Source organism: Azolla caroliniana, unplaced genomic scaffold, assembly GCF_043228905.1.
Source record: "Azolla caroliniana isolate FFs.n. ecotype wild unplaced genomic scaffold, voAzoCaro1.0.p SCAF_1, whole genome shotgun sequence".
Lineage (NCBI taxonomy): Eukaryota > Viridiplantae > Streptophyta > Polypodiopsida > Salviniales > Salviniaceae > Azolla > Azolla caroliniana.
The window spans coordinates 13907-85995 of NW_028230436.1; the positions used below are offsets into that span (position 1 = coordinate 13907).

Below are 72089 nucleotides of genomic sequence, written 5' to 3' on the forward strand. Positions count from 1 at the left end.
TTGGTAGGACTTTCCTTACCATCAGGAAATGGTGTATTTTGCCAGCATTAGCAGATGATGACTTTTTGTTTTTTGGAGCTGTGCGAGAGAACTTTATGAAGGTTGTGCAAATGTCCGAATCATTTGCTACAGCTTCAGGATTGAAGATTAACATGTATAAATCAGTTCTCGCCTCATGTACAGAAAGGAGTTTAGATGATCTTGGTTGGACGAGAGTGGTAGTACAACGTGGTATGATTTGTTAGCATTTAGCTTATCCTATTGGTTAGGATTTGCCTAATGTCGAAATCCTAGATTGGATATCCACTCAAATTGTAGACAAATTTATGTATTAGCTATCACAACCTTGGCCATTTTATGTTAGACTAAAAGTTGTCCAAAAAATAATGGCTTTTCAAACAGCTAGGACATGGTTTTATGTTCCCAGAAATTATCATGCTTTAGGGGTTTAGCTGCAAGAAATGCCAACTTTGCATTACCAATTCCAAATTTAACTATGGTGACACCTGAGCTAGATAAGAGATTTGCAAGTCTTGAAAGCCTTGTTAAAGTAAAACCAAATTATGTATATCTTAAACTAATTGATAAGTATGCATGGATGGTAGAACGACTTAATAAAGAATGGGGAATATCAAGATCCAATAGGTGGTGACAAAGTGTGATGCAAATGGGGTGGCAATCTCGTTTTCCTTTGAAAGCTAAGCTATTTATGTGGAGCCTCATGATGGATGGATTACCTCTAGGAGTTGCATTGCCAAGTTGAAGTATTGCTTCTGGAATGCATTTGTTTTGCATAGTTTCAGAGGAACATAATCAACATCGATATTAGTTTTCTAGTGGCCATAGCTATCTGGAAATTTATATTTTTAATGTGGTCTTTATAATTGAAGTGTCAAAATCTCTATTTCAATGGGTGTTTGGTTGTGTGCAATTGAGAATGCCTCCACATTTTGAGATAGTCTTTCATTATCTAAGGTATTGGGGATTATGGCATAATTGCGATGCGGAATGCCTTTGTTTTTTATGTTAAATATGGGGTTGAACAATACATTCAATGATTATAAAGCATGCTAGTTGCATTGGCCTTTATCACTTGGCACTATATAGCCCCATAATGATGGATGCACCTAGATAGAGATGAGGGGTGTCATGAGAACCCTCATTGATTGATTTTGTGGTGACCTCATAGGATATCATAGTCCATATATTATTGCAATTCAACTTTGGTAATTAACATATTACTATTTATGGAGAGAGAGAGAGAGAGAGAGAGAGAGAGATTATATGAATGTCTTCCAAAGCCAAACTGACATATGACATGAAAAAAAGTTTACCCTTGTGACAAAGAGAATATTTACAAACTAAAGTTTCCAAAATTCTTAAAACTATGAACATGTAAACGTTGCGAGTAAAAGTGTCACAATGAGGTTCCTTGTAAATCTTCTTCATTTTGTTTGATGATGCATATTAGCAATTTGCCCCTCAATATATTGCTACATATAATTTGCTACAACCGAAGGGATGAAAACTGTAGCATTGAATTATGGCAATGCATATAAAGTTAAGAATTTCTTATAAATAGGAAAAACTATATGTTAGCATTAAGGCATTATGAATTGAGAACCTTGGTTTGATGGTGATAAAACTTGTATTGGAAGGTGGAAGTAGTGAGATTAACATCAGGTCAAGTGGGAGCCATAAGGAAGAGCACAAGGGTGAACCCTTGAATCAAGTGCTACATATTATCATCCCATGAGGTTCTTGATTATTTACATGCTACAAGGTCTAATAGGGTTCTTTATCCTAGGAAACAGAAAATACATAAGCTAACATGTGCCTTGGGATAGAGCTGGCCTTTGTGAGTGCTTCAAAGGCAACAACAAATGAAGCTAGAAGGTGGGGATAAGATCAAATTGGTTTAAGGTGATATGAACCCCTAGTTATAACAAACTAAATGGTATTTGTCAAAAATTTGCAGCACAATGTCAAGACTTTTGTTTTAAAGAAATTAACAGAAATTCTCACATTTTCAACATTCATTGACCATTACATTTTTTTTTCCTACAAAACACAATTTTTCTTCGCTTGTATGTGAGAAAAACACTAGTATAATATCATAGAAAATAGCAATTGGGCTTCTTGATTGGGCAGTGGAACAAGTGAAAGCATTTGCTAAATGAAAATCGAGTTGTTGAAATGGGCAATAGCCGAGAAGAGGAACTATCAAGTAAGCAATTCAACTTCCGTTGATATGCACCATCTCCATTGATGGCTAACATCAAATGTAAAGACATTGCATATGTTCCATTGTGGGGAAATAATCCCCAATACCTCAAAAAGGTTAATAAAAGATTAGACAAGTTAATTCCTTCATATATTTAGGGTAGGTCTAATAGAGAGCGCATGTGAGAAGTTGCTTGGCCAATATTAGTAGCAAACAAAAGGTGCACATTTTACAACAAGACTTCCCACATATACATGGTAGTGGACAATGTGATCAATCACCATGATTTCCATATATTCTTGCACAATCATACACTAGTCATGCTCTCCTACAATGGATAAAGTACAACGTGTTTGTATACATACTTTGTGCATGTTTGAGACTCATAATTTCTTAAAGATCGATGGGAGAGCAAAAATATGGCCTATAAAATGGGAACACTAAGATGTAAACCATCAAGCCAACAGGCCATCAAGGGCTGAAGCAAAATAAGGAAAATAAATTTACTATGGGCAAGAATAACGAGATCTACAAGATTAAGCCATAGTGTGACCTCCCAATCACCTGCTTGCTATTGATGCAAGCTCTCCTGATCACCTACTTGCTCTACGATGTGGATCGCATCCTCCAAGATTGGAAGCTCAAAAAGGAACCTGTGCAATCTGTCAATCTCGTCCATGTTAGTGATTTCAACACAATTCTTCTATACTTCGAAATACATATGTTCTTTGAGTTTCCCAAAATCTTGTTTCAGAGATCTCCATTCATCCTTGAGTGTGTATGGCTTGTGGGGTGGGATAAAGTACTCTTGTATCCTTAGCTTGAAATCCACCCAATCCTTGAAGGAACTCCTCTCCTCCACCAAGAGGTATTAATTAATTGTAGGCATCATTCAAAAGAAAATGGGTTCCCTACTTCCAACCATGCTCGTGGTCATACAAGACATTGCTCCAAGAAGCTCTCCATGCCGCGAATGCACTTGCTGAGTACCACGAACTCCCTCCTTACATACTCCTTCGGAGGGGACTGGCTTGTAGCTCCCATACTCCCATTCCTCCTAATCAACCCTATCCTTCTCTCGTAACCCCCCGCCTCCTTGGTGAGTGTTGCTCCTTGATCTGTTTCTGTTTCTGTTTCTTGAGGACTTCCATCAATTGTGTGTGTGTGAGTGTGTGTGTGTGTGCTATTCTTATCTCCAGTGGGCTCGATCCCGATCCCCGTCTGTGGCAACTCGATCGCTTCCATTTTTTATTCACTTTCCACTTAGTCTCTTTCTCTTTCCTCATACTCATACACTTCCCTTTGTGTTGCCAATCTCGCCTTCGTCGGCATTTTCCCTCTCCAATTTGCGTTGTCTGCTTTGATATCAATTGTTATGTCCTTAAAATCTTGTAAGACAAAAACAACAAAAAATCATGCGGCGGAGACAAAGCAAGAGACAAAATGTCCAAAAGATTACAAGGCAGTCCCAATAATTGGGACAAAACCAAAATGTGCGCCAGGACACTTTGGGACGAGCCAAGACGTGTTAGGAGAACACTAATATGATTTGAGGGAGAGACAATGTCAAGCACCAACTTGTGCAAATGAGCGAATGAATGTTCCTTCAAATGCCTTCTCTTTATATTGACCTTATACGGCCATTGAGAATAGTTGTTTGGCTAGTTGGAGTAGTCCGTTCGTTGGGACTGGGACTAGTGTATCTAGTGAATCCAAGTCACTTTTGGGACAGCTTGTAGGTTGGGACAAACTGAGGACACCACATTAGTATTACAAACATTGGTGGCTATGACAATCATTATTAGGAGAATGAAATATATTGTGTTTCCTTCCCCAAAATTTGTATATTGTTGGATTTGCTTATTGGCTTGTCTCAAGCTCCATAATGTCTTTTAGTGTGTAATTATTAACAATCTCATTTAAGCATTATCTAGATTATCATAATGTTTGCGCTCTCATATATTTTTCCATGCATTACTTGCCTCGCATACTAGATTAATGTGGTACGCCTAGAGACCAATGGTAATTTGATCTATGATCCATGAGAATTCATTAATTCTTTTATTTAACATTTCACAACTGCTTAATGATAAACTCATAAGATAAGATAAGCACAATCACTATTATTTGCATTAATCTAGGAGCGGTGGAACAACTTGTGAGGACCTTCCAAGAAGATATAAATGAAGATAGTTTGAGTTTGTCCTTTCAAATCTTTCTAATGATAAACACTCACATTGGGATGTAATTACAAAGAATGTTTCTAAGGCTCTTATTGAACAACTTAAAGATATTCTTATGATATTGTTCCAACAAATGTTGAGTTCTATTAAGTTGTGTGATTCACAGAAAGCCACTCTTGTTAAGGTTTGACTTAAAGTTGTCTTTCCAATGTCCATCGAGCAATGGAGACCAATATCATGAATTGGTGGGTTGTATAAGATTTTTTTGTGAAACTAATAGCAAACCAACTTCAAAAGTGATCAGTTTTGTAGTTTGAAATTTTTTTTGTGGGTGAAGACATCCTTCATAATATATGCCGTGGGAAAATATCTATTGGTTAGGCCAAGGAATTGAAATAAGAAATTGTAATGATACAACTAGACATGGAGAAGGCATATGATCATGTAAGCTGGTCATTTATTTCCCTACTAGTATGACACATAGGGTTTGATGCAAGGATGTCACCCTTCACTATCACATTGGGGTGCTAAATAGAGTGGCCAAGACGATGCCTTTGACATAGGTAGTATGACAAAACATGAATGTTGAGGCCATTACAATTTCCCATTGTTACTCACCCGACTTAAAGTTGTCTTTCCAATGTCCATCGGGCAATGGAGACCAATATCATGAATTGGTGGGTTGTATAAGATTTTTTTGTGAAACTAATAGCAAACCAACTTCAAAAGTGATATGTTTTGTAGTTTGAAATTTTTTTTGTGGGTGAAGACATCCTTCATAATATATGCCGTGGGAAAATATCTATTGGTTAGGCCAAGGAATTGAAATAAGAAATTGTAATGATACAACTAGACATGGAGAAGGCATATGATCATGTAAGCTGGTCATTTATTTCCCTACTAGTATGACACATAGGGTTTGATGCAACTTGCAAGGATGTCACCCTTCACTATCACATTGGGGTGCTAAATAGAGTGGCCAAGACAATGCCTTTGACATAGGTAGTATGACAAAACATGAATGTTGAGGCCATTACAATTTCCCATTGTTACTCACCTTGTTGAGCTTGCTCGCCCATTAGAAAAACACTTGATAGCTCAAGCATAGACAAATTCTTTGTTCGTATTCCTAAGAGATCACCCAACAATATAGCTAAAACCATGGAAGGGTGGAATGCATTTGTGTTCACATCAAGGCTACACATAAAGAAGTGTAAGCTTGTGTTAATTAGATGCGTTGAGAAACATATGGTTGATCTTGGATGGCATGACCAAATACTAGAACAATATAATGTTTGTAGCCACTTAGATTACCCTATTTGTGTTTGTATCTTGGATAAATTTGTATATCGGAAGGTGGAAGCCTAGTCATTTCCTACTCAACTCAAAGTAGCACAAGAAATACATAATGATTCCTATTATTTCTTATGTTTTGTTATTGCTATCATGAACAAAGAAATCACTTGATTGATTGGCTCCACCAAAAATATATACACCAGAAAACCCTTAAGGGAAGGGCGCCATTGAAGTTGGGAAGTCATATGGTTGCCCAAAGATCCACCCTCTAGAAAGATTTTTCAAAAAGAAAACTTTAGGCAGAGGTAATATGTTACTTTGTAGAAAAGGCTGGAATCTACCATGGCAGAACAAGGTGAAACTCCATGATCATCATCTAATTGATACAAGTTTACAACAGTGTAACCCCTACTCCCACTTGATTTTTTAATCCTTGCTAGTAAGCAGGCAAATTAACTTGATAATCAATTGAAGTTTTACATAATCCCCCAAGTCCTCTTAATGTAAGGTCTAATTAATCACATACTTTCATAACCTATTTAATTAGACCTGTTTATTCAATCCTTTAACTAGCTAATTAATTAACGTTCACTTAATCACCCAATTCCTCTTAAAGTAGCGTCTAATTAATTGTGCATTTTTTATAATTAATGTTGTTCAAACTTAATTAAAAGTTAACAACATGCTTGTTTGCAAAGATTAGTCTTGAAATTTGTGAACTATTTCAGCGAAATATAAAAGATGTGATTGATCCTTCAACAAAGGCACACGAGTACCAAGTAAATAGAAACCACTCTACTTCAGAATTTCCTAAAATGTTAAGGGTTCTTTAATTTTCTCTGAAAGAATGTGTCTTGTCTATCTGATTAATTGATTTTTTGAAAACTGCTTGCAGTTTTCTATGTACAGTGCCCACATGTGCTCTCCTAGTCCAACTTTGGTTGGACGCTTGAAACAGAAAAACAACTGAGAGTCAAAATCTTCAACACTGGCTCACTGAAATCTCCCAAAGTTGGAAGAGATTCCACTTGCCTTCTAATGGCCACTACAACTTCAATCAAGAAGCTTTGATTATCTGGGTTTCAATGATGACTTAATCTCTAGCCAAAGGGAAGGCAGCAAAAGGTTGATCGGTGTTAAAATAGATAGATTAGCTGCATTAAGTCTTCCACATCATCAATCATTTTCCCTTGTTTCAATGACGAGTTAACCTTTAGCAGACAGGAGGGCAGGACATTGTCAATCCATGTTAATTCTCATATAAGAGTTGACCCAATGTCTTTGTATCACTTGGGTGTGCAATCTTCCCAATGGGCATGTAAATTTATCCTCCCCTTCCAATGAATAGTTGTGCTTAGTTGTAATTTCTTTTCTTAGGTTGGATAGATTGTTTTTTTTCCAAAATGTGTAGTGTTTTAGGAATTCCGTAAAGTTGAGCTGAATTGGGGATTACGGTACAATTCAGTGGCAGTTTGGGGATTTGGCCTTTTTTAATTGATTGTTGCTTTCAATAAAGAGAATTCAGTATCATTGAAAAGAGATTCCTTGCTTTTTCTCCCTTATAAACTGGAGTAAAACATTTGAAGAGATCAAAACAAGCACTTTAGGTCAGATGTATGATGTTCCCTGGCTCAAGATACCAGTACGTTTTCAAAAACTGGAAACTTCATACCCGTCGCATTCAACAGATGCTTGCAATACCATATCTATATGTGGTATATACCCCTCTTCTCTCATTGTTATGCTAACTTTGTGTCCCCTCCTCACATGTGCATCATAACTATTTTCTTGTCTATTATCTCCTGCCAAGAAATTGTGTACCTGATTGTCAACCTCAATAAAGGCCATCCCAGCCTTCTTCCAAGCACAGGCATGCTTCCTTTTATCTTGTATGATATCTGCTTTCTCATACTCACCAGCATCAGCATATAACTTGGACATTAACTCATAACTTGATGCATGAAATTCATCAATGACGACTACATTCTCGTAACATTCTGCTCCTAGATTCATCGAACCATGCATTCTACAGTGGCTAAGTAAAGACATCCATGCAACTAGGCTTGGGAGCATCGGCATTGTGAAGGATAGGTTTCTTGCCTCATGTAGATAACCCACACGACCCATCAAGTCAATCATGCAATTGTAGTGCTCGAGAGTAGGTGTTATTCCATGATCTTTCACCATACATTCAAAATGGTAGCAACCTTCTTTTACAAGGCCTAGACGGTTGCATGCACATAATAGAGAAGTGTAAGTCACATCAACCGGCTTGATGCCATCATGTTGCATCTGGTTAAAATAATCCAGAGCTACAAGATATTCACTATTTTCAGCATATCCAGAAATAATTGCACTCCATGCCACCACATTTGGGATGGCCAGCCCATCAAACACAGTCTGAGCATTTATAAGACTCCCACAGTTAGCATACATATTGATAAGGCTGCTTGCCACGAAGCAATCTGTCTCACAAATCTTTCGGTTAATCTGAGCGTGGACAAGCTTACCTTGTTCTAAGGCTCCCAACTTTGAGCATGCCTTCAAAATACAAACAAATGTCGTAGGATCTGCTTCAATTCCTTCTTGCCTCATTTGCTGAAAGAACATGAGTGCTGCCTGGCAATATCCCTGCTCGGCCAATCCTGCAATAATTGCACTCCAGATGACATGATGCCGGGTCAATAGTTTGTCGAATATTTCAAGTGCATCTTCTATCCTCCCACATTTCATGTAAAGATCAATAAGAGTGTTTCCAACTATCACATTCTTTTCACTGGAATCTTGGATAGTATGCTCATGCAAAATTATCCCACGCTCTAAAGAAGCGCCATCAGAGCAAGCCTTGAGCAAACAAACATAAGTGACATCATCTGCTACTAAACCCTCTTCCTGCATTTGCTTAAATAGTTGCAAGGCTTCTTGTTCACGACCAAGCTGAACGTAACCTGACATCAATGAACTCCATGTGACCACATTTCGCTTCATTAGTTTGTCAAATACTCGTTGAGCGTCCTCAATACTCCCACACTTAGCATACATGTCAACTAGAACACTCGCAATAAACACCTCTAGAACACATCCACTTTGCACCATGTGAGAATGCACAAGTCTCCCCTGTTCTAGGTCTGGGGCTTTGGAGCAGGCCTTCAATACTGATCCAAACATGACATTATCCGGTTCCATCCCTTCCTTATGGGCCTGTGCAAGAAGTGAGAAAACCTCCTCCACATATCCTTCCTCCCCATATCCAGCCATTATCGTACTCCACGTTACAACATCCCTTATCATCAGTCGATCAAAAATCTGGTGTGCCTCTTGCAAGCTCCCACATTTGACATACATGTTCACGAGTGCATTTGCTACATATACATCACGTTCACAAGGACTAACTATGATCTGGGTATGAATGAGCTTGCCTTGATGTAAGGCATGTAGATTGGAACAAGCCGTCAAGATGCTAACAAATGCTACTTGGCAGGCTTCGATACCTTCATGTTGCATTTGTTGAAAGAGACGAAAGACTTTCTCTTCTTCATCATAACCAACTTGGGCATACCCAGTGATCAGTGCAGTCCAAGTCACAAGGGTTTTATCAGCTATGGCATTGAAAACCCATTGTGCATCTTTCAATCTGCCACATTTTATGTACATATCAATAAGGGAACTGCCAATTGCATCAAACCCCATCATTACCTCATGGTTTACTTCCACAATCTGACAATGACACACTCTAGCCATATCAGATGAAGCAATAGAGGAGCAAGCTTTCAATACACAAACAAATGTAACATAGTTGGGTTGTATGCACTTCTGTTGCATCTGAGTGTAGAATTGCAGGGCCACATAGCCTTGTCTCAAGTGAGAAAGCCCAGAGATGATAGATGTCCATGAGAACACATTCTTTTCAGGCAAATCCTCAAATACATTCTTCGCATCCTCTAGCCGACCACATTTGGAATACATGTCAATGATGGTGCTTGAAAGATAACGGTTATGTTCAAACCCATTTTCAACAATGTGGGCATGCATGAGTATACCTTTTTCTGCAGAGGTACTGATGGAGCACGCTTTGAGAGCTGCAACAAAGGTGTGAACACATGGTTCCACATTGCAGTGAAGCATGTGGGCAAAGAAGGAGAGGGCCGTGGACGAATGCCCAAACTTGGAATGCGCGGAGATGATAGCCCTCCATGTGGAAGGGTGAGATTGCAGTGCATGGAAGAGCCGGTCTGCTTCATCCAAGGCTCCGCACAGGGCAAGGAGGCGGATGAGGTGAGCACTCAGGAGAGGGAATTCCTCGTTCCTCTGTTTCAGAAGAAGAAGCTCCGCTACCAATCTCCTGCCCCCTTCTAGGTCTTTCCTGCGGATGCAATCGTGCAAATGCCTTTGCATTACACGCGCTGCTAAAGGACGCGCTGCACACCTTCCATGGTCAAAAAAAACCGCAGCAATCTGTTATTTTATCATCGCTATCTATCACTATGTATGTATGTATGTATGTATGTATGTATGTATGTATGTGTCACACACACACACACACACACACAAAACATTATGCATGCGGTTGGGTGTTCATGCTGTCCCTCCTATCATGAAATCCAAACCAGTGACACATTGGCGATATGTTGATAAACCACCGACACATTCGTCAAACCAAAGGGTAAAAGTATATATTCAAAGTTTCCATATCGAATGCAAAACACAGTTACCCACTTATCACCATTATAAATCTAAACAAAATTTAAGAACCTTAAAGGCATAGCTTTGCACTTATCACCATTGGAATGGCATCAAATTGTCAAACGAAGATATAGGTTGATTGACACACATTTCCTTAGCATATCTTTCTTTAATAATAATAATAATTCTTATCATTGGCCTCAAGCTATTATTCACTATTTATCTTCAATACAATGTTGAGCTTTGCAAACAAGCTACTCTAGAATTGCAACTCTAGACTTATACCCCAATTAGGTCAAGAGTACTGAATTAAAACATGTTGGCCTACCAACATAACCATGATCATTGCAACTCTTCCCAACTCACAAACTTTATGTTCCGTAGACTAAGCTTCTAGAATGTCATCAATAAGCTATGAAATAAGCACTCAAACTCATTTGATTCACCTAGTAACAAAATGAATACCCAATATCACCTTTCATATGGAAACCAAATACAACTTCACCAAATGTAATGACACGTCGTTATTGTGAATGCACTTGTTGTAGATGGTATGAACCATAATGTGATAATGCCAATTGAGATAAATGCAACAATTACGAAAGATGTGATAGCAATAATGTGGATGACGAAATACTACAATGCATACAATAATTGTGGTTGCAATATCTAATTTGAATGTTGCAACAAACTACTACAATAGCTCATCAACAAGGCTGAAGACCTGAAACCATGTTCTCTTTCCCTCTCAAAATAATATAATACATGGTATGAACCATAATGTGATAATGCCAATCGTCTTAAATGCAACAATTGCAAGAGATGTGATAGCAATAATGTTGACAACCACCATGACATATGTGTTGACAAAATACTACAATGCGTAAAATAGATGTGGTTACAATATCTAATTCGAATCTTGCAACAAACCATTGCAATAGCTCATAAGCTTAGGAACCTAGACCTCAAATCATGTTCTCTTTCCCTCTCAAAATAGGATAATACATGGTATGAACCATAATGTGATAATGCCAATTGTGATCAATGCAACAATTCCAGTGATGTGATGGCAATAATGCTGACAACCACCATGACATATGTGATGCCAAAAGACTTTAGTGCATACGATAAATGTGATCTAATTTGAATCTTGCAACAAACCACTGCAATAGCTCATTAGCTTAAGGTTCTACATCTCAAATCATGTTCTCTTTACCTCTCAAAATAGGATAATACATGTGAACAAAAAGAATAAAAAAATAAAAGTCTGAATAGTTTGTTCCAAGGAAGACTAACTCACCAAACTCGACCATGCCCAATTCCTCCAATCCACCTAATCCAATAAACTACTAACATGCCGTACTCATCAACTAAACAATGACACATTAGACTTGAGCTCACACAAAGCAATCCATGTCATCCAACAGGTTAGAAGGGCTAGTCACTATTCAAATAAATGAAACACATACCACCACATGCTAAAGCTTGCAATTCATTATATGCCCCAATGAACTAGGAAGGTTTCTCTGAAATCTGGCAATAGTATTAAGAATTCTGATCTTACATATCATAAATTTAACATGGATGGGTAGGCTAATCACCTGCTATTCTCACCTAAAAAGAAAGTACCTTCATTGACTAATGCCCTCTGAAACTACTAGTTTGAAAATTTTGAAAATTTCTAATGTAACTAATGTAACCTTGAACTCAATATATGAAGGTTCTTGACATGTGAATGTAGATTAACTACCAAGTGACCTGTTTATTACACATCACATTGTTTTAAGAGGGTGGATCAGTTTCACAAACCTAAAAAGAATCTGCATTCAGATCTGGGTTCAAGGTGAGAACTGCTATAAATAGTACTAAGTTTTCTGCAGTTAAATGCATAAGTTGAATAAACTCAACCTTGGAAGATAAATACACACATTATTAAAAAAAATCATGTAAGAGAATACAATACGGTCTCCCAACTATTGCACTTGCATTATTATGAGCACAATCAAAATTTAATCATACACTAGGTCTTGCTTTTCTGAGAAAGGAGCAGTGCAGAAAGTCACTGACTCTCATTTCAGTAAAGTAATGGTATGCTAATAGTAAACTCATGTTGTATTTCACTCCCACTCATTCTGACGGGAGTAGTAGCTGGCAGTGGCTGAATTAAGTCAAACAGGTGTGATAGCAGCCCTTGTGCTGAATAAGCCAAAACAGTCAGCAAAATCTCCTTGTTTTCAGGATAGGATAATCACCTTTTAACATGGTTTCCTTTCTGCCTCCAGCCATCTTTATATTTTACTTGCTCCATTGCGCTAATCCAATTTCGTACAAGCAGTTTGATAGCAGTGCCTGCTACATCTAAATCTAAATGTCCATTAATTAGATTTCACATTCAAGTACAATTAATGCTTATGATGGAGCCAAAGAACATGCAACAGAAATGTGTATATAGCTTATTGAAAGCATTGGAGCACACTATCAGTAGTTAAATAAATCACAGAAATCAAAATAAAAATAGATCTGGTCTTAAGATTAATGATATCGTTAAATAATTATGATAGATCCATTTAACACATAACAAATCTGAAGTTAAAACCTATTTTGATTTTGAGCATACTATATTTTTTAATGTAGCGTATAAATCAATTAACCTTACAGTTCCAATGATCCATTAAAAATAGGGAAAAGTACCAGGATACCCCTGGAAGTTCGTCTATTTACCAGAATGCCCCTGGAAGTTTAAAATTTACCAAACTACCCCTATGTCCAAAAAATGACACTTTATAAAGTAATTATACACTCAAATCTTTGGTAAATAGGGCTACTTCGGGTCCATTTCTTCCATCTTTGGTAAATAGCGCTTGTAAATTTGAGTGTATAATTACTTTATAAAGTGTAATTTTTTGGACATAGGGGTAGTTTGGTAAATTTGGAACTTCCAGGGGCATTCTGGTAAATAGACGAACTTCCAGGGGTATCCTGGTACTTTTCCCTTAAAAATATAGCTTTCTCATGTAATGGCTGAACTTTAATGTACACATGGAAGGAAAGAATGGACTACAATTTTCATATTTCCATCTATCATTTGAATAAATGCATGTGAAAAAGCTTACTGTCCAAGGCTGAGAAAGCGTGACTAAATTCGTGGAGGCTGCAGCACCTTCCCTGTCATCAACTGCTCTACTAAGGATGCAATATTGTTCATTCACTCTTTCCCAAGCTGATTGAGAAAACCTTTCAGCAGCCTGCAAATAAAAACTTTCATGTGAACATAGTGGCAATGAAACAAGTTTCACAGCTGTTGTTTTCTTTTAGGAAGGGAGGAAGAATTTAGTAGTGCATTCCTAGGAGGCCACAGTGGGCTATGAGATCCACAACTGTTAGTGTCATCATGTCATGGATGTCATCAAAGCTCTGGGATCTGAACTATTGACAATTATGGTCTGACAAAGTTTACAATTGCTTCTATTATTCCCCCAAAGTGAGAAATAGATGAAAAATCGATTAATAAAAACTTCAATATATATAATCATGAGCACCAGTACTGATCAGCAGTGGTGCCTCATATTTTGAGTCGAACTCTTGGTCTTTATTTCACATCTCAGTGAGAAACTTTCATTTCTCGGGTCTCTTTCTTGCTATATATAGTTTATTAAAACCAACCCATGCTTCATCAACCAAAAAGGGAGACCCAATCTTCAATTATGAAAGTAGCTGTAGCCTCTTACTCATGACAGCCAAGCGCCAAAGATGTACAAAACTAGGGGTATTTTATATAGGGAAGTTTTAGTACCATAAAACCATTTTAGATCTGCAGCAGTCTTTGGCTAATGGGTACGCAACTGCTCTTGTACTCTTATTCCTCTTGTATATAAATAAAGATTCCTTTTTACTTTTCCTTTCATGCATACAGCAAAAAACATGGATAAAGCTAGGGATATTATATATAGGGAAGTTCCAATACTTTAAAACCATATAAAATAAAACAGTAGTCTTTAGCTAATGTAGTAAATAAAGATTCATTTTTTCTTTCTCTTTCGGATTCAGTTCATTTTGGCTTTGGCTTGACAAGCATTCCTTGGTTTTCATTTTCTTTGACCTGTCAGTTTCAAACCACAAGAATACTCTCATATGCCACTATTGGACCATTCTGCATTAGAGCCACATCAAGGTTATTCTCGTATGCATCATATTGAGCCACAAATTATTTTACATTGTCCGGTAAGATGAGAACAGGATCTATAACAATCTTCTCTTTTCAAGTGTTTGAAAAATGTAATGTGTATCAGTCCACCTACAAGGACTCTTCTTTTTGTAAGGCGTGTAAAGGTGATGCAAATTCTGAAAAATGGTGTAAGAACCCTCTGTAATAAGCCCATAGATCTAAAAAACTGCAAAAATCATCAACTGTTTTCATATCTGTCCATTAATTGGACTCTATTTTGGCAGAATTCATTTTGCCCACCTTGTTTCAAAACAAGGTCTGCATGGAAATGTATCTCACTTTTCTTTACATCAATATGCAGTTCTATGGAGCTCATTAAAATCACAGCCAAATGGTCCTGTTCTTATGTTCTTACAATAGGTTATCATGTCATCGAAGAAAGTGCACAAAAATCAGGTGTTACTAGAAATTCATTTTTAAGTCCCACGGCATTTGTACACAAAGCATTTGTAATAAAAGGCATAACTAGAAATTCATTGAGACCAGAAGTACTTTCAAATCCAATTTTATTACATCCTCAGCACATTGAATTGCACAATCAAGCACAATCTTATTACCTCCTCAGGACATTGATTGCACAAAAGACATCAAATCAATGTGGGAAAAAATTCCCCTTCTAAACGATCAAGAATATCATTGACCCTTGGTATCAGGAATCTGTTTTTGATTATGTTTTTATTCAATCCACGATAACCCTGAGATGTGGTTTCTCAGATGGACTATGCCTCAGGATCAAATCAATTACATGATCTTCAGGTGGTCTTTCAGGATGAAACACTCCCAGTACAGAAACATAAAAGAAATTCTAAAATCATTCAAGAAAGCTGCCTAATCTCTGTCCTGAGAAAAACCTTAGAAAGAGACGAACATACAGAAGGAAACAATGTCTCATAAACCTACGAAACAAGCTTGAATTACTTATTACCAATACTTCTAGGGATGTTGTATATACTTCAGACATAAGAACTCTTTTCATAAACCTAATATAAAGACTAACTGAATATATAGATAGATAGATAGATAGATAGGTAGGTAGGTAGATATATAGATTTATACATAGATATGACTCAAGTTTCATCTTTACTATGACTATAGATAGATAGGTAGGTAGGTAGATATATAGATTTATACATAGATATGACTCAAGTTTCATCTTTACTATGTCTTCTTGAGTTTTCTCTAAGATATAAGACGACGAAATTATTTCCAACCTCTTCAGGAGATTTGCAGCCAGCTGTCATGTCCTCATAATGAAGTTCAGCACCAATAGACATCCCCACACTTGTAAATCCAAGATTTCGCTTTTCCCCAATCTCTTTCTCAACCTAAAGGCAACATCAAAATATAATATTATATATGTATGTATATATATATATATATTAAGACAATGATCAAAATTAAAAGGGAATTATAGAAAAGCAATTATGAAAACAAGAAAGCAAAAAGAAAATAGGATGAAACTGCTATTAACCTGGGTCGGTGGTGGCATGACACCATAGCAAAGAAGGGCCAAGGGATACATATGCCCCGGGGCTTTTGAATGCTCCACTAATCTCCTCATATTTTCAACAGAACCACAATCAAACAAAGCCTGTCAATGAAACATGTTAGCTGCATGAACCTGTCACAGAGAACTCTCCTAATCACCAAAATGGCAATAGGCTTTCACATTAAAACTGCCTATTGCAATGAGTTAAACAATTATTGTTTCTGGGTTTTCCTTAGCAAATAACATATCCACACAATTCATCTATTGTATGCAGAAATTTCCATTACATTTAGTCATGTTATGCCATATTTATGTTTGATTTAGTTCATAGAGACATATTTGAAGGCATTATTTAAAGGAAACATAGATGTATAATAGGTGAACGTCACAAAGATTTCATGTTTACACGATGAATCCATGAGGATGCTTCTTTAAATGTGACAGAAAAGCTCACAGGTTTCCATTTCAGAGTAGCAGAATCAGGACGATCTCGACCTCCACTAGGGGCTATCCAAATAAGCTGCCCTCCCTTCCTACAAGAGTAGATGCTGATGCTTTCAGAAAACCAACATTCAAAAATACAAAAGATTTCTCTCAGAAAGAGATATATCAACATTGTTGACGAGGACAAAATGGGCCACAAAGCCAAACAAGAGATTACAACTTACAACTTAAAATGTTGTCTCATCTATGAGAACAACAAACCAAAATAAATATAAGTAAAACAATAAAAAAGGCTAGAATAAGACATGGCTAAAGAATCTCATCATCTATATATGTGAGGTTCTCAAGTAAGATATATTGTGATTTTGCCTTCAAAAAATCTCTAGCATAGGTTGATCCAGAATGGAGAGGTCTCTAAAGCGAGGGAAGCACTAGTGATGGCAGGATTGTTGGTCCATGAGGTCAAGGCCTACGTGCACAACAAATTTTTATTGGCCAATATATTGTAATCCCTTCACAATGTCTTGGTCAGGAGCCCATTTGGTGTAGACCTTGATTAACTTGTAGCATGAGCAAGGATGATGGGGCTAAAGAAAGTTGTGATTGTTCTTTGTTGATGAGCTTATATGGTTGTATTCTTGCCCTTCAACAACTTCTCCCTATGCCTCTTGAGTTCTAGCAAGAAAACCCCCACACTCCGTTGGTCCTCATATACCATTACCTTGCGTAGTGGGCCAATGGTATCTCCCTCTTATTGCATAAAAAATAATACAATAACAAACATAGTGTTCTGAATATCTCCATGAATATCAAAGAAGAGTTTGTTGATGAGCTTATATGGTTGTTTTGTTGTCCGTCAACAACTTCTCCCTACGCTTCTTGAGTTCTAGCAAGAAAACCCCCACACTCCGTTGGTCCTCATATACCATTACCTTGCGTAGTGGGCCAAAGCTTTACTTAAAGAGCCAATGGTATCTCCCTCTTACTGCATAAAAAATAATACAATAACAAACATAGTGTTCTGAATATCTCCATGAATATCAAAGAAAAGTTGGTGTGGCAAGCGTACCAAATAACCACACTTTAGTTTGTGGCTCTTGAAACTGCAGATGTACACATTGTCTTTCAAGAGTACCAAGGGTTGCATATCCATGAGAAAGTTAACAAGCAGCCTCACATAAAGAGAACCAAGGCCTTGTGAATGTTACTCCTAGGTACGTGCAGGATCGTGTGTATGCCACGTTCTCCTTTCCCAAGAAGAGTTATTGCTCGTATTTTATTACCCATGTTTGAGTAAAGTTTAAACACCATCACTTTAGTTTTATCTATGCTTGAGTGACGTTAAGAACGATTTAAAGGTGCTCAACCACACCCAAGAGCAGTAGAAGTGATGAGCATAAAATAACATCAGTGTCCCATACCACTGAATATTATATTATGCTATATCTTGAATGTTGATACAAATAGATCCGAAAGAAGAGAGCTTTCCCTCACCAATAGTGCCTCAACAACATCTTCAAATGCAGTAATGGAGGACTAGCTAGTCCCGTTGGTCCTTATGGATTTGTCCAAAGTCCTAGGATAATTGGTTTCCCAACTATCCTACCCGTAAACTAATCAAGTTAGATTTAGAACTCGTCCTTAATGTTATGCATATATCAAGTTCCTCATGTTACTTATCTCCTGAGTTGGCCATTATTCAGTCCAGGTATATGGAATCACATCTCACATGCTCTTTGCTCAAGAATAAGGCAGGTCCATAATGCACAGAGTTTATCTATATTGCCATTTGTCTGCATTGGACAAATAACTCAGCCTATTTTTTCCAACAAGCATTTGCATGTTCAAGGAGATCTTCATCTATCAGGATTGTGATGAATCCAAGCTTAAAAATAATAAACCTTGGTGAGTAACAAAAGCAATGCATGCACCATTTGCACTAAAGATAAATGGAGCAACATGTTTTGTAATCTTTATCTATCCACAGAAATTTGTAGAAGCATCTGGTACCAAGCATATGGAAAGTGCATTAATTTATTGGGCAAAACTGGACACAGCAGGCATCTTACCAGGAAAGAATAACATGGCAGCATTGTCCATTGAGTTTTTCATCAGGTTCAGAATCAAGACTATGGCTCTATCCAAATTTTGACTAGTCATAACTGGGTCTATGATGACTAGCTTATGTCAATTTGTTGGGTCTATGATTTCTCTCTAATTATATTCCATATCTACCTAAGTCCATGAGCTCTAGTAGATTTTAGGTGAGATGGTAATTTCTTATGGTTTAATTATCAGATTAGGGATTATGATAATCCAATGAAATCTTGTTACATACAAGATTATGAAATTATATTGGAAAATAGAGAACAGTAATGGAGCTATGTTGAGGAAGGGACAAAAGAAAATGAAAATGGTATTGCAATTAATATGATCTGCCCAATTTTAAACATTTCTGATCTCTATCGATCAATCATGTCAAAATTGAAATTCAATCTTGAATATTCAGGAAATAATCCCTCTAATGAAAACTACAGATACAATGAAGCAAAAGCTATTAGTACATACCTTAATAATAGTGCCAGCTCCTTCAAAGCTCGAGCATTGGCCTTCCTCTTCATCTCTACTAGTTCAGGTTCATCATTAATATGCTTTTTCGAGTATACACAAACAAGATTCCTGAACCAACCAAGTACAAAAAGATGATTTACATATACATCATAGATTAACTAAAGAGCCATACACAAGGTCTGCTCAGGCATAAATACCTTCCCATGCTGAAAGGTTTACAAAAAGGATCTGCAACCACTCTATCTCCAGCTATATAAGTCTGTCAAAAGTTGTGCTGACATTAGCACAGTTTCAGTCAGGAATTAATAACAATGATTACTAAATCCCACACACCAGATTTTGTGAGATATATGGATGGCTACTTTCTAATAGAAGAGCCATTACTGCTGGATCTGCTTCAGTCTGATGATTTGCAAGAAGAACAACGTTATGCCCCTGCAGTGATAAATTTCACATTAATATACTAACAAAACATCATGTGTAAATATCTAACCCTATGTGTGTAAGTTTTACCAATGAGTACATATCTATATCCATGTCTACATCTAGATTCCATATGTATGTATATAGATATTCTAAATTCTTCATGTCTTCATCCATTCTCTTGCATTCTCATACTACACACCCTCAAACTATCGATGCTTTGCCTCCATATCCAGAGGCAATTCTGCAGAGAGCTAGATGTGACATAAATATCAGCAAAGCCACATGGGCCAAGTGTCCAAATTATTTTATCTATGAGACTGTGGTCCAGTAAAACTAGACCTAGAATACTCTTCACAGATGGCAGTAGGGGTTCTCTGGACCTTTCTGGCCAGTTCAGACAGCCCACTTTCCATGTGTCCACCCACTATCAATTTGAGGCTAGATCCAGAGGCAATTCTGCAGAGAGCTAGATGTGACATAAATATCAGCAAAGCTACATGGGCCAAGTGTCCGACCTATTTTATCTATGAGACTGTTACCAATCCCTCCTTTCTATTATATTATCACAATTTGGCAACTAAAACTTGAACAACTATGAATGCTTGAAGCCACATAACAAAAAGCACCTTCAGTACACAGTAACTTATGATCTATGAGGAAGACATATACTGTAGGCTCATCAACTTCTACCCTGCAAGTACTTGAATCAGGAGAAATGGCATGTCAAGGGCTAAAGCAAGGTATCACAGAAATTCTGTTTGTACCCATTTTCTGTATTTAACAGATTTATCTATCTCTATGACTAGTCTTCCCCGAATACCTTTTACATATCGTATATCTGATTGAAGAATAGCATACCAGGTATGACGATATGCATCAACTATCATATAAGCACTCAAACCTATGAACAGATCTGGGGTCAAAACAATGATCAAAAACACACTAGCATTAGTCCAAATAAGTGCATGCTTGTTTTACACTTCCTGTCTACATTTCAAACAGATTAAACATAAAGTTTGACAGAAGAGGTATTAAGACAGAAATAAGGCATAACAGTTTAGTCTGTTTCAATGAATAGATTGTATAGGCAAAATACCTGTTTCAAACGTTCTTCTATCTCGTCAAAGCGTGACAAGTTCCCCAAATAAGAATTCCTAAAAAAATGCATCAATGTCAAAATGATAAGTTGGAACACTGCGACTTTTGATCCATCAAGATTACTTACATTATGGATTGTACCTGAAGTTTATTAGGGGCCGAATGTAATTTTGACCAAATATGTAGTAATCATATGGTTCCCTAATTGCTTTATGATACGATGGGAATATGAATGGTTCCTGGACAGATAGATATCCACTTGAGCTTTCAAATATAAGAGTGCCTACCAGGAATCGCAAAAGAGTATTACCGCACCTCAAACTGCAATAAGACTCGGTCAAGTACCGTGGACATGATCTGCACGATGGTTTCTTGACTAGTGTGTCCTTCACTTACCTACAGAGAAGCGGAATCAAAAACTCTGTCTCTAAATTGCACCAGCAAGCACACACCTTACAAAATGCAAGCTTGATCCATTGACCAGAGCCTTACAGCAGCTTTATAGTTGCGATAGAGCTCTTCCATTCCGAAGCCTGCTCTGGGTGGTATTCTCTTTGATTCAACTTCTTTCCGTACTCCCAAAAGCAGATCTAAGCGATTATTGTATAGATCATCCAATTAAAAACTAGCCAACAGAACAGATATAAATGGCAGACATATTCCTATTTACGCATTACCAAGAATGTTAGTGCATCTTAAATCTGCATAATCATACAAAAAGTTTAAAACATTTAAGCCCTTAAAAACCAAATTCAAACATTAAGCTTCGGTTAAGTTAAAGCAATGACAAAATGCAACATTTTTATGTAAGGCTACAGTATAACATAAACCTAATCTCCAGGTTCCCATAGAATGAGCATATATGTACTTCTCAACATGGAGCAACAATCAAATTTCTAAACTGTGCAGATGATAGTGAGTTTGGTTTTGCAGAATACAATTTCCTTCATGTGATGGGAGAAAATATGATCCTGCAGATGCAGGAACCATACAAAAGATCAGACCTCTTCACAATAAACTTTGGTGCCTCATAATATAGCAGGAAAAAAAGTTCCAATTCCAAAACTGTCTCTAGCAAGAGTTTCAAGTAACACAGACTGTTTCCTAATCAGATTTTTAAAATGAAGCAGAGCACTAACAAAACCGCGTTCCTGATTGATTTGGTTAAGCAGAGTTGGGCAGTTCCAAAACTGTGATTGCACACAGAAACACAATCTTTTCGATGGGGATAGAGAAAACAAGGAAAAGATGCCAAAATTTAGGACTGAATGTTCCGAAATATTCTAAAGCACGTTTCTCATCAGGATGGAGTAAACAAGAAAAAAAGCAGTAATGTCTCACATTCATTCTAATGTAGGCTCCAGGTTTCATTTTTCCATCAATTCCGAGTAACCACCACGTTTCTGATTGCAAATCTCTCTGAGATGGCACATTGAGGAGAATATTTAGTAGGATACGAGGTTCCAAAACTGTCTCTAGCATGAGTTTCAAGCAACGCAGACTGCTTCCTGATCAGATTTTTAAAATGACGCAGAGCACTAACAAAACCGCATTCCTGGTCGATTTGATTAAGCAGAGTTGGGCAGTTCAAAAACTGTGATTGCACGCACAAAACACAATCTTTTCGATGGTGATAGAGAAAACAAGTAAACGATGCCAAATTTTAGGACTGAATGTTCCGAAATATTCTAAAAAAGCACGTTTCTCATCAGGATGGAGTAAGCGAGAAAAAAGGCACTAATGTCTCACATTCTAATGTAGGCCCCAGGTTTCAGTTTTCCATCAATTCCGAACAACCAATGTTTCTGACAGAGTGGAAAATCAAGGAAAAGCACAACAGTTTTACACCTAGATGGAAAACGCTAGCCCAAAATACTAACCTGCCTCAGATGCCACGTTCTGGAAGGTGTCTGAGTGGCCTGAGAAATTCTCATATGTATTCTCTGGAGCGGCGGCAGGTGTAGGCGCTGCACTTTCAGCTTGGAAACCGATCTTCGTTCCTAGAACATGAGATTTCAGCAGGGTCGGTCTTGAGCTCCTGATTCTGCCCTGAGGAAGAACAAAATGATGTAGTTTCCTCCCATTTCGTGTCGACGATAAGCTCGCAAAACTGTGGGGAGAGAATGGTGAGAATTCAGGTGGAGGAGGAAGAGGGGGAGGAGATGAGGCGTGCGACAGTGAGGAGGAGGTACGGAGGGAGGAAGGGGGAATTGAGAAAGAAGCCATGTAGTAAATATGTAGAGAGAGAGAGAGAGAGGAGGGAGGGAACGGCGCAGCAGGATGAGGAGGAGTTATATATGTATACTAGGGTTTATGCAGAAGATATGTATAGAAAGAGCGAGGAGTTCGGGTGGAAGGAAAAGGAGAGGAAAACAGTCAGTGGAGAGAGGGAGAGGGAGAGAGAGAGAAAGAAAGAAGATAAGGTCCGAATGAATCATGGGCACGCATCATCTCGATTCTCGGTGATTTGCAGTCAGCCAGTCAGTCAGTCAGTCACTGGGTGGGTTGCAGACAGACAGACAGACAGACAGACAGACAGACAGGTTGTGGTTGTTGTGGATACATACATACATACATACATACATACATACATACATACATATGAGAGAATAATGAAAGACACGACGCAGAGGGAGAGAGAGAGAGAGAGACGCTGTGTGTGTGTGTGTGTGTGTGCGCGCGCGCGCGCGCGCGCGTGCTTGTGTATGTGGGGCGGGAATTGCTTACACGCCCATATACATACATACATACATACATACATACATACATACATACATACATATGTACATGTGGTAGTAACATAGTAGTATGTATGTATGTACATACATATACATCATATGTACACCCACCCCACCCACGCAAACCCCTCCCTCCTCCATCCACAGCCACTTATTCTTTTGATCCACTCAATCACATGACCCTACAAAAGAATGACGCCTTGCTGTCCCCGAGCATTCATTAAACACCACATAACCAAAAAAATCCAATACTCCACTCCCAAGGCCCAACTTTTCTTTCCCTATGTCAATATCACACATACTCAGTTTAGTTGTAGTCACGGCAATAACAATGCTACTTCTCTTTTCCTTGGCCTATCCAAAGAACTAGCTAGCCCTTAACGCTCTCTACATGGTATTCAATCGAACTCATCATGTCTAAGTTGTCGGCTACTCAAAAAGGCATCACGTTGATACTAGTTTTGAATGTTATGCAATCCACACAAACCTGGGCTTATAATCCCATTCTTTCCCACTATCTTCTCAAGAATACTCTACAATGTCTTGTACTTTCCACAAGTAGTTGGTGCTCTTATGAGGACAACAAAGTGATACTTTGTTAGTACCTTTATTACATAGTTGATGAAATGTAGTCCGTGGTCACTAACAATGCTCTAATGGGCATCAAAATCAATGAATGATCCACTCAAAATGTACACAAAAACAATCCCAACGTTTGCCTCTCAGGTTAATGTAGTTTATGACACTTCAAATATTATATTCTTCTTTAACTTATATCAAGCAATGAAAGCAAGATATGGTATTTTTCATGCAAACCCATCTAAAAACCCCATGAGCTACCTCATCTCATTTGTATTTTTGTGCTCGAGGAGGCTCAATTGAAGCCATTAATGTTTCCCAATTATCACTCTTATTTGTTTGTGGATAGGGTGTCTTGTTCTTCTTCAATATTGGTCTCACACATCTCCAACCATTCTTCGATGTTATTAAAGTGATGCCTTTTGATAAACTCATTTGTATTCTGTTATCTCCATTTTGCCTCAACTGCTTTATGGAATATGCATAAGAGAAATCAAAGAGAGTATGAGAGTTACAGTTCAAATTCCATATATCAATAACATACAAGTCCTTTAAGTTTTCCTCCTTTTAGGAATGAGCAAAGATCTTTTCTTTTCTGTTGGTAAATGCTCTTTTCGATAAACAAGTGGCTGACAAAGGTACTTGCCACCATTGTACATCCCATTAAAGCTTTTGTGTAATGGACGGTTAATTTACATATTTATATTGAATAAAGCTATCATCAATACAAACTTAGTTGATGTCGATGAACCTAACTAATTAGGTTTAGAGAACTACAAGGGTTTATATATGTTCATCCTATCGTGATTGCTTCCATGAGTATTGAATAGGCATTCGATGGCTTAGCATGTAAGATCATATGTTACATGCATGACCATATAATATCACATGGTAAGATTGTACTGTAGTATTCTATCCACGTGGATAAAGTGTGAGGGTTAAACGAGAGTGTAAAGAAGGGAATGATTACTTTTAATCCTTGGGATTGAGATAACCCATTAAGGCCAAGTGCGAACTTGCCTAAGGGCTAGGTCTGGCTATAAATATGAGGCCTAGCTACCCTCATTTAATACATCATCGACTACATCGAGACTTTGCCTTGTGGTGGATCTATAAAGAACCATGATGATTCTGTGTAGCGGAAGCACTGTATGTGTGTGTGTGTGTGTAGAGAGAGAGAGAGAGCTCAAGATTACAGAAAAACAAAAAACTGTATTACAAGGAGACGAGAATGACCAACAATAACTAAGTTACAAAAGGTTGGTTTAAATACCAGCTGATCTAGGACAAGTGCCCTTTCTACTAATTACAGAATTAGCCTAGTATATTGTCTAATGACTAGTGTGAACACTGTCTCTATGGGAAGTTGAGTTCGATTCTCAACATGCCCCTTCGAACACAACTTCCGGATGCTGAATGGTTATTTCGGTTCAGTCTTCGAAATACAGTGTCGCGAAGATGCGCATGCGTGCGTGCTTCGCTTGAGCCGGACCACCGGGGTCTCGGACCGAGGAGGAGGTTCGCAAATTTGTCCAAAAGACAATGATGTGAAATTAAGAGTCGAGGAAACACTATTACACTTGAAAAGATCGAAGATTTTTATACTTGAGAAGAAGATAGATGTCAAGAAGAGTATTATATTATTATTGATGATGATGATGATGATCTCCAAATTGACCCCCCCTTACACAAGCCTTACAAGGGTTTTTATAGGTCTATCCATGCTTCTATCATGCACAAAACCATGGGCTTGGATCCATGGTTTTTGGGCACACAGTTTTTCTTGTGCATGCACAAAACCATGGGCTTGGAACATGGTTTTGTGCACACGGTTTTGTACGATTGTTTTCCTATGCCTTTTGAATATGAAAAGAAATACAAAAATATTTAAAGTACTTGGTAGTAGACCTAATGGTAAGATAAATGTCGCTTATCTTGGAGGTGCAAGGTTCAAATCTTGCTTGCACCCCTTTATATGCACTTGAATGCTACTAGGCCCTAGGATAATTTTCATATTTATAATCGTTTGTGTAATGTGGGTGGAACTACACTATTTCACAATTTCTCCCATTGGACACGCAACATCACGACATCCACCCCCACCAAACCGCACATCCTCCGACATGAAGAAAAGAGTGATGTGGTGGACTCAAAGGTGGTTGGCCTTTGATTTCTTTCTTTCTTACGCCTCACTTGTGGTGGCCTTTGTCCTCCATTTTGAGCACATGCATTCCTTCCACCCAAACCATCGTCGCCACCCAATTAACCATATCATTCGCTCGCCCTTCGTATTGCCATCACCACTTCTCATAGCCCCTTTTGCTCCTCCTAAGTGTAACCCTTCATGCATCGTACATGTGCCGCCTTTGTCTCGACCATCTCCTTGGTCATCAAACTTCCTCCGATCGTCCTTTCTCATCTCATGCTTGCATTTCCTCATGCTCAGCAGCCTCGACTGGGTGTCGTGGCTCCTCTGCTTTGACCTTCGGCTTGGTCGGCTCAACTTTTGTCTGGATAGGTCTCGACCAATCAGCTTCTGGCTTGGTCGGTCTTCTTCCGAATTCGCATTCGGCAGAATCATACTCAGACGATTGGCTTCCTTCTAGGTCGGCATCCGTCCGGGTTTCGGTTGGGTCGGGCCCGGTTTATCAGCTCTCGTCCGGGTCAGCTTACGTTCAGGTCGGAATACCAACCGCTGCATCTTCCATCCGGATTGTCTTCCGATTCTTCCTTTCTTGCCGCTCTCTAGCTCTTCATCAAACTCTATTGTAGCTTTGTTCTTGGCCTCCTTGTTGGCCACCATTCCTCCATATGTGATGGCTTCAACCCTCATCTCCTCGCTGTCACCTTCCATCTCTCAGGTCTTATGTTGGCTCTCGTGCACAATTGCCGAAGTCTCCGAAACCGGTGTGAGGGATCCCTTAGTTTGTGGTCATCGTCCTCATCGCCGCTTTGGTCCTTCGATTTCTTGCCGTCACCTTCCATCTCTCCGGTCTCACGTTGGCACTGGGCACAACTGCCGAAGTCTCAGGAACAATTGTGGGGAGAACCTCGGCACCATCGGTCACCGTCTTTTCATCCATAGCCATCTTTCGCTCAACGTTGTTATTCGTATTGTCTTCAATATTTGCTTCCCCACCACTTTCTGTCTCTTGGGTCTCATGTTGGCTCTCGGACGCAACTGCCCAACTCTCTAGATCAAGTGTTGGGAAAGTCTCGACACGGTCATCTGTCGTGGACTCTTCTAGAGCCATCTGCGACTCGATGTCATTCCTCATGGCTACTGCCTCAATCACGTTGACCTCGCACTCTTCATCTCCCTTGATCACGCAAGCTTTGCTCATGCTTGCACCTTCATCACTGGATATTTCGGACACAACGTATGTTCTGAAATGCTCGTCCACTCTTAAAGCGGCATTTCCCGCTCTCGAGTCTCTAAGCTTTCTCTTGACCGTCGTTCCTCCGTAAGTCGAGAAGGTTCCACACCTTCTCCCGTTGTACTGTTGTACCGAACCCGGGCCTTCATATTGGCCGTATCCTTACTCCACCTTTGTTGGGAGGTCTCTTCTTCCCTAATCACCAATTGCCTCGGTTTTGGCTCCATTCTAGGCTTCTCTTTGGCCTTGACTTGCACCTTTAAACTCTCATATGCCTCTTTTACGAAGGCCTCTATGTCGAGTACCGACCTATCTCCCCACTTCGAGCTCTCTTCCTTTAGTGGTGGCACGTTGTTGCATGCCGTTCCTCTTTGATCTTCCCTCATGGGTCGTGACGATGTCGACAAGATTCCCATCTTCCTCTTGTCATGTCACCGGCATACTCTTTCAACTTCAGCCCAATTCTCGGTGAGGCCATTTGCCCCATCATCATCTTCAAGTTGGATGCCAATTGCCTTCCTTTCCTTTCGATCAACCGACTTTACGAACATAAGGACTTTACTCGTCCCTACCAATCCTTGATCCTGCTCTGAGAGTTCAGCGAAGCGACATTCAAACTCAACAAATGCATGCATAACACTCTGGTGGGTCTTCGTCGATGACACCCATTGGTCAAACTCGTATAGACCTCATCCCTTTGGTTCTTCATAACCATATGCCTCTCGTAAAGCTTCTTCGAAGGACACCCACGAATCGTGAAGTTTTTGAAGCTCTTTCATCTCATTGTAGATTGGTTCGTCCACCACTCGGCAAAAGTACTCCAGCCTCATTGCTTCATTCACACCTCTCGAATCCATCTCGGCATTGTACGCATTTAGAAAATTTTGCACTTCGCCCCCGTTGAAACATCCGACTCGCTCGACCACGCTTTCGACAGCTTGTTGGGCCGCATCTCGTCTTTTCCCTTCTCTCCAAAATTCCATCATCATCTTTGCCATGGGCTTCATGAGATATTCCTCATCCATCTTCATCCTCCCCTACCGCTCTTCACATCGGGTTCACCAAAAAGATGTTGCGAAGATTGAGCGGGACCACTAGGGTCTCGAACCGGGGAGGAGGTTCGCAAATTTGTCCAAAAGACAACGATGTGAACGTAAGAGTTGAGGAAACACTATTACACTTGAAAAGATCGAAGATTTTTATACTTGAGAAGAAGATAGATGTCAAGAAGAAGAATAAGAAGAGTATTATATTATTATTGATGATGATGATGATCTCCAAATTGACCCCCCCCTTACACAAGCCTTACGAGGGTTTTTATAGGTCTATCCATGCTTCTATCATGCACAACCATGGGCTTGGATCCATGGTTTTTGGGCACACGGTTTTTCTTGTGCATGCATTTGTGCACACTGTTTTGTACGGTTGTTTTCCTATGCCTTTTGAATATGAAAAGAAATACATGACATTTTAAGTAGCCCTAATGGTAAGATAAATGTCTCTTATCTTGGAGGTCCTTATCTTGGAGGTGCAAGGTTCAAATCTTGCTTGCACCCCTCTATATGCACTCGAATGCCATTAGGCCCTAGGATAATTTTCATATTTATAATCATTTGTGTAATGTGCGTGGAACTACACTATTTCACAATTTCTCCCATTGGACACGCAACATCACGACAACGGCTTTTCGGCTTTCGGGATCTTCGAACTTCGGTTATTCGGCTTTTTGGCTTTTCATCTTTCGAGATCTCAAGATCTTCGAACTTCAGTTGTTCGGCTTTTCGTGCTCCTTGTTCGGCTTGACTGTCTATTCGTACTTCGACTCCTCTGGTCGGTTTCGATCGACTGATCAGTTACTGTTCATCATCAAATACTTCTGTACTTCCCCTCAAGCGCGGTTGGTCAATGATCGAGAGACCAAGGTTCGTCGCGAATTGTTGCAGCTTGTCGATACCCAGGGCTTTTGTGAAGATGTCAACTACTTGAAGATTCATGCTGATATGTTATAAATCGACACTCCATCCTGAACGCGCTTACGGATGAAGTGGTAGTGCACTTTGATGTGCTTAGTCCGCGCGTGGAACACAGGGTTCCGAGCCAGGTAGATATTGCTCATGTTGTCGAAGTATAGGTGTTGTCCGCCGAAATAGTAACCGATGGACAAGAGCGTAGGAATAGGAAATAATATAAGATTGTAACGCATGTAACGGTTCACGCAGGAAGCGTGAACGGCTAAAAGACCATGCGTATATAAAGGGCATAAAACCTCTGATATAGGTAGCGTGTAATTTTGGAATGAAAAGAGCGTATCGTAATAGATTCTATCTTCTCTGATACCTGTGTATAGCTACGGCTAATCTATTGTGTGCCTGTAATACCTAAGAGTGTAGAAGTAAGCAACGTGAGTGTGTAGCCACTGTTAAGGAGTTTGGTTGTAGTCGCCTCCCTTATACACTGCTAGGTTATGGGGAACATTCCCCTACGTTGTCGCGAAGTTTCGCACGTGCGTGGTGAAAGGTGGGACCACGGGGGTCTTGGTCTAGGGAGTGACAGAGCGTGGGAAGTCGACTTCTCTCCGGTCCTAGCTGCACTGGTTGTGGCACGAACCGAAGCGATTCCGGACACGTACCGGTGGCTACCAAACGCAAGAGAGGAAGAGAGGGAGAGAAAACGCGTGTAACACCGACACAACACACACCTCTTATGTACAGGAAACACAGGGAAGGGAAAGCTCCCGACACCGACAGAGACACAAATATGCACAACCCTGTATATATATATATGATTACAAGAGTGAGTTACTACTCCGACTCCGATTGAGGTAGGCTAGGTCGCAACGACAGTCTGCCGCCAAGGCGCCGTCGGGGAGCTCTTGGGCTCATCGCGCCGAGCGGGGTCTTGCACAGAGGCCGAGCAGAAGCAACCTACAACAGGGAGAGATACCAGCTCGGCCGCGAGCCGGCTACGCACAGAAGAAGAAGAGTTAACCTAATAGCTTTCCCGCCATAGCTGCCGCTCGAGTTCTCGAGAAGGAGAAGAAAAGAAACTAAGAAGAGAAAGAATGTAGCTAACCCTAGAAAGAAACACAAAACGGTATACCTTTAAGACTAAAAAATGGGCAACCCTTCTACAAGGGTGTTGGGAATCAACGCTTCGATTCACCTTCTTCCCTCGGCCACAACCGAGTAATCACGGATCAATGCAGCAGAAAATAGGAAATACAGAGAAAGACACGATACACAGGGATTAACGTGGAAAACCCTATACGGGAAAAACCACGGGAGTGCGAGATGTTGGAGACAAAGTCGTCAGTGCGGAAGATCAAGGAGCATTCGAGTGCTGCTGAATACCTGCGTATGACTGTTTCTATGTCATTGCACAGAGAGAGAGTGAGAGAGAGAGAGAGGGACACAAAAGAGTTTCTTATTTCATAAAGTAATAATACAACATCCAACCTTACAAAAAGGTTACAAGGTCACTATATATAGTGACCGACTTAGGGCAACTACCCTTTATGCTAATTACATAAATGGCCAAAACGGGATAGTGTGAATACGTCCATTATACACATGTATTCGACACTCCCCCGTAATGGGCGTATACATGGGTTATCTAAGATTACAGGTATAGACTTAGGTTCTCGGACATATCAGCTTTGTTCGAGTCGGCAGGGTCCGAAGGCAGAAGACCGAACTGGTCGGGTCGGAACAGTTGAAGCCGATCATTAAGGAACTGATGTCGGTTGTCGGAAACCATCCTGCGCTGTGTCCGGCTCTAACCGGACTGGTTTGTCGTTACGCCCATCTGATGCCGAAGAGACCGAAAGCGGTCTGCCGAAAGACACTTGGTCATTCCATCTGCGACATTGTCGGTTGTGGATATTTTCTCTAGACCGATTTTCCCTGAAATGACGCAGTCCCGAACGAAGTGATATCGAACGTCGATATGTTTGGAGGCGTTGTGGTGAACCGGATTTTTTGACAAGGCAACAGCACCTTGACTGTCGCTATAGACAACTGGAGCCGAGTCATGGTCGACTTGTTGAAACGTGTGCGCCAGCCGACCGAGCCACAAAGCTTCTTTTGCTGCGTCGGACGCAGCTACATATTCTGCTTCGGTCGTTGAGGTCGCTGTGCACTCCTGAAGTTTCGACTTCCACGAGATTGCTCCATTGCCGAATTTGAAGCAGTATCCGGTTGTTGATTTCCGACTGTCTATACAGCCGGCGAAGTCCGAGTCGGTGTAACCGACTACGCCTGAGGTTCGGTTCGGACCGAAAAGAATGCCGTGGTCTTTTGTGCCAGCCAGATATCTGAACACATGCTTGACTGCGTTCCAATGCGATCGGCCAGGATTGTGCATAAATCTGCTAACGACTCCTACGGCGTGAGAAATATCAGGCCGTGTCGCGACCATCAGGTACATAAGGGAGCCGACTGCCGGTGCATACGGTACCGACTTCATATCTTCCCCCTCCGGACCGGATGTCGGGCAGTCTCGCTGAGAGAGCCGAAGATTCATAGGGAGCGGGGTTGAAGCAGATTTGGCTGATTGCATGTTGAAGCGTTCTAAGACACGTCCGATATAGTCGGTCTGAGACAAAAAAAGATGTCGTTTATCGCGATGCCGACTAATTTTCATGCCAAGGATGTGTCGTGCCGGACCGAGGTCCTTCATGGCAAACTTCAACCGCAGTTGCCGAATGAGATCGGCAAGTTCGCCCGCGTGGCGTCCAGAAATTAGCATGTCGTCCACGTAAATGATGAGGAAGATGGGTGATCCATCTTGAGCTGTGTTGGTAAAGAGACAATGGTCCTCATCGCTTTTTGAGAAGCCGATCGATTGGATGAAGTCGTCGAACTTCTTGTACCATTGTCGTGGTGCCTGTTTGAGGCCGTATAGACTCTTCCTGAGTCGGCAGACTAGATGTTCTTGGCCGGTTGCCACGAAGCCTTTTGGCTGCTCCATATAAATTTCCTCGTCAAGATCACCATGGAGGAATGCTGTTTTGACATCTAGCTGAATCAGCTCCAAGTTGTCGGCTGCCACTACGCCGAGTAGAAAACGAAGGGTTGTCATTTTCACCACTGGTGAAAAAATCTCGTCGAAGTCGACGCCATATTCTTGTCGGAAGCCCTTCGCAACTAATCTGGCCTTGTACTTTGGGGTGGTCGAATCAGACGTCTCTTTTAGTCGATAAACCCACTTGCAAGGAAGAGCACGTCGGTTCCTAGGTAATTCGACCAGATCCCAAGTCTTGTTTGCCCGAATGGAGTGCATTTCCGACTCCATCGCCAGATGCCAGGTGGCGGAATCGACAGATGTCGATGCTTCTTCGTAAGACGTCGGTTCGCCGGCGTCGGTGAAGAAAATTCCAGGAGAATACCTCTCCGGAGGTTGCGACAGTCTCTCGGATCGGCGAGGTAAGATTGGACTGGTCGCATCGGGTATCAAGGCCGGATGGTCCGAAAGCGGATTGTTCTGCTGTGCCGAGTCGGGGTTGTCCGAGTCGGTAGTGTAAGGTTCAGCTACCCGTGAAGCTGACCGTGTGTTGAGAGCAGGGCCTTCTTGAAGGGTCGGCACATCGGAAAATGTTACCCTTCGGACTTCGATCGGTTTTTCGACTGATGGATTCATAGCCGACTCGTTGAACACAACGTCCGAACTTCGAACGATTTGTCTGCGTTCGGGGTCCCAGAGTCGGTATCCCATTTCGCCGTCGGATCCATATCCGAGGAAAATGCATTTCCTGGACCGAGGTGCAAGTTTTCGGCGATCATCTTTCGGAATGAGGGCGTACGCCTCGCATCCGAAGATCCTCAGCTTGTCGTAATTCGGCTTACTGCCGATCCATAGTTCCTGAGGAATTTGAAGTCCTAGAGGTCTACTTGGCGACATATTGATTATGTGTACTGCCGTGAGTAGAGCCTCTGCCCAGAAGCCATCCGACAGTCCGGAGTGTTGGAGCATGGAAACTGTCCGTTCTTGGATTGTCCGATTCATTCGTTCTGCAATACCGTTTTGCTCCGGACTGTGTGGTGCCGTAAGTTCACGTCGGATGCCGCGTTGTCGGCAGAATTTGACGAATTCTTCGGATTTAAACTCTCCCCCGTTGTCGGTTCGAAAGCATTTCAGCTTTCGGTCGGTTTGATTTTCCACCATAGCGAGCCAATCGGTGAAGATCGAGAAGACACGATCTTTGGTGCGAATTGGATAAGCCCACACCTTTCGAGTCGAATCGTCAATAAAACTGACGAAGTAAGAGGCACCGCCAAGAGACTGATGCGGCATTGGGCCACAGACGTCCGAGTGGACCAAATCGAGAGGTCTCGTTTCTCTTGGTGCTGATGTCGGGTGTGATGCGGCTGCTTGTTTGCCATACTGGCAATGCTCGCAGAATTGATGGTCAGAGAAGGAGAGTTTAGGGATGTATCCGGCTCTAGATAGGTGCGTGATGCCGGCCTTGCTGAGGTGTCCTAATCTTCTGTGCCATAGTGATGACACAGGAATATCCACCAAAAACAGGTTACCCTCTCTGAGCGTAACATGTAACGGATACAGGGAGTGTATCTTGGGTCCTCTAGCAAGCAGGAGGTTCCCCCTGTGGAGTGTCCACCCTCCCGAAGAAAAACCGGCACGAATGCCGTCTTCATCTAGTTGTCCGACTGAGATCAATGGCCTTGAGAGCTCGGGTACGTGTCGGACATTGTGGAGTACAAGTGTAGAGCCACCTGCAAGGTTGAGCTCTACTGTGCCGATTCCGATGATGTCACAGTGTTGCGAGTTACCGACTCGAACTGAGTCGGAGTGACGGATCGTATATTGCCGAAATTGGGATCGATGAGGAGTCACGTGAAATGACGCGCCCGAATCCAAGAGCCATGTGCTCGATTCTTCAGTCGTGAGCAGAACTTCTGATCCGACTGGATTTTCGATTGATAGGATATTCGGGTCGTCTGGTAGCACATCAGCCGAGAAGCTGACGTAATTGATCTCCTCATGCCGGCCACTCTTCTTGTTGTTCTTGTTCTTGAGTGCGCGGCAGTCGGCTTTGATGTGTCCGGGTTTCTTGCAGTAGTTGCAGATTCGGTTATCCCGTGACTGGCTCCGTCTTCGCTGATTGTTCGGCGGCCGTGAGGAATCTCTTCCTCGTATGTTCGATCGGTCTGTCGAACCTTGTACTACGTAAGCGTCGTCTGTTGAGTCTTTGGCGAAAGACTTTCTCCGAGCTGCTTCGGTCAGGATTGCGCTCGTGACTTCGGAGTATTTAACAGCCGTGGTTGACGCGTTGCACACGGTTGTGACGAAAGTTTCCCATGATGAGGGAAGGCTGCTCATGAGTATCATTGCTCTGAGTTCATCCTCGATTGCCGTCCCCTGTGACGAGATTTGGGAGCTTATGCTTTCGTACTCATTGAGGTGTGCTTGAACCGAATCAGATTCTTTCATCCGCAAGTTGTAGAGGCGCCGGATCAGAAACATCTTCGTTGCGGCGACCTTCTTTTCGTAAGTGTCCGACAGTGTTTTCCACAGTTCGAATGCTGTCGTACACGATTGCACCGTAAAGTATACCGATTCCGATAGGTGCATCCGAATCGTGGCGCGGACAATTCTGTCCAGCTTCTGCCACTCAATTGGTTTGTATCCTTCTGGAGGTTCTTCATTTTCGATGGGATCGATTTGCCCCTTGACTATGAGATAGTCCTGCATTTGCTCCTTCCAGAAGTTGAAGTTCGATCCATCGAACTTTCGTAGACTCATTTCTGACGAGCCGGATGTTGATGCCATCAAATTTGGTTTCGGTTGACGAAGCTCGGTTCGGAGTTGACTACGAGCCTTGTTGGAGTGCAGCCGGTTGGCTCACCCGATATTGCTCTAGTCGGATTTGAACCCGAGTCGGTTCGGCTTCGGAACTTGCTCGAATTGACTCCGGTAGCTTGAGGGGCAGAACCGACTGGTCTTCCCGAATGTTGCCGAGTCGGAGTGAGCCCGGTTCGCTTCGGATATATATGCCGAATACCGATTATTGAAACCGATTATCTGGACCGATTCTGCTTCGGTTGACTGCAGCAACGAGAGAGACGGATCCAACTGATCCTCCCGAATGTCGATCAGCCAGATGAAGCACGAATTTGGGTTGTTGTCAATGTTGCACAAGGGGATTTCACCTCGAGCGGTTACGATCACAAGGAACAGAGTACAACCTGCTGGCTTACTCCAAGCGAAGATGATCTAACGCGATGAGATGCAAACCTCGTTTTTCTTCTTCTTCTCTCTTCGAATGACGCAGGAAACCGAATACTGTGCAGGCTGAGACGACGGCCGACAACGGATTGAAGGACCGACTACTGTGCAGGCTCTGATACCAGATGTTGGAGACAAAGTCGTCAGTGCGGAAGATCAAGGAGCATTCGAGTGCTGCTGAATACCTGCGTATGACTGTTTCTATGTCGTTGCACAGAGAGAGAGTGAGAGAGAGAGAGAGGGACACAAAAGAGTTTCTTATTTCATAAAGTAATAATACAACATCCAACCTTACAAAAAGGTTACAAGGTCACTATATATAGTGACCGACTTAGGGCAACTACCTGTTGGGATTACGGTCCCTCCGGATGGGATGTCCGGAGATGAATGACGGCAAGCCCGGTTGCGGTTACGGAACCGGATGAAGAGTACCCGGCATGAAGCCGGATGAAGAGTACCCGGATACGGATCCGGATGATGAAGACCCCGGCTACGGAGCCGGATGACGAATGTACCCGGAGAGAGAGATCCGGATGCAGGGCTATATTTGTAAATATCCCGAAAGTCATATATGTATAAATATGACTTAGGGCAAACAGTTTTTTGTTGTTGCTCATTTTTCTGTTGTCCACTAAGAGGGAGCGAAGTGAGAGCAGCCGAGCGAGAGTGAGAGAGAGAAAGAGGAAGGAAGAGGTCGACGCCTCTGTGTAATACCGCCGCCTGTGGCGAGGACAGCGAGCTCAAGGTTGTTGCCTTGTAGCCTCACCATTATACATCTTTGTGTATAGTGATAGTTGGAGTTAGAGGACTCCCGTGGTTTTTCCCATTTAGGGTTTTCCACGTAAACATCCTGTGTGCTCTTCTCTCTGTTGTTCTTCGTGCATTCTTGTATTTCCCGTTTTCTGCGAATCGATCCTGTTCCTCGGTTGTGGCCGAGCACGGAATTTCTACAAATTGGTATCAGAGCGACGGTAACACAGAAGATGGAAGGCGGCGGTAGCGGGCAGCCGGGAATGATGGTGCTGAATGCGCAGAATTACGCCGACTGGAAGATCAAGATGGAGGATCTTCTGATTGTTCGGGACCTGTACGAACCGATTGACAGGTCGGAAATACCGAAGGGAGTACTTGAGTCGGAGTGGAAGCTCCTGAACCGGAAAGCAGTAGCGACGATCCGGCAATATGTCGATGTAAGTGTCCTGCAACATGTGGCGAACGATACGAACGCCTATGAGATGTGGAAGAAGCTGTCGGGCCTCTATGAGAGGAAGAATGCGTTGAACCGGACCTCCCTGATGAGAAAGATAGTGAACCTCAAGTACCGGGACGGCGAGAGTATGGTGGAACACGTAAGCACGTTCATGGGATTCGTGAACCAGCTTGCGGCGATCAAGTTCCCGTTGGAGGATGCAATGCAAGCCATCATCCTGATGTGTACATTGCCGGACAGCTGGGAGAACTTGGTGGTGACTCTCAGCACCTCCTGCACGGAAGACAACTTGTCCCTACAAACGGTAAAGACAAGTATTCTAAATGAAGAAGCGCGTCGGAGAGATAAAGAACCGGCCTCCGACTCGAAGGCGCTGCTTACCGAATCGGAACGGGGAAGACACTGGAACCGGAGTCCGCAAAGACGGGAGAAGTCGGGGACCCGGTCGCAGTCAAGAGGAAGACCCATTTGCTTCCACTGTGGGAAGCCGGGGCACTTCCGGAAGAATTGTCAGCATTACCGAAAGGACAACGGAGCCGACGACACCGATTCGAAGAAGTCACCGGAGAGAAACGGTGCATACCGGGGAGCCACGGACCGGAGAGGTCCGGATCGGCGAGGGCAGGACCGGAAAGGAACGACGGCACTCGCGGCAAGTGAAGAAGAGATAATGCTCATTACCGAAGAGAGGGAGCTGAACCTTGCCGGCGTAGAGATGACCTGGGTGGTCGATTCCGGAGCGTCGTTCCACCTGACCCCGGAGAAGAAATACTTCTCATCCTACACAGCCGGTGAGCACGGTTTTGTCCGGATGGGAAATGAAGGTACATGCCGAATTGCCGGTATAGGAGACGTGTGGCTGATGACATCAACCGGATGCAAGATGCTGTTGAAGGATGTGCGACACGTTCCGGAGGTCCGATTGAACCTGATCTCGGCCGGGAGGCTAGATGATGAAGGCTACACGGGTAGCATCCGGAACGGCGTAATGAAGTTCAGCAAGGGGAGCCTGATAGTGGCTCGGGCCCGGAAGGTCAACACTCTGTACCTGATGAATGCCCGGTTATGTCCGGAAGAGCTGAATGTAGCAGCCGACACTGCCGGTGAGCTGTGGCACAAAAGACTGTGCCACATGAGTGAGAAGGGGATGAAGAGGCTTGCAGAAGACAACCTTATTCCAGTGAAGCATGTGCACCTGGAGAAGTGCACCGACTGCCTGGCCGGTAAGCAAAACCGGACCTCCTTCCACTCAAGGCCACCGACGAGACGTAGCGCACCCTTGGAGCTGGTGCACACTGATGTGTGTCAGGTAGAAACGAAGTCACATGGCGGAGCCCAGTACTTCGTGACATTCATTGATGATCACAGCCGGAAGCTGTGGACGGCACCGTTGAAGACAAAGGACCAAGTGTTGTCCGTCTTCAGAGAACTCCACGCGAGAGTGGAAAGAGAATCCGGCAAGAAGCTGAAAGCGATACGAGCGGATAACGGAGGGGAATACCGGGGGCAGTTCCAGGAGTACTGTCGCTCGAAGGGAATCCGGCTCGAGTTTACTGTGCCGAAGACGCCGGAACTAAACGGGCTGGCCGAGAGGATGAACCGGACCATAATGGAGAGGGTCCGGAGTATGCTGGCGCATGCGAAATTACCCAAGGGGTTTTGGGCTGAGGCAATGTCGACGGCGACATACGTGATAAACAGATCACCCTCAGTACCTTTGGACGGAGACACGCCGCAGAAAGTGTGGACCGGTAAGGAAGTGTCCTACCGGCATCTGAAGGTGTTCGGGTGTCTCGCATACGTGCATGTGGCAAAGGACCGGAGAGGAAAGCTAGATCCAAAGACCCGGCCATGCATATTCCTCGGTTACGGCGACGACGAGTTCGGCTACCGAGTATGGGACCCGGTGGACAAGAAGATATTCAGGAGTCGAGACATCATCTTCATGGAGGACAAGACGCTCGCCGACTGGGAGTCGGAGAAGAAGATGAAGAGCTCCAAGTCGACCGGTGAGGATAAACTCTACGAGGAGCAGTCCCGACCGGCAAGGGACCGGTTAACACTCGAAGACCCGGCCGAAGACGGTGAAGAAACAGAACCGGCCGAAGAAGATGAAAATGATACCGGAACCGGCCCCGATCCCGAAATGGATTCGGATGAAGAAGAAGAATCGGAAGAACCGGTTACCGAAGCTCCCGAACGGAGATATCCTCTAAGAGAGAGAAGGGCCCCCCGGAGATTTCCGGAACCAGAGCACGTGCTGCTAACCGACGAGGGGGAGCCGGAGAGCTTTGAAGAAGCAAAACATGACACCCAGAGCCGCAGGTGGTTAAGTGCCATGCAGGAGGAGATGGATTCCCTGCATGAGAACCACACATATGAACTTGTGGAGTTGCCGAAAGGGAAGCGGGCACTTCGAAACAAGTGGGTGTTCAAGCTGAAACCGGGAGATGCCGGAAACCCCCAGAGATACAAAGCCAGGATCGTGGTGAAGGGGTTCCAGCAGAAGAAGGGCGTCGACTTCGACGAGATATTTGCCCCGGTAGTGAAGATGACCTCTATCCGGACGGTGCTGAGCATAGCGGCAAGCATGGACCTCGAGGTAGAACAGATGGACGTGAAGACGGCATTCCTTCACGGTGACCTCGATGAAGAGATCTACATGCAGCAACCGGAAGGATTCGAGAAGAAAGGGAAGGAGCACCTGGTATGCCGGTTGAAGAAGAGCCTTTACGGATTGAAGCAGGCTCCCCGGCAATGGTACCGGAAGTTCGACTCCTTCATGACCGACGAAGGGTACCTCAAAACGCAGTCCGACCACTGCGTGTTTGTGAAGAAGTTCGAAGGAGGAGACTTTCTAATACTCCTCCTGTACGTGGACGACATGTTGATCGTCGGACGGGACCAGGTCAAGATACGGATGCTGAAGAAGGCTCTTCACCAAACCTTCTCAATGAAGGACCTGGGTCCGGCAAGGAAAATACTAGGGATGCACATCATCCGGGACCGGAAGAAGAAGCAGTTGTGGCTGTCACAGGAGAAGTACGTGACGAAGGTGCTTCACCGGTTCAACATGTCGGAAGCAAGACCGGTCGGGTCAACCCTCCCAGCAAACTGCAAGTTGTCCAGCAAGCAGAGCCCCAAGACAAAGGCTGAGAAGGAGGATATGATGAAAGTGCCGTATGCCTCAGCCGTCGGGAGCTTGATGTACGCCATGGTGTGTACGAGACCGGACATAGGATATGCAGTCGGAGTGGTAAGCCGGTACATGAGCAATCCTGGCAAAGAGCATTGGAACGCGGTCAAGTGGACACTCCGATACCTGAAGGGCACGGCAAACGTGTGCCTTCGATTCGGCTCCGGTAAGCCCCAACTCGACGGCTTCACCGATTCGGATATGTCGGCTGATGCAGATACCAGCCGGTCCACATCAGGGTATGTGATGACCTATGCAGGGGGAGCCGTTTCGTGGCAGTCGAGGCTGCAGAAGACGGTTGCGTTGTCAACCACGGAGGCGGAGTACATGGCAGCTGTTGAAGCCGGCAAGGAAATAATATGGATGAAGGACTTCATTAGAGAGCTCGGTATCCAACAGGAGGAGTACCGACTCTACTGCGACAGTCAGAGTGCCATCCACCTTGCGAAGAACGCGGCCTACCATTCCCGGACGAAACACATCCAGCGGAGATACCACTGGATCCGGGAGAGGATAGAAGACGAGGAGTTCGTGCTGACGAAGATCCACACTGACGAGAACGGGTCGGATATGCTGACCAAGGTGCTCACACCCGACAAGCTGGAAGCATGCCGGAAGAGGATCGGATTGGAGAGACATCCCATGCCGAAGTGAAGGGGGAGTTTGTTGGGATTACGGTCCCTCCGGATGGGATGTCCGGAGATGAATGACGGCAAGCCCGGTTGCGGTTACGGAACCGGATGAAGAGTACCCGGCATGAAGCCGGATGAAGAGTACCCGGATACGGATCCGGATGATGAAGACCCCGGCTACGGAGCCGGATGACGAATGTACCCGGAGAGAGAGATCCGGATGCAGGGCTATATTTGTAAATATCCCGAAAGTCATATATGTATAAATATGACTTAGGGCAAACAGTTTTTTGTTGTTGCTCATTTTTCTGTTGTCCACTAAGAGGGAGCGAAGTGAGAGCAGCCGAGCGAGAGTGAGAGAGAGAAAGAGGAAGGAAGAGGTCGACGCCTCTGTGTAATACCGCCGCCTGTGGCGAGGACAGCGAGCTCAAGGTTGTTGCCTTGTAGCCTCACCATTATACATCTTTGTGTATAGTGATAGTTGGAGTTAGAGGACTCCCGTGGTTTTTCCCATTTAGGGTTTTCCACGTAAACATCCTGTGTGCTCTTCTCTCTGTTGTTCTTCGTGCATTCTTGTATTTCCCGTTTTCTGCGAATCGATCCTGTTCCTCGGTTGTGGCCGAGCACGGAATTTCTACACTACCCTTTATGCTAATTACATAAATGGCCAAAACGGGATAGTGTGAATACGTCCATTATACACATGTATTCGACACGAGACTCCAAACCAAACTATGCACAGAGAAATATACAATGGCGAGCTGCAAGGCAACGACCTAGAGCTCGCTGTCCTCGCCACAGGCGGCGGAAATACACAGAGGCGTCTACCTCTTCCTCTCTCGCGCTCTATCTCTCTCTCTCTCTCACGGCTGCTCCCTCTTCACTCCTCTTGAGTGGAAAAACAGAAAAATGGGTAGCAACAGTAAAACTGTTTGCCCTAAGTCATATTTATACATATATGACTTTGGGGCTATTTACAACTATAGCCTCAGGGGCCCATAGCAGACATATTCACGGATATGTCCCTGTATTCGGATCGCTCTCCGGGTACATTCGTCATCCGGCTCCGAAGTCGGGGTCTTCATCATCCGGTTCCGAAACCGAAACCGGGCTTGTCGGCATTCATCTCCGACATCCGACCATCCCATCCGAAGGGACCGCAATCCCAACAAACTCCCCCTTCACTTCGGCATGGGATGTCTCTCCAATCCGATCCTCTTCTGGCATGCTTCCAGCTTGTCGGGTGTGAGGACCTTGGTCAGCATATCCGACCCGTTTTCGTCCGTGTGGATCTTTGTCAGCACGAACTCCTTGTCTTCTATCCTTTCCCGGATCCAGTGATATCTTCGCTGGATGTGCTTCGTCCGGGAGTGATAGGCCGCGTTCTTCGCAAGGTGGATTGCACTCTGACTGTCGCAGTAGAGTCGGTACTCCTCCTGCCGGATACCGAGCTCTCTAATGAAGTCCTTCATCCATATTATTTCCTTGCCGGCTTCAACAGCCGCCATGTACTCCGCCTCCGTGGTTGACAACGCAACCGTCTTCTGCAGCCTCGACTGCCACGAAACAGCTCCCCCTGCATACGTCATCACATACCCTGATGTGGACCGGCTGGTATCTGTATCAGCCGACATATCCGAATCGGTGAAACCGTCGAGTTCGGGTTTACCGGAGCCGAATCGGAGGCACACATTCGCTGTGCCCTTCAGGTATCGGAGTATCCACTTGACCGCGTTCCAATGCTCTTTGCCGGGATTGCTCATGTACCGGCTCACCACTCCGACTGCATATCCGATGTCCGGTCTCGTACACACCATGGCGTACATCAAGCTCCCGACGGCTGAGGCATACGGCACTTTCATCATATCCTCCTTTTCAGCCTTTGTCTTGGGACTTTGCTTGCTGGACAGCTTGCAGTTTGCCGGGAGGGTCGATCCGACCGGTCTTGCTTCCGACATGTTGAACCGGTGAAGCACCTTCGTCACGTACTTCTCCTGTGACAGCCACAACTGCTTCTTTTTCCGGTCCCGGATGATGTGCATCCCTAGTATTTGCCTCGCCGAACCCAGGTCCTTCATTGAGAAGGTTCGGTGAAGAGCCTTCTTCAGCATCCGTATCTTGACCTGGTCCCGTCCGACGATCAACATGTCGTCCACGTACAGGAGGAGTATTAGAAAGTCTCCTCCTTCGAACTTCTTCACAAACACGCAGTGGTCGGACTGCGTTTTGAGGTACCCTTCGTCGGTCATGAAGGAGTCGAACTTCCGGTACCATTGCCGGGGAGCCTGCTTCAGTCCGTAAAGGCTCTTCTTCAACCGGCATACCAGGTGCTCCTTCCCTTCCTTCTCGAATCCTTCCGGTTGCTGCATGTAGATCTCTTCTTCGAGGTCACCGTGAAGGAATGCCGTCTTCACGTCCATTTGTTCTACCTCGAGGTCCATGCTTGCCGCTATGCTCAGCACCGTCCGGATGGAGGTCATCTTCACTACCGGGGCAAATATCTCGTCGAAGTCGACGCCCTTCTTCTGCTGAAACCCCTTCACCACGATCCTGGCTTTGTATCTCGGGGGGTTTCCGGCATCTCCCGGTTTCAGCTTGAACACCCACTTGTTTCGAAGTGCCCGCTTTCCTTTCGGCAACTCCACAAGTTCATATGTGTGGTTCTCATGCAGGGAATCCATCTCGTCCTGCATGGCACTCAACCACCTGCGGCTCTGGGTGTCGTGCTTTGCTTCTTCAAAGCTCTCCGGCTCCCCCTCGTCGGTTAGCAGCACGTGCTCTGGATCCGGAAATCTCCGGGGGGCCCTCCTCTCTCTTAGAGGATATCTCCGTTCCGGAGCTTCGGTAACCGGTTCTTCCGATTCTTCTTCATCCGAATCCATTTCGGGATCGGGGCCGGTTCCGGTATCGTTTTCATCTTCTTCGGCCGGTTCTGTTTCTTCACCGTCTTCGGCCGGATCCTCGAGTGCTAACCGGTCCCTTGCCGGTCGGGACTGCTCCTTGTAGAGTTGATCCTCACCGGTCGACTTGGAGCTCTTTACCTTCTTCTCCGACTCCCAGTCGGCGAGTGTCTTGTCCTCCATGAAGATGATGTCTCGACTCCTGAATATCTTCTTGTCGACCGGGTCCCATACTCGGTAGCCGAACTCGTCGTCGCCGTAACCGAGGAATATGCATGGCCGGGTCTTTGGATCTAGCTTTCCTCTCCGGTCCTTTGCCACATGCACGTATGCGAGACACCCGAACACCTTCAGATGCCGGTAGGACACTTCCTTACCGGTCCACACTTTCTGCGGCGTGTCTCCGTCCAAAGGTACTGAGGGTGATCTGTTTATCACGTATGTCGCCGTCGACATTGCCTCAGCCCAAAACCCCTTGGGTAATTTCGCATGCGCCAGCATACTCCGGACCCTCTCCATTATGGTCCGGTTCATCCTCTCGGCCAGCCCGTTCAGTTCCGGCGTCTTCGGCACAGTAAACTCGAGCCGGATTCCCTTCGAGCGACAGTACTCCTGGAACTGCCCCCGGTATTCCCCTCCGTTATCCGCTCGTATCGCTTTCAGCTTCTTGCCGGATTCCCTTTCCACTCTCGCGTGGAGTTCTTTGAAGACGCACAACACTTGGTCCTTTGTCTTCAACGGTGCCGTCCACAGCTTCCGGCTGTGATCATCGATGAATGTTACGAAGTACTGGGCTCCGCCATGTGACTTCGTCTCTACCTGACACACGTCAGTGTGCACCAACTCCAATGGTGCGCTACGTCTCGTCGGTGGCCTTGAGTGGAAGGAGGTTCGGTTCTGCTTACCGGCCAGGCAATCGGTGCACTTCTCCAGGTGCACATGCTTCACTGGAATAAGGTTGTCTTCTGCAAGCCTCTTCATCCCCTTCTCACTCATGTGGCACAGTCTTTTGTGCCACAGCTCACCGGCAGTGTCGGTTGCCACATTCAGCTCTTCCGGACATAACCGGGCATTCATCAGGTACAGTGTGTTGACCTTCCGGGCCCGAGCCACTATCAGGTTCCCCTTGCTGAACTTCATTACGCCGTTCCGGATGCTACCTGTGTAGCCTTCATCGTCTAGCCTCCCGGCCGAAATCAGGTTCAATCGAACCTCCGGAACGTGTCGGACATCCTTCAGCAGCATTTTGCATCCGGTCGGGGTTGTCAACCACACGTCTCCGATGCCGGCAATCCGGCACGTACCTTCATTTCCCATCCGAACACAGCCATGCTCACCGGCTGTGTAGGATGAGAAGTATCTTCTCTCCGGGGTCAGGTGGAACGATGCTCCGGAATCGACCACCCAGGTCGTCTCATCGCCGGCAATGTTTAGTTCACCTTCTTAGGTGATGAGCATGATCTCCTCTTCACTTGCCGCGAGTGCCGTCGTTCCTTTCCGGTCCTGTCCTCGCCGATCCGAACCATTCCGGTCCGTGGCTCCCCGGTATGCACCGTTTCTCTCCGGTGACTTCTTCGAATCGGTGTTGTCGGTTCCATTGTCTTTTCGGTAATGCCGACAATTCTTTCGGAAGTGCCCCGGCTTCCCACAGTGGAAGCATGTGGGCCTTCCTCTTGACTGCGACCGGGTCCCCGACTTCTCCCGTCTTTGCGGACTCCGGTTCCATTGTCTTCCCCGATCCGATTCGGTAAACAACATCTTCGGGTCGGAGGCCGGTTCCTTATCTCTCCGACGCACTTCTTCATTCAGAATACTTGTCTTTACCGTTTGAAAGGACAAGTTATCTTCGGTGCACGAGGTGCTGAGAGTCACCACCAAGTTCTCCCAGCTTTCCGGCAATGTACACATCAGGATGATGGCTTGCATTGCATCCTCCAACGGGAACTTGATCGCCGCAAGCTGATTCACGAATCCCATGAACGTGCTTACGTGTTCAACCATACTCTCGCCGTCCCGGTACTTGAGATTCACTATCTTCCTCATCAGGGAGGTCCGGTTCAACGCATTCTTCCTCTCATAGAGGCCCGACAGCTTTTTCCACATCTCATATGCGTTGGTGTCGTTCGCCACATGTTGTAGGACGCTTACATCGACATATTGTCGGATCGTCGCTACGGCTTTCCGGTTCAGGAGCTTCCACTCCGACTCAAGTACCCCTTTCGGTATTTCCGACCTGTCAATCGGTTCGTACAGGTCCCGAACAATCAGAAGATCCTCCATCTTGATCTTCCAGTCGGCGTAATTCTGCGCATTCAGCACCATCATCATCGGCTGCCCGCTGCCGCCGCCTTCCATTTTCTGCAATCGTCGCTCTGATACCAGTTTGTTGGGAATCAACGCTTCGATTCACCTTCTTCCCTCGGCCACAACCGAGTAATCACGGATCAATGCAGCAGAAAATAGGAAATACAGAGAAAGACACGATACACAGGGATTAACGTGGAAAACCCTATACGGGAAAAACCACGGGAGTGCGAGACTCCAAACCAAACTATGCACAGAGAAATATACAATGGCGAGCTGCAAGGCAACGACCTAGAGCTCGCTGTCCTCGCCACAGGCGGCGGAAATACACAGAGGCGTCTACCTCTTCCTCTCTCGCGCTCTATCTCTCTCTCTCTCTCACGGCTGCTCCCTCTTCACTCCTCTTGAGTGGAAAAACAGAAAAATGGGTAGCAACAGTAAAACTGTTTGCCCTAAGTCATATTTATACATATATGACTTTGGGGCTATTTACAACTATAGCCTCAGGGGCCCATAGCAGACATATTCACGGATATGTCCCTGTATTCGGATCGCTCTCCGGGTACATTCGTCATCCGGCTCCGAAGTCGGGGTCTTCATCATCCGGTTCCGAAACCGAAACCGGGCTTGTCGGCATTCATCTCCGACATCCGACCATCCCATCCGAAGGGACCGCAATCCCAACAAAGGGACCATCCCTTCCTTTTATAAAACAAGGAGAGGGATGCGTTACAATGTGGGATAAATCCCGATTTACATGGGATTCTTCGTCCCAACTTAACTCCTATTATTCACACAATTATACGAGGGTGAGTGCACATGGTGCACCCCGCCGATGTAGCCAATAATTCCCGGTTTCCGCCTCTGGCCAAAATTCTTCACGACAACGTATTATGCACAGACGCCACCGTTCGTTGTTTCACAGTTACTTGGAGGTCTAGGTCGAAGGACTGACCGTAGACCGTGTTCCTAATCGGTAACACTTTTGGCACGCTTGGTGATCTGTGTCTTCTCATAGACGAACAACGACGAATGGATGTTTAGCCGCAGACGCCCTAGAGAACCAACACGACAAGACCGGCCAATCACAAGGTCCATCACACGCCAGGTAGAGGAACATGCACGACAAAAGCCTCGCCTCAGCGACCTCAGTACTACCTATCGTGATCACAAAGGTGATTTTCCGCTCTCCAAATACCTCGACGATACGCGGGGAGCACACTCACCACAACAGCACTGTGGTCTTCCCCGACCTGCCGTAGCCCCCAGCATGGCCTTTGCCTATCCCTACTTTAACGGCGAAACTGACGCCGCAACTCATATTCGCATGTTCCTCAATGTCTGGATTGCAAACCACATGGCGCAGAGCCTTTCTGAGTAGGTAGCACACTAATCCAAAATGACGGAGTTCGGGTTAACATTGGATGGGCGAGCGGCATTTTGGCATTCCCAGATGGATTTGCCGACAATCATGACCTTTGATCAGTTGCAGTCCGCCTTTTTGCAGTTCTTCCATTGGAGGGTTCCGCAAGGCGAAATCCTCGGACAGTTCTACACAATTAAGCAACTGCCTACCTAGACGATTGTGGACTTCAGCTTACGTTTCCAAAATTTACGACGAAAATTGGAACGGAGCCCTGTAGAGGATGAGGCTCGAGAGACATTTCTGGCAGCATTACGTTGACCCATACGAACAACGCTCAACAACAATAGCGTGAAAGGGGAAACGACAGATATGGTCATTGAATGAGCGTTACAGCTTGAGCTGGACGAGGAGGAGGAAAGGTTTTCTATGTCCTCATTACGACAAGTGTTACCCCAAGACGAGGAACGACAACTTCGTCAAGCAATCCAGTGCACGATTTTCTTGAACTCGGGGCATTCCGCAGTGGAGTGCAACATGCGAATCCACTGCCCAATCTGCCACTCGAAGGCTCACATAGTCGAACAATGCGAATACAATATGCTGAACAAAGCCGCTCCCACAGTACGCAGCATGGACACACAACGTCCCCCACGACGTACTGAACAAAGGAGGCAAGAAGACTACCACGGTATGTGGATCGCAACTGACGTGACGACCGGCACCACCGGACTCACAACAATTCCGAGGAAGATGAACTAGAGGATGAGGATTACCGTGGTCCCTCGAGTTATGCTAAAGGAGGCTGACGCTATGAGAATCACCGACCGACAAACAAATGTTGTGGCTTCAATGGTTATCGTGGGAAGTAGCGGCAATATCGAGACCATCGGTGATATGACGAAAGCTCGGGCGATGAGCGACACCAAGAACCACGCCGGGACCAACAGCAACCACCGTGTACGTTCCGACAAACGAGGCCGGACTGTGAGGAGCAAGTCGCACCAGGAGATCGGCACACACCACCAGGAGCTGAGAAGGGCGAATCGAGCATCCATTGTTTTGTTTGTTAGCAACCCGGACATTATGCCCAGCTCGCAAGGGCAAGGGGCCCGCCGTCAATATGATTACGGCGAAAGTGCAGCAAGTCACGACACACCAGCAAACAAAAACGGTTGATTGGGCCGCGAAAGATGAGATACGACGACAAGCCCAGGCATGGGTTGAAAAAGCAAACGCGACAAATACAGAGCGCATGCGGAAGAAGTCCGTGAATACGATGGAGCGAGTGGAGGATGAAGGACCGGCCCCAGACCCCATTTGGCAAGTGTTAGCGGGCTGCGAGATAACGTTAACCATGGAGAAGTTGCTGCTATTAGTCCCACGCTTCCGCCAGACCATGGAAGAACGGTGTCGCGTTGTTAAGCGCGTGCGTGGAGAACGAGGCGAGACCACCGGGGTCTTGGATCGAGAAATAGCTGAGAAGGAGGAGAACGGAAAGGCAACGGACGCACTTGCACACGCACAGACACGGGAGCACACAGGAATCACAGTCCAACAACATAGCAAAACGAGACGACTAGAAGTCCGAGTATATGAACACGTATGTATAAAAAAAATAAAATATCAAGACGGTTACAACTAACAGGTCGGCAAGGCGAACACCGACGCCTGTTCACTCACACACAGAAGAGCGAGATGGAGACTCTACTGGAAGCACACGGGCGTTCCACGGAGCAGAGTCAACCTCCCGAAAACCTGCGCAAAATGGCTATGGAGAGTGGTAGAGGAGAAGGGCTCGGTCCCAATTCGGCAACACTTCGTCCTCTCTCTAACGCGCTATCTCTTTTTCATTCCTCTCCCTCTCTTTTATAGCCCAAGGAGGGAGGCCGTTATCATCCGTTACATCACATTAATTCTCTGTCCTTTCGGACAGAGATACACCTCGATTCTCTCCCTATTGAATGCGTGCTACCTAGGATTTCACCTCAGCCGACTTGTACCTACCTACTTACCATACAACGAAAAGTGTGCTCGCGTGTAAGGGCCGGTTTACACACGCTAAACTCGGTTTCCGCCTAGGGACGGTTTTCTTCACGACATCCGCCCCCACCTAACCGCGCATCCACCGGTATGCGCCAAAATTGGGCTCTTGCTGGAGAAAACCGGTCCATGCTTTACTCCTCGTCTTCCGGATCGTCATCCACCTCGAACCGCCCGTCGTCGCCGTCCATGCTTTCCAGATCCGGCTCGCACTCGTGTCGTTTCTTAAATGCTTTGACCCTCTTCCCTGCTACCGATATTGCCATCCTCATATCGTCGAGCTCCGCAAGATGGTAGGTCCCGTTGTCGTTGGCGCCTGTCACCACGTAAGGCCCGAACCACCTCCTTGCAAACTTCTGCGTTGCCCTATGTTGGTTGTCGAGGCTGTTGTCATACACTAGGACCCAGTCTCCTTCCTCGATTTTCTTCGGTCGCAGTCGGTGAGTCCAGTCAAACCGCCCTTTGTTCTTCAACCTTGCCAACTGAAGCTTCTCCACGGCTCATTCCACGTCCTTCGGCCTTCGCTCGAGTTGTCGAATCCGTGCTGCTAGCAACTCGTCCCAGCTCATCTCATCTCATCTCTCCAGTCCACCGTGGCGCATGAGGAGATGGTTCACTCTGTTGGCATGATCAGCCTCTGTCCGTACATAAGCTCTGCCGGCATGAACTCGGTTACCGAACTGTGCGTAGTTCGGTCGGTCCACAAGGCATAAGGTAGCAGTCGCGGCCAGTTCCCGACTTGGCCTTCACACGCTGTCGTGAAGATCCGTCACTACGCGTGGATCGTGAGGCGGAACCGCCGGGGTTCTGGACCGGAAGGATTCAAAGTCGGTACAAGCTTTGGCGAGAAAGTACTTAAGATAGATTGGGAAAGAGAGAAGTTGAGATTAAACGATTGAGAGAGATTGATTGAACTTTTATCTTTGGATTTAAGAAATAATTTACACGATCAATTTGATAACGAATTTCTTCTTCTTAATTTCATAACAAAAAAAAACGCCTTTTTTCTCCTCCCCCTTCCTTCTTTTATAGATGCTCTCATGCATATGATGCATGTGAGGGTACAAGACATGCATAAAATGCATGCTTGCCATTTGGTGCTTATGTATTACATGTGGTGCATGATAACCATGTCACTCATTTTAGCTCTCATGTATGAGAATTTACACGTAAAAGTACAATGATAGAAATATAAATTCAACTAAATGGCATGGCTTAATGGTAAGCCAATTGACTCCTAACTCGGAGGTGCAAGGTTCGAATCCTTACTTGCCCTCCTTGTATATGTATATATGTATATATTTATTTATCTAGTCACCGGACGCCGGTTCGTCGGATGCCGTCGGTTACCAGGGCCAGATGCCGCCGCCTCGCCGTCGGTTACCGATGCCTCGCCGGATGCCGTCGTCTCATCGGCTCCATCGCCGGTCCGGTTTTGGTTGGCCAAAACCCTTTACGAGTAGCTAGCCCACCTCCACTCTTAGTTCAAGTTACCTTTAAATCTCTATGCTCCACACATAGACACAAAGATAATATCTTTTGCTCTACCTTATATATGATGAGAGCCGTATTTGTCGTGCCTATGTGGGATATCTCACAATTTTCTCTTTTCCTTTCACAAACTTTATACCCTCATATCTTGACATTTAGTTGTCCGTTTCTTGTGTAATAAAGTGCATTCGAAACCTCCATCATTTTGTACTTAGATATTAAATTTATTTAAAATGTTATCTTCACAATTATTGTATTATGTGATTCATACTCGATTTTGTACGTTTTATTGGATTTTCACACTATTGCCGAAAATCTTCACGACAACGCCCATACTAGCGCTTTGACGATCGGCCTGTGTCCGCGCTCCACCTTCTTGTTAGCCTTCGGATTGTACGCTGTGGTGAGCGAGAGTTTGACCCCTAGTCGGTCAAACTGCTCTTCAGCCTCTTGCGCGTCCAACTCTCCGCGGTCAGCCATGATCTTTCCTACGCTCCCGTACCGACATATCACGTCCTCGATCAGAAACCGGCACACAACCGCGGTCATTTTGTTTTGCAGTGCTCAGCCTTCAACCTGGTTCGTCAGATCCTCCCGAGCCAGCACCAGATACCGCATCTATCCTACCCCCATCGACATCGTCACCAAATCCACCATCCATTTGAAGTGGACGGTCGGAGGGTAGGTCGGGTGATGCTCGTCCCGGTGTCGGACTATGGAGTGCATCTGACAGCTTTTGCAAGTCGTCACGAACTGATGCACGTCCCGATACAGTCCCGGCCACCAGTACTTCCCCTTTAGCTTCTCGAACGTGGCCCATGTTCTGCGGTGTCCGGCCCAAGGACTCTCGTGGTAGGCCCCCAACAACTCCTCTTGTTCCTCCTTCTTCGCCACCACTCAGAGCGGGATGCCGTCCCTCTTCCTCGGGTGCTTCCATATGTACCCGTCGCGAAGGAAGAATCGGTACGCCTTCTTCCGGATCCGGTTGGCCTCTTCCTTTGTCCACGCCGCGTCCGATGTCATTGTTTTCAAGAGCCTGCCGATCTGGAGCCACTCCCCATTATACTTGCTCTCGTCAAATTCGTTAAGCGCCGAAGTGCTCCCCTTTCTAGTTGTCACGTATGCCGCCTCGAAGAAATCTACGCCAACTTCCTCGTCCTCCGGATGCCCATCTCCACCTTTTGCTTCAGAAGCTCCATCTAACTTCGAGATGTGAGCTCTCGGCACCGGAATCGGTTTGAGATTCCACGGTACATGCGGTACCGTGAAGATCACCATCGGTTCGACGATCGTCGGGTCCACGCACCTGATCTCCCCCGGCGAGAACGCGAAGGCTTTCCCATGCCTTCCGAGCATTCTCCGAAACTTGTTCTCCTCCGCCGACAGTAGAAAGCCACCCCCACCGACCTTGAGCTCCCATAGCGTTATGTCGGTGAACCGGTGCCCTATGCCAGCCGGATTCTGTAAACTTGGGTCCCACGTGACCCCTTTTATCCGCTCCTCGTTGCCCTCCGGCAAGGGTGCCGCGACCGGCCTCACCTTCCGGTCCACAGTCTTGTACTTTGTATCCACGCGGGCCGTCCGATCCGACTCGATCCTTTCCCCGAAGTCCGCGATGGATTTGTACAATCCCATTGAACTAACCGGAACGGTCCGGTCTTCTCTAAGGTCTTCACCGATCACCTTTCGCAGTTCGCCCAAGGTGTCGTGAAAAGAGACCGCCTCCCCGGCGCCGCTGATGTCTTCATCGGGGAAGAGGACTCCGCATCCCCTGAGCCGCTCCTTCGCTCGCTTCCTCTCCCGGCCGCTGACGGCAGTTATAGTACAACCTCCGTTTTCGGAGAACCAAAACTTCCTACCTACTGTACATGTGTGGGGTTCTTCCAGTACGTCCGGACTACCGCGGCCCCATGCCTTGATAGCCCTCTCTAAAAATCCCCTCGGCTGCCATCGCCGAGGGTCTCACGATTCCTCTCGTGGTTTGGTCGTACGGTCATGAATTGGACGGAATGCCGACCGTCCTGGCTCTTGATGTGCGCGTACGCCGAACCGTTGTCCAACACTTTCCTCTCCATGCGAGCTGCCGTAATGTATGGTTCGCCGAGAATCACCGGGTGCGAGGATGTTTCCTGCACGAAGAAATGTTGATCTATCTCGACATCACCGACCTTTACGCGTATATTTGGGCACGCCCCATGCAACTCCTCCGTAGCACGCGTCGCCGCGCGTATCTTCTACCCGTGCTTGGTGTTGATCGGCCATTTACCCCTCTTGTAGAAATCCATGGACATCAGGTTGATTTCGGATCCATGGTCTACCAAGGCCACCACCGGTTCCGGAACGTCGCCGATCCGCACAGGGGTTTCCGTAGTTGCCCTGGCCCAATGCGGCTTCGCGTAGTGGCTTTCCGCCAACTCGTCTTCTAGCGCCATGTCCTCTATGTGCGTCGTTCGCACTTCCACCGGCTTCTCCGGCTTTGGCTTTGTTGACAACCTCTTCCTCTTCACCAAGTCTACGATGGAGTCGTGGAACTCCTTCTTGGCGATCTCGAGCACTTCCCTCAGTGACAACTCCACTTTGCTGTCGAGGATACGTTCCTCCAAGACCTTTCGTAGGTCCGTGGTCCTTTTGATTTACGTGCTCAACCGGTACCCGGCCTTCTTGGCTTTATCCGGTGCGCTGGTCGCACCGGCCTCATTCTGCCTTTGACCGAATCGGGTCTCGTACCATTGCGAGGGCCCAGCCCCTCCGGTTTTACCTACTCGCTTGTCTTCCACCAGAGCCTCGTAGTTCTGGCATGTGGCTTCAACGAAGCCCGTCTTCTCTTCGACCGGGTCACTCCACCCGGTTACCTCCCGGACCCGTTTTTCCGCGCGGTCCGCTTCTTCTTTCCTTAGCTGTGCGCCGGCGAGGCCTTCCAGCATCAACGGCCAGAACCTGGCTTCGTTCGTCTTCCGGGCCTCACCACCTCCGACCCGGATCCCAACCGATGCCGAGTAGTGGACGGTCTTCGCGTGGAGAGCCGCCGCTTCTTCCATCAGCTGTTTCATACCCCCTCGTCCGACATTCAGGTCTAGGGCCCTTCGGGTCTCGCTAGCGTGCACTCGACCGTTCCATAGGTACACCACGTTGGCTCTCATCGCCTTGGTGAAGTCCCCGCAGTCCTTCCGGACGTGGCCAACCGCGTCGCACCACAAACATCGGTTTCCAGCTAGAGGCCTTCGGTCACGGGCCTGTTCGTCACCATCCCTCCGTGCCTGTGCAATCTGGAGGTCCTTTACCATCCTAGTCAGCTCCTCCGGACGAGCCTTTGACCATGCCGGTCGAAGTCGATCCGGTCTCGAGCTAGTCTTGAGTCTCTTCCCTTCGCGCTGGCGGGGTTGGCTCGAGCTTCCTCGCTGCTACAGAGCCCACCCATGTTGATCCTTTATCGACCCACTCTCGCCGTTTGTCGAAACGGCCACAGACTCTCTTCACCACGGCCCAGTCGGCCGTCAGCTCGTCATAAGTCTCCAGCAAGAGACCCACTTGCTCCCGGTCCCTCGCATCCACCGACTTAACGAACAACAGGACACGACTTGTGTCTAGTACGGTCCGGTCGAACGCTGAAAGACGCGCGAAGCATTCTTCAAACTCCCGGAGGAGCATCGACGCGTTTCTCCCCTTTTCGGGGGTCTCTACCCATTCCATGGAGTCCCGTTTCGAGAGCCGAAGCGCGTCATCAAGCCCATATTTTTGGAGGAGCCGACCTTCAAACTCTTCCCAAGTCCGGCTCTCAGCCCGTACCTCAAGCACCTCATCGCCACCCGAGGGAATCCGGTCAGTCGCCTTTCATCCAGAATGTCTCTCATTACCATCTCGGGCTGGTAGGCCTCCAAATAGCTCATGGCGTCCTTCCCACCGAACTGGCCTATCGTGCCGACGACCGCTTCAATAGCCCTATCGAGGGTGCCTGCGCCTTCGCGCGCACTCACTATCCGATCCACGGCCGAAGCCATGGCTTCCGCGAGATCCGACCCCCTCATCTTTCTATTCCTCTGCCGCCCGTTTCACGTCGGGTTCACCAAATATGTCGCGTTGTTACGCGCGTGCGTGGAGAACGACGCGGGACCACCGGGGTCTTGGACCGAGAAATAGTTGAGAAGGAGGAGAACGGAAAGGCAACGGACACACTTGCACACGCACGGGAGCACACAGGAATCACAGTCCAACAACACAACAAAAAGAGATGACTAGAAGTCCGAGTATATGAACATGTATGTATAAAAAAAAATATATATATCAAGACGGTTACAACTAATAGGCCTGCAAGGCGAACACCGACGCCTGTTCACTCACACACAGAAGAGCGAGATGGAGACTCTACAGGAAGCACACGGGCGTTCCACGGAGCAGAGTCAGCCTCCCGAAAACCTACGCAAAATGGCTATGGAGAGTGGCAGAGGAGAAGGGCTCGGTCCCAGTTCGACAGCACTTCGTCCTCTCTCTAACGCGCTATCTCTTTTTCATTCCTCTCCCTCTCTTTTATAGCCCAAGGAGGGAGGCCGTTATCATCCGTTACATCACATTAATTCTCTGTCCTTTCGGACAGAGATATACCTCGATTCTCTCCCTATTGAATGCGTGCTACCTAGGATTTCACCTCAGCCGACTTGTACCTACCTACTTACCATACAATGAAAAGTGTGCTCGCGTGTAAGGGCCGGTTTACACACGTTAAACTCGGTTTCCGCCTAGGGACGGTTTTCTTCACGACAACGGGTGACAGGCATACCCGGGGTGAGCGTTGCTACGAACCTTACGGACGTTAGCGACGGACCGCTTGTAGTGGATCACCACAACCCGGTTATTACATTGATATTACACGGACAAGAAATCCCAGGATGCGTAATTGATGGCGGCTCAGGCGTTAATGTGATTAGTGCGAAAACATGCGAGCAGTTAGACATTTCAGAATGGGGGGCTTGCCCATCCTGGCTTCGTATGGCAGATACCGGCTCAGTACGACCATTGGGGTTGATACACAAGATAGGCATTATTGTGGGCGGACATCGCTTCGACATCTCGGCGGTAGTCCTCGCCGTGGACGTCCCAGGGGCATACCCTGTGTTGCTGGGCAAACCGTGGCTTCGGGCAGGAAACATCAAGCAGAGCTGGCAACACAAGTGTATCAGTTCCCAACACAGACACACTAAGGTTCGCGTACCTACAGAGGCAAGCGCGATACAATCCAAGGGTATAACACCATTATACGCAGAAGATATAAATATGCTGGTTGGGGTGAAGGATGCAGAATTAGAGGCATACCTAGACAAGCACCCTCGGATCATTCCGTTGTTCGAAATGGATGTCATCGCAACCGCGACAGAATATGCCACGACCACTATCCTCCACGACGAGTCTTACGAACCAAACCCGGAGTTCATATTGGAACTAAGTAGAGCACGGGCAACATTCGAGAGGGAAATGGAAATTTCAGTGCGAGTCACCGCCTCCACCCTGGAAGAAGTAAACGCGTGTACGGAGTCAGAACCCCGTTTTCTCTCCATCACAAAGGATTTAAGGTTGGACCAGAGAGACACGATGATCGAACTACTCAAGAAATATAAAGATGTGTTCGCCTGGGCTCACGAGGACATGAAGGGGTTAGATCCGAAGTTCTATCAACATAAGATCAATTTAACAACTGACGCAAAACCCGTCCAGCAGCGCCGCTACCGCATGAACCCGAACTACGCGACCTGCGTAAAAGAAGAAGTTGACAAACTCCTAAAAGCGAGATTCATACGGCTAGTTAAACAAGCCACATGGTTAAGTTCGATAGTAGTTGTTCCAAAGAAAAATGGCAAAATACGTGTATGCGTGGATTACCGAAAATTAAACGCCGTAACCATTACGGACGCATTCTCGTTACCATTCACCGATAGCGTACTAGATGCCATCGTAGGACATGAGATGTACAGTTTTTTAGATGGCTTCAGTGGGTATAACTAGGTACGCATGCATCCCGATGACCAAGAGAAGACGACATTTGTCACGGACTGGGGAGTCTATGTGGCAGTCGTCATGATGTTCGGGCTAAAGACGACGCCATCAACATTTCGACGGACAATTACGAAGATCTTTAGGGAATATATTCCGGCATTCATGCAAGTTTTTTTAGATGACTTTGCGGTATATGGGAAAACAATCGACCATTTTACGCATCTGCAACTGTGCCTGGAACGTTGCTACATCGCACGCTTAAGCCTGAATCCCGCGAAATGTGCCTTCGGAGTGACCAACGGGACCCTCCTAGGTCATATAGTCAGCAAGGATGGAATAGCGGTCGATCCGAACAAGATCTCTACGATTACGCAAGCCAAAACTTTGACAAATGCGAAATCACTTAGTCGGTTTTTAGGACAAATACGATGGCATAGTCGGATGATACGATACTTGGCGGACTTCGCCACGCCGTTACATGCTGCCGTGCACCGGACTCCCTTCCAATGGACCGCAATGGAGGACAAGGCCTATGAGGCGCTTAAGATAATGCTCACACATGCCCTCGTCGTACAACCACCAGTTTGGGCGAAGCCATTCCATGTGTTCGTAGACGCCTTAGACATAGCAATAGGGAGTGCGTTAATGCAGCTCACTGAACCAAATTGGTACCGGCCAGTGTACTACACTAGCCGCAAATTATCAACAACAGAGCGTAACTATTCCACAACGGAGCGAGAGGCACTAGGGATGATCTATAACATCAATAAATTCCGGCATTATTTACTAGGGAGGAAATTCACGTTCCACGTGGATCATTCGGCGCTGCTATATTTGGTGGAGAAACAAGCCCTGACGGGGAAATTGGCGCGATGAATGTTGTTGCTTCAAGAATTCGATTTTGTAATTCAGCACCGCCCGAGGACGCAACACACAGTGGTAGAGTTTTTGAGCAGACTCGATAATGGAGAAACAGTACAGAAGGACAACGATGACTTTCCGGACGCCTAGCAGCACTAGCAAAAAGAACGGAATCGACCTTTCTGGACCGGTGGCTTATGGAAATGACATACTTTTTTACTACGGGACTGCCAATACCACAATTACGCACGGACGAGAAGAAACGATTAGCCGTTCGAAGCCGTAACTTCTGCCTGGTAGAAGGAATTTTATATCACAAAAGAAGTAATGGCATTTGGCAACGCAGGGTACTTCAGGACGAGAAAGAAGCAGTCTTACAGGAGGCTCACTGCGGTACGACAAGCGGCCATTACATGGGCAATGTTACGGCCCGAAAAATATGACAAGCAGGCCTATGGTGGCCAACTACACAGAAGGATGCATACGAGTATTGCAGGAAGTGAGATTTGTGTCAATGGATGGGCCAGCCCACGGAGTGCGCAAGGATGCCTCACTAGCCCGTATTACTGTTAGATCCCTTCCAAAAGTGGGGATTAGATTTTGTGGGCCCCTTCACACTGGCGGCGGCCCGTATGGGCAATAAATACATATTGGTAGCCACAGATTATTGCACCAAGTGGGTAGAAGCAAAGGCACTATGGGAGAATAAGGCGGCCGTCACAACGAGATTCCTTTATGAACACATGGTGTCGGTTCGCTTGTCCGATTGAGCTTATCAGTGACCAGGGGAGCCACTTTCTCAATACGGTCGTTCGAGAACTAATGCATCATTACGCCGTAGTCCACAAGAAAAGTACGCCATATTACCCACACGCGAATGGGTTAGCGGAATCCACCAACAAGACGTTACAAACCATCCTAAAGAAAATCGTCAACGAAAATAGAACGGATTGGGATACCAAATTACAGAGTGCGTTATGGGCGTACAGAACCAACTACAAAACAAGCATACAGTCAACACTATTTCGACTAGCGTTTGGGCTGGAGGCCGTGATGCCGATAGAGTTTCAGATATCCAGTTTACGGATTCAGGTATGGGACCGACTATCGGAAGCCAAGTCGGAGGAGGTACGGCTCCACCAGCTACTCGAACTTGGCGAAAAACGTGTACACAGCATGGCTGTGTTGGAGTAGGAACAACGACGGCGTAAAGCGTTTGTGGATCAACATTGGAACGCACGGGAAAAGGATTTCGTGGTTGGTCGAGTGGTACTGGTTTTCCAAATCCGAATGGGCCATATGCCAAGGAAGTTATGATTCCGCTGGACAGGCCTGTACTGGATAATAGGAGCGGAACAAGGCACGTTCCAACTAGGCACGCTGGCCAGGGAAGTCTTATGACAAAAAGTGAATGGGTTCCGCCTTAAACCTTACCTGGGCCCTACGCCACCTAACCCATTCACCGCCGGACAGGACAAAGCCGGAGAACCCGCGGCGTAAGTGGACAGCCCCAGTTGTATCATAATGTACAAATAGGCTGTATGTAACCGTTACGGAAAAAAAAAGAAAAAAGAAAGAAAAGAAAGAGAAGATAACAACACTATTAAAAGGACTGAATGCATGCACAGACTCCTAGATCAAGAACACGCAACACCACGATGGCTCACCGCCCAATGAACCCTACGCCACAAAAAGCTGAAAATAGAAGATCTTCTGCACAGAACAAAAACCGACCTTCTAACTCTCAGAGCTCTCATTGCACCCCTCCCTCACCTTCTCCTCCATCCTCTCACAGAGCTCCAGCCCACCGCAACCACCAGTCTCCTCCCCACGAGCCTACTCTGGCAATGCCGATCTTTATCTCTACCGCCTTACGCTGATGGCTCATGGAGAAACGCTTGGATGGGTGCATCCGGGTCGCAGAGGCACCTCCACACCTGGATGCGATGGACATCGCCAGAAAACTTAATATCGACACAGTCACCAACTCTTCCATCCGGAAAAAGTTGGAGTTGTCATCACTAGGTGAGAGGCATTTCGAAATCCCTCATGCAGAGGCGCTGCAGAGATATTTCGGCCCATATTCCTCTTCTGCCAAGGCCTATAGAACGAAGCAGATCCCGGATCCCTTCTTCCGTGAAGTCGCCAAGTTCCTATTAGAGGTCGGATGTGTACTCGTCAACGCATATGGGATGCCCAAGTAGAAGGCGGGTATCATTATTGATACCTTTGAAGGGCTTGCGGTCGATTGGGGGGTCATCACGGGACCGACATTAAGGGAAGGCCTGCATGTGTATCAGGGAGGCAAGAAGCTCAGGCTGATCATACAATAGTACCTAATGGTGTTGTTCCCACGTCGAGGCTTGCCGGCACCGCAACCCAGCAGACCCACGCCTCCGCCCCGATCCGCGAAACGCAGGTTAGCGGAGTTAACTGCCACAGAGTGGGAAGAGGAACCCCTACCCACGCAGCCAGACACATGGACAACGCAGGAAGAACATGCGGTGCGCTCCGCGGAAGCAGCCCCAGAGCCAGACACCGAAACACGACAGGATAGCCCCAGACCGAAACGACGAAGGTTGGACAGGAAAGATGGGCGGGGATTGGTCAAGGACGTCCCCACGACGACAGAGACAACGACCAAAGGCGATAGCTCCGCAGCTACGGAGCCCAACACCACCTTCGAAATCATCCGTGAGCCACGACCGATCATTACGGCCTAGTCACAACGAGGGAAAGCTGTATTGACGGCGGAAAGTGAGGTTTTGGCATATCCACATATCCCGGACACGACCCATGAGTTCAACGCCCTCTTGCAGTACGACACCTCTTTTGAGCTCATGGAATTCCTGGCAACGCAACAGATAAAGGCCTCACAACGAATGGCCGAGGAGCATGCGGAACGCTAGATGATCGAGTGCGCCCTAACACAAACGGCGGACAACGACGATGACGACCGACTAGCCAGAGTCGGCAGACAGAGGAACACTGGTATACGCCGAGTGGGGATGGAGCTACCCCCATTAAACATGGCCCTAGTGAAGGTCAATAGGGAACTAGCAAAGGTCAGCACGGGCACCAAGGAGATGGCCATTAAAAATAAGAATGTTTGGAAGAAGGTGAAACTGACCCAAGCCGAGCTGCAAAAAGCCAACAAACGCATTGCGGAGTTGGAAACTAACGCGACTACGGTGCAACAGGCAACTCCACCACTAAACCACGCCATCGACGCCTTGAAGGAAGAGATTGAGGCTCAGACCGTCATTGCCTCAAAAGCAAAAAGGGCCATACAACTAGCGGAATCAGAAATTGACCGCCTTCGAGTTGAACTGTGCCAATCCTCAGACAGGGAAAAAGAGATTCGGGCTAACGGCCGGAAGGCAGTAAAAACCCTTGAAGAGAAACTTGTTGAGGAGGCAACACAACACATCCGGACAAAAGACGAAAACGCCCAATTACGGGAGGAAGCGAAGAACTTGGAGGCGGCAATTGCGGGACTCCAGACCTTATTGGAGAAAAAAAAGGTATGGTTCGACGAGCAGCTGGTGGGCAAACAGGAAAGAAGGCATTGGCTCGAAATCCGCCTAAACAATGAAATGGGGAAATAAGAAGAACTCCAAGCAAAGGAATCCCAGCTGTAGGCGGACCTGAAGACCACGTACGAAGAAGCGGCGACGGTTAGTCAACAAGAAATTTCAAACCTTAAGAAGTCGGTGGAAGAAGCACACAACCGTTGCCAGGCCATCACAAACAACGTGCGTATCCTTCTACAAACAAATCGAGAGAGGTTCACAACGCAATTGAAAACGGCGATAGACAAAGGATGGATGGTGTGGGCAGCCCAAGCAGCGGAATTGCACGCGTATCATGCGGACTAGGAGAACCGGCGAAAAGACGGCCGAGGTTTCTATAAACTCAATGAGGAGAGCATTGCGGCAGTACGCGAGGACCTAGCACAAGACTATCGCGCACTCGCGGACCAACATTCTGAAGAACTCGCGCAACTCTTAGATGATTTTGGTGAAAGCCAGGAGGAGCTATTTCACCAAATCACACAAGCCGGCCGCACGTGAACAAATGAGGAATCCATCGTGACACCAATTCCGGGCACTGTCGAAAATGAGGAACCTCAGGCCAGGTCACTAGAAATTACAATGACGGTGTCGTGAAGAAAACCGTCCACAAGCGGAATCGGTGCACCGGAGCGTAGGAACCGGCTCTTCATGCACGATCCGTGGTAGGTAGGAAGTTAATAGGAAACGACTCCTTCCTTGCCTATAAAAGGAGGGAGACGAGGAGGGGAATAGGTATCGCGAAGTAAGAGAGGACGAAGTGCTGTCAGATTGTGGGCCGAAGGCTTCTCTCTCTTCCAAACTCCATAGCTTCTTTCTGTGCAGGTTTTCGGGAGGCTCGCGCTGCTCTGAGGAATGCCCGAGTGCTTCCGGCAGCACCTCCAACCTACTCCTTTCTTTCTGTGCGTTTACGAACAGGCATCAGCATCTGTTCGCCGGCCTGTTCGGTTGTAACCGACTTCGTGTTCTTGTTGTTTGTCTTTGTCAATACATACATACATTCGTGTCTCTCTGTGTCGCTGTCCCACTCGCGTCTTTGTGTCGAAGGGCCGTGTCCCTGTGGATCTACATACCGTTGTGCCTCTCTGTGTTGGTTTCCACGCTCGCGTCTTCGTGTCGAAGGGCCGTGTCCCTGTGAATCTATGCTCGCACGTAGTGGGTCTCTTCTCCTTTCTCTCTTGCTCTTCGGTACAGGACCCCCGAGGTCCCACCTCATTCCACGCATCCGCGAGGAATACCTCGACATCTTGGTGAACCCGACGTGAAGGAGGCGGCAGAAGAGCAGAAGATGAAAGGGTCAGATCTTGCGGAGGCCATGGCTTCGGCCGTGGATCGGATATTGAGTGCACGTGAGGGCTCCGACGCCCTCGACAGAGCCATTGAGGCGGTCGTCGGTACGATCGGCCGGTTCAGCGGAAAGGATGCCACGAAGTATTTGGCGTCCTACGGGGCAGAAATGTTGATGCGGGACATTCCGAAAGAGAGGCGTCTTGCCGAGTTCCCTCAAGTGGCGATGCCGAGCATCCATGCGGAGGTGCTCGAGGTGCGGGCGGAGAGCCGTACCTAGGAGGAGTTCGAAGGTCGACTCCTAGAAAAATACGGGCTGGACGACGCGCTCCGGCTTTCGAAACGGGACTTCATGGAATGGGTGGAGTCCCCCGGCAAGGGAAGAAACGCGTCGGCACTCCTCCGGGAGTTCGAAGAACGCTTTGTGCGCCTTTCGGCGCTTGACCGAACCGTTCTGGATACGAGCCGGGTCCTACTGTTCATCAAGTCGGTGGACGAGCGGGACCGGGATCAAGTCGGCTCCTTGCTGGAAACCGAAGATGGGCTGACGACCGACTGGGCTGCGGTTAAGAGAGTCTGTGGCCGTTTCGACAAACGGCGAGAATGGGCTGACAACGGGGCGGCTGGTGCGGGCTCTGTCACAGCAAGGAGGCTTGAACCGGCACCGCAAGGGCGGAGGGAAGAAACCCGGGAATGGCTCGAAACCGGTCCGGCTTCGACCGGCATGGTCAGTGGCTCATCCGGAGGAGCAGCGCTGGACGAGTTGACGCGGGCGATAAAGGATCTCCAGATCGCCCAGACTCAAAGGGAAGGCGGCGAACCGGCTCGTGACCGACGACAGGTAGCAGGGAACAGGTGCATGTGGTGCGACGAGGTCGGCCACATCCGGAAGGACTGCGGTGATTTCGCAGAAGCGTTGAGGAACCGGGTGGTGTACCTGTGGGAAGGCCGGGTGCACGCCGGCGACACCAGAAGGGCCCTAAACCGAAACGACGGGCGAGGAGGTATGAAGAGACTGATGGAAGAGGCAGCGGCCCGACACGTGGAGGCCATCCACTACTCGGCGTCGGCCGATATTCGGGTCGGGGGCAGCGAGGCCCGAAAGGAGAGCAAGGACGGGTTCTGGTCGGCAATGTTGGAAGGCCTTGCCGGCGCACGGCTAAGGAAAGATGAAACGGACCGCGTTGAGAGACGGGTCCGGGAAATAACCGGGTGGAGCGATCCGGTCGAGGAGAAGACGGGCTTCGTAGAAGCCGCCTGTTGGAACTACGATGCTCTGGTAGAAGACAAACGAGTGGGGAAAGCCGGAGCGGCCGAGCCCTCACAACGGTACGAGACCCGATTCGGCCAACGACGGAACGATGCCGGTGGGTCCAGCTCGCAAGATAACCCCAGGAAGGGCGGATACCGACTGGGGATGGAAATAGAAAGGACTACGGACCTACGAAAGGTCCTAGAAGAACGGACCCTCGACAGCAAAGTGAAGCTGTCATTGCGAGAGGTGCTAGGGATCGCCAAGAAGGAGTTCCACGACTCCATTGTGGACCTGGTGAAACGGAAGAGGCTGTCGACGGAGACGGAACCGGAAAGACCAGTGGAGGTGCGGACGACGCACATCGACGACATGGCGCTGGAAGATGAGTGGGCGGAGAGCCACTATTCAAGGCCGCACTGGGCCCGAGTGACCACGGAGACCCCGGTAAAGATCGAAGATGTTCAGGAACCGGTGGTGGCATTGGTGGACCACGGTTTGGAAATAAACCTGATGTCCATGGACTTCTATAAGAAGGGGAAGTGGCCGATCAACACCAAGCACGGGTGGAAGATACGAGCGGCGACGCGCGCCACCGAGGAATTGCATGGGGCCTGCCCGAACGTGCGAGTCAAGATTGGCGACGTCGAGATTGACCAGCACTTCTTCGTACAGGAGACGTCCTCGCACCCGGTCATATTAGGGGAACCATACATCACGGCGGCGCGAATGGAGACCAAGGTGCTGGACAACGGTTCGGCCTACGCGAGGGTCAAAAGCTAGGACGGGCGCCATTCAGTCCAATTTCTGACGGTGCGACCGAACCACGAGCGAAACCACGAATCCCTCGGTGGCGAGAACCGGGAGGATTTTTAGAGAGGGCTGCCGAGGCGTGGGGCCGAGACAGTCCGGACACTCGGGAAAGACCCCACGATTGTACGATAGAACCGAAACCGAAGGAACCCTGTACGATAGGTAGGAAATTTTGCTTCTCCAACAACGGAGGGTGTATGATAGTCGGCATCGTTGGCCGAGAAAAGACAAGGGCGGAAGTGCGACTTTGAGCGTGCAGAGTTCTCGGCCCAGACGAGGAAATCAGCGGAGCCTTGGAGGCAGTCTCCTTCGACGACACCTTGGGTACGTAACCTAGTGCATAGGCTGGGTGCGTAAAACCGTACGCAAAATATGGCCGTGGTGGTGTTTGAACCGAGAGGCCGTTAGAGTGTTATTCCTCGTAAGGAATAATTTTGGGAGTAACTGTAGGATGTTCATTTATGAGCGTCAAGTATTGTAAGTACTTGTGTTAGCCCAATAGTCAAGGCTTGTATAATGACGTGAACTGGTCGTTCCTTAAGCGCAACGCTCGGCCACAACCGAGCTTAGAATGATACACAAAAAACGGGAAATAAAACGCGACACAAAGAAGAGACGAGGTACATAGGAGGTTTACGTGGAAAACCCCAAACTAGGGGAAAAAACCACGGAAGCCCACAGGCTACAAACTATCACTATGATGGAATGTACAACCATGAGTTCACTGAGGCACCGACCTCGTGCTCACAGATCTTCGCCACAGGCGGCGGTTACAATAGAGGCAATGACCTCTTTCTCTTTCTCTCTCTCTGTACAGTTACACACACTCTCTATTCTTGCACCAACAAGAATGACAACAACAACAACAACAACCATAACAACAGTTACTAAAAGTTTGCCCTAAGTCATATTTATACTAATATGACTTTTCAGCTATTTACAAATGTAGTCGCGATGGACTATCAGAAAACATATTTACTAATATGTCTCTTCATCCGGTTCTCCGTAGTCGGGTACTCCTCATCCGGTCTTCACCGGGTCTGCATCATCCGGCCCTCCGTAGTCGGGTACTCCTCATCCGGTCTTCACCGGGTCTGCATCATCCGGCTCTCCGTAGCCGGGTACTCCTCATCCGGTCCATACCGGGTCTGCACCATCCGGCCCTCCGTAGCCAGGTACTCCTCATCCGGTCTTCACCGGGTCTGCATCATCCGGCTCTCCATAGCCGGGTACTCTTCATCCGGTCTCCCTTCCCATCCGGAGGGACCTATCTCCCAACAAACTCCCCCTTCACTCCAGCATGGGGTGTCTTACCAGTCCGATTCTCTTCCGGCATGCATCCAGCTTGTCGGGTATCAGCACTTTGGTCAGCATATCTGACCCGTTCTCGGCCGTGTGGATCTTCATCAGCGCGAACTCCTGGTCATCTACTCTTTCCCGGATCCAGTGATATCTTCGCTGGATATGCTTCGTCCGAGAATGGTAGGTCGCATTCTTAGCAAGGTGGATGGCACTTTGACTGTCGCAATAGAGTCGGTATTCCTCTTGCCGGATACCGAGCTCTCCGATGAAGTCCTTCATCCATAATATTTCCTTGCCGGCTTCCACAGCCGCCATGTACTCCGCCTTTGTGGTTGACAATGCAACCGTCTTCTGCAGCCTCGACTGCCACGAAACGGCTCCCCCTGCATATGTCATTACATACCCGGAAGTGGACCGGCTGGTATCCACATCAGCCGACATGTCTGAATCGGTGAAACCGTCAAGTTGAGGTTTTCCGGAGCCGAATCGGAGACACATATTTGAAGTGCCCTTCAAATATCGGAGTATCCATTTGACCGCGTTCTAGTGCTCCTTGCCGGGATTGCTCATAAACCGGCTCACCACTCCGACTGCGTATCCTATGTCCGATTGGGTACAAACCATTGCGTACATCAAGCTCCCAACGGCAGAGGCATATGGAATCTTCATCATATCCGCCTTCTCTGCTTTCGTCTTCGGGCTTTGCTTACCGGATAGCTTGCAGTTTGCCGGAAGTGTCGATCCGACCGGTTTTGCTTCTAACATGTTGAACCGGTGAAGCACCTTTGTCACGTACTTCTCCTGTGACAACCATAATTGCTTCTTTGACCGGTCCCGAATGATATGCATCCCCAACATCTGTCTTGCCGGACCCAAGTCTTTCATTGAGAAGGTCCAGTTGAGAGCCTTCTTCAGCATCCGTATTTTGACTTGGTCACGTCCGACGATCAACATGTCATCCACGTATAGAAGGAGTAACAGGAAGTCGCCTCCTTCGAACTTCTTCACAAACACGCAGTGATCGGCCTGCGTCTTGTGGTACCCTTGATCGGTCATGAAGGAGTCGAACTTCCGGTACCATTGACGGGGAGCCTGCTTCAGTCCGTACAGGCTCTTCTTCAACCGGCATACCACGTGCTCCTTCCCTTTCTCCACGAATCCTTCCGGTTGCTGCATGTAGATCTCCTCTTCGAGGTCGCCGTGAAGGAATGCCGTCTTCACGTCCAACTGCTCTACCTCGAGGTCCATGCTTGCTACTATACTCAGCACCGTCCGGATGGAGGTCATCTTTACTTCTGGGGCAAATATCTCGTCGAAGTCCACGCCCTTCTTCTGCTGGAACCCCTTCACCACGATCCTGGCTTTGTATCTCGGGGGGTTTCCGGCATCTCCCGGTTTCAACTTGTACATCCACTTGTTTCGGAGTGCCCGCTTTCCTTTCGGTAGCTCCACCAATTCGTACGTATGGTTCTCATGCAGGGAATCCATCTCGTCCTGCATGGCACTTAACCATTTTCGGCTGTGGGTGTCATCCTCCGCTTCTTTGAAGCTTTCCGGCTCCCCCTCATCGGTCAGCAGAACACGCTCTACATTCGGAAATCTCCGGGGGGCCCTTCTCTCTCTGAGAGGATATCTCCGTCTTTGGGCTTCGGTAGCCGGCTCCTCCATTTGCTCTTCATCCAAATCCGATTCGGGGTCTTGGCCGGTTCCGGTCTCAGCTTCCTCTACTTCTTCTTCTGCCGGTTCGGTATCCTCACCGTAACCGGCTGGTTCATCGAGTGCTAACCGGTCTCTTGCCAGTTGGGTCTGCTCATCATAGAGTCTATCCTTACTGGTCGACTCGGAGTTCATTATCTTCTTCTCCGACTCCCAGTCGGCGAGCGTCTTGTCCTCCATGAAGATAATATCTCAACTCTGGAATACCTTCTTGTCGACCAGGTCCCACACTCGGTAGTCGAACTCATCGTCACCGTAACCGAGGAATATGCATGGCCAGGTCTTTGGATCTAACTTTCCTCTCCAATCCTTAGCTACATCCACGTACACGAGACACCCGAACACCTTTAGATGCCGGTAGGATACTTCCTTACCGGTCCACACTGGCGTGTCTCTGTCCAAGGGTACTGAGGGTGATCTATTTATCACATATGTCGCCTTCGACAGTGCCTCAGCCCAAAACTTCTTGGGTAGTTTTGCATGCGCTAGCATACTCCGGACCCTCTCCATTATGGTCCGGTTCATCCTCTCGGCCAGTCCGTTTAGTTCCGGTGTCTTCGGCACGGTAAATTCGAGCCAGATCCCCTTCGAGCGGCAGTACTCCTCGAACTGCCCCCGGTATTCTCCTCCGTTGTCTGCTCGTACCGCCTTCAGCTTCCGGCCGGTTTCTCTTTCCACTCTCGCGTGGAGCTCTTTGAAGACGGATAACACCTGATCCTTCGTCTTCAACGGTGTGGCCCACAGTTTTCGGTTGTGGTCATCTATGAACGTCATGAAGTACTGCGCTCCGGCATGTGATTTCGTGTCTACTTGACACACATCCGTATGCACCAACTCCAATGGTGCATTATGTCTCATCGGTGGCCTTGGTCGGAAGGAGGTCCGGTTCTGCTTACCGGCCAGACAATCAGTGCACTTCTCTAAGTGCACGTTCTTCACTAGAATGAGGTTGTCGTTTGCAAGCCTCTTCATCCCCTTCTCGCTCATATGACACAACCTCTTGTGCCACAGCTCACCGGCAGTGTCGGATGCCACGTTCACTTCTTCCGGACAAAACCGGGTATTCATCAGGTACAGTGTGTTTACCTTCCGGGCCCGAGCCACAATCAGGCTCCCTCTGCTGAACTTCATGACACCGTTCCAGATGCTACCCGTGTAGCCTTCATCATCTAGCCGACCGGCTGATATCAGGTTTAGTCGAACCTCCAGAACGTGTCGGACATCCTTTAGCAGCAACTTGCATCCAGTTGGTGTTGACAGCCACACGTCTCCTATGCCGACAATTCGGCATGTACCTTCATTCCCCATCCGGACACAGCCGTGGTCACCGGCTGAGTAGGATGAGAAGCATTTCCGGTCCAGGGTAAGGTGGAACGATGCTCCGGAGTCTACCACCCAGGTCATCTCGTCGCCAGCAAGGTTTATATCACTCTCCTCGGTGATGAGCATCAACTCTTCTTCACTTGCCGTGATTGCCATCGTTCCCTTCCGGTCCGGCCCCCTCTGGTCTTTACCGTTCCGGTCTGAGGTCCGCTTCGAATCGGTACCGTCGGTTTCCTTGTCTTTTCGGAAATGCCGACAGTTCTTTTGGAAGTGTCCCGGCTTGCCGCAATAGAAGCAAGTAGGCCTCCCCCTTGACTTTGACCGTGTCCCCGACTTCTCCCGGTTCTGGGGACTACGGTTTCTATGTCTTGTGCGTTCCGATTCGGTAAGGAGCGCTTTGGAGTTAGAGCTCGTATCTTTATCTTTTCGACGCACCTCCTCATCTAGCAAGCTTGACTTTACTCTTGCTAGGGATAACCATTTTCCTTCCGGCCCGGCGTTGCCCAAAGTGACAACCAACGTCTCCCAGCTATCCGGGACGGAACCGAGCAGGAGTAACGCTAGTACCTCATCGGCGAGAGGTACTTCCAATGAAGTTGCCTGGTGGATCAGCCCCTAGAAGGCATTCATGTGCTCCGCCATGCTGGAGCCATCTTGGTACCGGAGTCTTACTAGCTTCCGGAATACCGAAACCTGATTAACAACATTTTTGTTTTGAAACATTATGCCGATCTTCTCCCAGAGCTCATGAGCCTTGCTCTCTTCATTGAAGTTGTTGTACAGGCTCATGTCGATGAAGCACCGTACATACGCCGTTGTCTTCATGTGCATCACCTCCCATATCGCGGCGTCGATTTTGTCCGGTCTCTTGTCCCCGAACTGAACCGGCAGCCAAAGATCTTTTACCACGAGCATATCCCTCATCTTCGACTTCCACACTGAATAGTTGGAGCCGGTGAGCTTGAACATGCCGCCAAACGATTCGTCCATTTTCTGTGTCGTTTTGCTTTGATACCACTTGACGTTAACTGGTCGTTCCTTATGCGCAACGCTCGGCCACAACCGAGCTTAGAATGATACACAGAAAACGGGAAATAAAACGCAACACAAAGAAGCGACGAGGTACACAGGAGGTTTACGTGGAAAACCCCAAACTAGGGGAAAAAACCACGGCAGCCCACAGGCTACAAACTATCACTATGATGGAATGTACAACCATGAGTTCACTGAGGCACCGACCTCGTGCTCACAGATCTTCACCACAGGCTGCGGTTACAACAGAGGCAACGACCTCTTTCTCTCTCTCTCTCTCTCTCTGTACAGTTACACACACTCTCTATTCTTGCACCAACAAGAATGACAACAACAACAACAACAACAGTAACAACAGTTACTAAAAGTTTGCCCTAAGTCATATTTATACTAATATGACTTTTCGGCTATTTACAAATGTAGCCGCGATGGACTATCAGAAAACATATTTACTAATATGTCTCTTCATCCGGTTCTCCGTAGCCGGGTACTCCTCATCTGGTCTTCACCGGGTCTGCATCATCCGGCTCTCCGTAGCCGGGTACTCCTCATCCGGTTCATACCGGGTCTGCACCATCCGGCCCTCCGTAGTCGGGTACTCCTCATCCGGTCCATACCGGGTCTGCACCATCCGGCACTCCGTAGCCGGGTACTCCTCATCCGGTCCATACCGGGTCTGCACCATCCGGCCCTTCGTAGTCGGGTATTCCTCATCCGGTCTTCACCGGGTCTGCATCATCCGGCTCTTCGTAGCCGGGTACTCCTCATCCGGTCCATACCGGGTCTGCACCATCCGGGTAAGGTGGATCAACACCCTTCTTTCTCTCTCTTCTTTCTTATCTATTTACCTATTATATCCTTATCATATGCTTACATTAGTAGCTAGCTCTTACATCATATTATATTCAAATGCAAGATGAGGGGAATAAAACCCAAGTTTTTTTAAGATTGTTTTGTTATTTCATGTTATGGGTACAAATGGTCTATTTTTTTTACAAGCTCGCTTAGTAATATCCCGTTGTTGTAGTACAAGGGCAAGCAAGTCATTGTTGTCATGCAAAAGTGTGTTTGACCAATGATGTGTGGGTGGGATTTTCGACTCAAAGATGGCTATTACGACTGTAGATGTCTCAAAGAAGACTTAAATAGCGTTGGGACAAAAATTATGTAAATAAAGATGTTGGTCCATGAGAATTCAAACCTCTAAACTATATATTAGAGAGAACACACTTAAACCATTTGAGAAAGAGGATAAAAATAAAATCAAAATCAAATAGATATTTCAATTATGAACTCAGAGTTAGGCTTCTGGTGCCACTTGATGCACATGTTTTAGCTTTTAGTGAATCTATTGTAATAATTTTGGATTATATAAATGTTAAACAAAATAAAATAAAAAATATGATTTCTACCCAATAAAGTTATATATTATATATCCATAAAAATGATGTCGAGTGCAAATATAAAGCTCTCTGCAATTAGAACCTATTCTTAATCTTTAGTTGGTTCACGAATCACACCATGTGCCAAAGGCAACATGCCATTTGTGCCTTCGAATAAATTGATAAATCTACAACTCTATTGAATTGGAGAATTCAATTTGCCTCACATTGAAAGAGGATGTTAGTGCACCTTCACATATGTCCAGTCCATGGTTGGGTTTAAAGATGTACAATGAATTGCAACTCGTATTTGGAAACTCTTAATCACAAGTTTTATGACTTACGTGAAGAATTTGTGCATCACCATAGGGAAATGAAGCCCTCAAATGGATCTTCTATTATATCGTTTTAAAATCTTTGATGATTAACCAAATACTCTAGTTCGGGGAGAATGTTGCTTTCTATGGTTGTTTAGCAAAGCTACATGGCCCACAATTCATCTAAAGAAACAATAAAGTAGGTTGTTTATTTGTACCTCTCCAAGATTTACTTCGAGAAACATATTGACATAAGTGGGTTTTGAACGCAAGTTGAAGGGTAATTCATAGCATCACTTATCACTAGGGCGATGTTTTGGGAGAGAGAGAGAGAGAGTCCTCAAGGGTCAAATATGACCTATGAGATGAAATGTGAAACATTGATCACACATGAAGTTAATATATTGACTCTTGATATTAAATACTTCTATTAATGAATATTGTGATTAAGAGAGCACATTGTGACTATGAGAGAAATTGTATAGGGATGACCAATTTGATAAAATGTGGAAAACAAACTTGAATATGGGA

The 72089-nt window shown here is 46.5% G+C and overlaps 2 protein-coding genes across 4 annotated transcripts; both read right to left on the bottom strand.

The window, feature by feature from the left end:
* Positions 1–6440: 6440 nt before the first annotated feature.
* LOC147868054 (pentatricopeptide repeat-containing protein At1g06140, mitochondrial-like) lies at positions 6441–10135 on the bottom strand. The gene is made up of 2 exons (XM_087339779.1): positions 9744–10135; positions 6441–9644 (listed from the first exon to the last, which is right to left on the bottom strand). Exons 1-2 carry the CDS (start codon positions 10096–10098, stop codon positions 7354–7356), a joined length of 2646 nt encoding a protein of 881 aa, XP_087195905.1. The 5' UTR covers positions 10099–10135; the 3' UTR covers positions 6441–7353.
* A 2215-nt stretch (positions 10136–12350) lies between these two features.
* On the bottom strand, positions 12351–22880 carry ATS1 (phospholipid/glycerol acyltransferase family protein). 3 transcript variants are annotated; one of them, XM_087339808.1, is made up of 13 exons: positions 22520–22880; positions 21132–21229; positions 20955–21035; positions 20781–20878; positions 20638–20695; positions 19449–19550; positions 19313–19374; positions 19113–19223; positions 16555–16633; positions 16083–16202; positions 15823–15936; positions 13500–13631; positions 12351–12744 (listed from the first exon to the last, which is right to left on the bottom strand). In XM_087339808.1, the coding sequence occupies exons 1-13, from the start codon at positions 22863–22865 to the stop codon at positions 12739–12741; spliced, it is 1407 nt and encodes a 468-aa protein (XP_087195934.1). In that variant the 5' UTR covers positions 22866–22880; the 3' UTR covers positions 12351–12738. The 3 variants fall into 3 exon arrangements, with proteins under 3 accessions (XP_087195934.1, XP_087195925.1, XP_087195917.1); XM_087339799.1 differs by having other exon boundaries at positions 12351–12750; XM_087339791.1 differs by lacking the exon at positions 12351–12744 and having other exon boundaries at positions 13363–13631.
* Positions 22881–72089: the final 49209 nt, after the last annotated feature.

Excerpts from the sequence above, each read along its gene's own strand:
- LOC147868054 (XM_087339779.1), bottom strand. The coding sequence starts at position 10,098 with ATGCAAAGGCATTTGCACGATTGCATCCGCAGGAAAGACCTAGAAGGG. Across the intron at positions 9,645-9,743 it reads CAGTACCTCTGCAGAAAAAG|AGGATGCGAAGAATGTATTT; the intron begins GTATACTCATGC and ends GTGGTCGGCTAG.
- ATS1 (XM_087339791.1), bottom strand. The coding sequence starts at position 22,865 with ATGGCTTCTTTCTCAATTCCCCCTTCCTCCCTCCGTACCTCCTCCTCA. Across the intron at positions 20,879-20,954 it reads GAGTCTTATTGCAGTTTGAG|GAACCATTCATATTCCCATC; the intron begins GTGCGGTAATAC and ends CTATCTGTCCAG. Across the intron at positions 19,224-19,312 it reads AAACCTTTCAGCATGGGAAG|GAATCTTGTTTGTGTATACT; the intron begins GTATTTATGCCT and ends TGGTTGGTTCAG.